Below are 56,603 nucleotides of genomic sequence, written 5' to 3' on the forward strand. Positions count from 1 at the left end.
CTCTAGTATACAGGCTCTAGTATACAGGCTCTAGTATACAGTCTCTAGTATACAGCTCTAGTATACAGGCTCTAGTATACAGGCTCTTGTATAATGCAGGCTCTAGTATAATACAGGCTCTAGTATACAGGCTCTAGTATACAGGCTCTAGTATACAGGCTCTAGTATACAGCTCTAGTATACAGGCTCTAGTATACAGGCTCTAGTATAATACAGGCTCCAGTATACAGGCTCTAGTATACAGGCTCTGGTATACAGGCTCTAGTATACAGGCTCTAGTATACAAGCTCTAGTATAATACAGCCTCCAGTATACAGGCTCTAGTATTATACAGGCTCTAGTATACAGGCTCTAGTATACAAGCTCTAGTATACAGGCTCTAGTATACAGGCTCTAGTATACAGGCTCTAGTATACAGGCTCTAGTATACAGGCTCTAGTATAATACAGGCTCTTGTATACAGGCTCTAATATACAAGCCCTAGTGTACAAGCTCTAGTAAACAGGATTTAGTATACAGGCTCTAATATACAGGCTCCAGTATACAGGCTCTAGTATACAGGCTCTAGTATACAGGCTCTAGTATACAGGCTCTAGTATACAGGCTCTAGTATACAGGCTCTGGTATACAGGCTCTATTATAATACAGGCTCTAGTATACAGGCTCTAGTATACAAGCTCTAGTATAATACAGGCTCTAGTATACAGCCTCTAGTATACAGCCTCTAGTATACATGCTCTAGTATACAGACTCTAGTATACAGGCTCTAGTATACAGGCTCTAGTATACAGGCTCTGGTATACAAGCTTTAGTATACAGGCTCTATTATACAGGCTTTAGTATAATACAGGCTCTAGTATACAGGCTCTAGTATAATACAGGCTCTAGTATAACACAGGCTCTAGTATACAGGTTCTAGTATAATACAGGCTCTAGTATAATACAGGCTCTAGTATACAGCCTCTAGTATACAGGCTCTAGTATACAGCCTCTAATAGACAGGCTCTGGTATACAGGCTCTAGTATACAGGCTCTGGTATACAGGCTCTCGTATACAGGCACTAGTATACAGGCTCTAGTATAATACAGGCTCTAGTATACAGGCTCTAGTATACAGGCTCTAGTATACAGGCTCTAGTATACAGGATATAAGTATACAGGCTCTAGTATACAGGCTCTAGTATAAAGGCTCTTGTATACAGGCTCTTGTATACAGGCTCTAGTATACAGGCTCTTGTATACAGGCTCGAGTAAACAGGCTCTAGTATTCAGGCTCTAGTATACTGGCCCTGGTATACAGGGTCTGACACAGGTATACAGGCTCTATTAAACCGTTAAGTATACAGTTTTTTAAGATTTCTTGTATTTATGTAGGTGCTGATAGACTATACAAACCGATAACCGATCTTTGTTACTATTTGGTTGTATCTGCGTTGTTCGTGTTCAACCACCAACTAAGATATCATTCTCACATACATAGAAAAAGTTCCATTTTTTATATCAATTCACACAAAAAAATTTAGCTTGCACCATCCATAATTATCTTAGAGGGGCTCTATGAAAAGGGGGTTTACTTTATGTGGGTAAAGTGTCGTCCCAGATAAGCCTGTGCAATCAGCACAGGCTAATCTGTGACGACAATTTTTCGCCTAAAATGGATTTTCGATTTGGATAAACGAAGAATAAAATAAAAGCAGAACGTCTCGTTCCTGATTAGTTGTGCGCACGGCACTTTACGCACATGCTTTAAACCACCTTTTCACAGAGCGCGACTCATTTACATTATCCATAATGCGACCGTCCTTTGTAATCAACGAATTGAATCGACCCTCCGTAGTAAATCTAGCACACTTCAAACATGATCTAATTCATCTGTTCAATTTTATTCAACGCATGAATCGACCCTCCGTAGTAAATCCAGTACACCGCAAACATGATGTAGTTTATCTTTTCAATTTTATTTAACGCTTTATTCACTCTGAAGGTCAATTCTTACAACAGTAAAAGACTCACGGTAAAACGTTATGGTAGGATTGCTTTACGTGGACTTATTTGTGTTAACGTTATGCCTCACTGAATATTAAATTCCGTCATTCGACGTAAATGTTCGAAGCACATACCGAATCGAGAAAATCGGCGTAATCTTGAATTGCGGCCTGTATATATAAACCGTAGTCTTTAACTTCAATACAAATATTGTTTGTGCATGTGAGTGTTTTGATTTTAATTATTCTGCGAATCTTAGGACGAAGTGTAATTGTTTATCTGTAAAGGCTTTGGCTATTGCGTACGTATTCCATATACAAACGACAGGACTAGGAAAATGGGAAATAAGAATAAAAAGGAAAACGGAGACACAAAACCGGTAAGAAATTTAGAAAAATTTAATGGTGTTGATACATAATATAAAGTGATCGACCGTTTAAAAAATTCTCATACAATTTAATCGGAAAAAGGGCAAGTTTGGTGAATAATGTTTAAATAGTTCAACTGCTTAACTCAGATTTACGTCAAAGTGTTTCTCCACATTAAATATCAATAACAATTCAAAAACCTAATAATATCGTCAAAATATAAATTTGTTTAAGCTATAGCAAGAAAATGTAAAACAAATTATTGGCTTTACGCCCAGAAGTATGCTGCGTTCCTTACAAAATGTTGCACTTTATATGAAACTGTTCCCCCATCGTGTCCTTCCGTTTTCTTGAAAACAAAGAGTTAAATATTACAAGAATCATAAAACAATATGGTTAAGATAACTAAGTAAAAGTAGGCGTAGTTGTAAGAAAGATATTCTTTCGACGAATTCCAAACGCATAAAACGGCAAGTTTCTGTGTATGTGTGTCCTCTTTGTTTATCGGATAACTCATTTCTTGACCATAGCTATATGTGACGAGTTTAAAAATATCTATTTGGACAATCATACGAATGATTTGGGGTTTACATCTGCGCAGCTTTTATCTAATAATTTATGAAAATATTATACTTTCCGATTGTGTTTGTTATACGTTTGTGTAAGTGCAATAAACCAATTGTAAGTGACATAAATGCAATAAGCATAGCTAAACAACGTTTCTTCATGGCTCGTTGGTTATAAAAATGATTATGAACGTTTATGGATTGTGGTTACGAAGGTAGAATGTATTTTTATTGGTGTTATCAATTTCAAGTTCAAATCATCTTTAAAGCGTAAGGATCAGTCATGATTCGTATTTTTGGATTTAATTTAAAACAAAGCATGTGCACATTCTTTTAAAACCGACATCTAATTGACAACAAGTTATCTTTCAAGAATTGCATTTGGAGTATATGTCAAACATGTAAATCACAAAGGAACATATCAAAACGCGTAAACTCTGCGTGCTCATAATAAGTATAAAAACTGCGTTAACATGCCTTTGTGCTCATCTGATTGCCAAATATTGCCGCGCTGTGAGAAAAGCAGGTGTAATGCATGTGCATAAAGCGCCGTCCCATATTAGCCTGGGCAGTCCACACAGGCTAATCATGGACGTTACCTTCCGCCTAAACTGGATTTTCGTCAAGAAGAGTATTTCTTTAAACGGACAATACAATAAAAGCGCAAAGTGTTGTCGCTGATATGCCTGTGCGGATTGCACAGGCTGATCTGGGATGACATTTTACGTACATGCATTAAACCTCCTTTTCACAGAGCGATGTATATATATATATATATATATATATATATATATATATATATATATATATATATATATATATATATATATATATATATATACATATATACAAAAAACAATTTCAATTATTCGATGATGATAAACAGAAGCATTTCTGCAGTTTTAATGACGTATCGAAGAATGTAAATACATTATTATAACACATCGCTTGACTCTATACCGTGGGCAGACATTAATATTAAATCAAATATTATAGTTTTGTGCAGTCAATTGCGTCGGTTACTTTGCAATCATTCAAATACCCCACATAGTTTGTTTACAGCAAATTGCGACGCTTTCTTTGCATGTATTCAAATATCCCACGACCACAGAACTGTATAGTCGTGGTATCCTGTTGGATAAGTGTTTGGGTAGACGGTCAAATGTGGGCGGACATCAATATTCAATCTTTTTTTTTGCAGCAGCAAATTTCGTCGCTTTCCTTGCACTAATACAAATCACCAAACTATATACGCGTTAGATCCTCTTTGCATAGTGTTTGGGCTAGACGGTCGCATTCTCGTGCTCTAGCTCTTTCATGGATAAATTCAACCACCGCGCAGTGATTCGACTGGAACCGGCATAGCTGTATCAAATTCCTGCCTTCATAACCAACCACGTGATGATAGCCTAGCCACTTGGTACAATTAAGTTCCCGTTGTTATTTTGTACTTTTTTATTAAGGTAAAAAAATAGTATGAACCTAAACTTATACACTTTTTTCAAAATATAAATCATTTGATGCTAATTTTCATAATGTAATACTTGAAAAAACAAGAAATCCTACTACATCTGGTAGGATTTTCTTGTGATGGCAGAGATTGTATGTGAGGGCATTAAACGACAACGTTGCGTGGAGAGTGGGATTTAGTGTGATCGATAGAGGCAACAAGCAATGAATGGTAAATCACATCGGCCTCATTGTATCAAATGAGATTATACATGTAATATTATACACTTTAAAAAATATTTTTAAAATCTACTTTTGTCTTGAACAATGGTTTGTTATTTTTAAGTTCACACTTAAGGAAAAGGACGTCTAAATAGGGCACGTTTATTTCTCACATTTTCTTTTAAATATCTTAAATGCAGACAACAAGGCGTGAGTATTAAATGACGTTAGCTTCAATAGAATAATTGCCCAAACCCGTTAACCAGTACTGCATTAAAATTACACTCACAATAAGAAATTCACCCACAGATTAAACGACCGCCTGTGTCAAAATGCGTCTGTGCCATGGGTTTTTCACGACTAGGGTGTTACAGTACACCTTAATTTGTTATTTTTTAGTGCATTATAGATTTTATGATCGGCGCTTGGTTGATTTAATGTTACAAAAAAACTTCAATAGAAATAAGTCATAGGATACCTCAGGTTTGCTGCATAATGAAGTATTTTAAAAGTATATGAATGTGCCTAGATTTTGGACTCCAGTTCAGGGTCTGTCTTATTGGGCATTCGTTATGAGCTATAATGTGCCGACATTTTGGACTCCAGTTCAGGCTCTGTCTTATTATAGGGGCATTCGTTATTAGCTATAATGTGCCTACATTTTGGACTCCAGTTCAGGCTCTGTCTTATTATAGGGGCATTCGTTATTAGCTATAATGTGCCTACATTTTGGACTCCAGTTCAGGCTCTGTCTTATTATAGGGGCATTCGTTATTAGCTATAATGTGCCTACATTTTGGACTCCAGTTCAGGGTCTGTCTTACCTACATTTAGGACTCCAGTTCAGGGTCTGTCTTACCTATATTTTGGACTCCAGTTCAGGGTCTGTCTTACCTACATTTTGGACTCCAGTTCAGGGTCTGTCTTATTGGGCATTCGTTATTAGCTATAATGTATCTACATTTTGGACTCCAGTTCAGGGTCTGCCTTATTATAGGGGCATTCGTCATTAGCTATAAGCTAAATATGTTCAATCGACATAACCGATTTTGATAAACCATTTTTGTACAATAAGTGTAAAAAGTTCATTTTAAATGATAGTTTGTCGCCAATCATGATTCTAAATATAATTAACAACCGAACGCTAACTTAACGTTAAATTGGTTGCAACTCTATACTATAAATATCACACTCTATACGTACGGTTTTTACTACTTCAGTGTGCAGCTACCAGTGTTGACTTAATGGATACTTAAATGAAGTTTTTGAACATTTTGCTATTCAGACATAAATTGCTTTTACCGACATGTAACGGTTCGCTGATCAGATAATTAATGTTAAAGCTCCCATAAATCTGAACAATTAAAGGTAACTTGAATGCTTGTGATATTCATAGATTTCAGTCCCCACTGTTCATGTGTCTATATGATGTTCGTAAATATAATATAAATAACCAGGGACGACACTTTCCGCCTTAACTGAATTTATGCACAATATATACTTTCTTTAAATAAAAAAGATCATAAAAGCGGAAAGTGTCGTCCCTAATTAGCCTGTGCGAACTGCCGAGGCTTATCTGGGATGACACTTTACGCACATGCATTAAACCCCCTTTTCTCAGAATGAGGCTTAAAAAGATTGAAGTCCTCACTCATATGATTAAATATACGGCAATGATCTGGTATCGCTATCGTGTCGAATTGTATGGAAAAAAGGGAATACACATTAAATACGAAACGCATTTACGCAATGAACAACCGCCTATATCTAACGGCGCCAACACTATATGCTTATGTACGCAATCAAATTCATTTGTTTTCAATTTACTCGTTTAACGATGTTTTTTTTTATTGCAAGAACGATTATTTGATAGGAGAACAAACATAATGACAATAAAACACGTATTGCTTGTTTGCAAGATACGAGTCTATCTATATGGAAAGGGGGTTAAATGCATGTGCGTCTGGTTGGATGTGCGTGAAGTGTCGTCACAGATTTGCCTGTCAGGGACGACACTTTCTCTTATCATTGTATTGCTAGTTAAAATGAAGACCTTTCTTGACGAAAATATAGTTTAGGTGGAAATTGTATTCCCTGATGAGCCTGTGCGGACTGCACATGCTAATCTGGGACGACACTTCACACACATGCCTTAAACCCTCTTTTCACAGAACTGGCTACGTATACTCGAGGATGACATTTGCAGATAAATATTTGACATCCTAATTAAACACTGACATGCAATCGGCTAAATGAAACAAACTTCTTCATAATAGCCGTATCTCCGTTTGGGATGGTATCTAATTTCACCAAAATCGTGTCTAAGTAATTTTTCGATGTTTTAATTTGCGTTATCTTTGCATAAATTTTATATCCGGAATTCGTTTGAATGATTACGCATTGGGTGTGAATTTGAAACTGAATGCACACTGTGATGGGAGTTTTAAAATGTGTCTAGAAGATAAACGTGTGCATCCATTTCGGACTCAAATTCATGACCTCTTAAGTGTTTTATTTGGCTAGGCTTTTTTACATAGACAATGATATTGCATATATCATTTTTGCATCTACTATGATAAATTGACTGTTGTATTGAAGAAAGTAAATATGTCATACATGTTAGGTTTAACCTAAAAGTTAGAGGATCATGAGATATTAATCAAATATAAAATAACATAATATTGTATTGGACTGCATGCCGGCAAATGTGTATAAGAAAGTTATGCTGTGGATACATCATGATGTAACCGTAAATAGAAACACCGATATTATTACAGTTAGTTCAAACAGTTAAAGCCTGTAACAATACCGCTTAATTATACTAAGCGTAAATGTAATATTTATAGCACAAAACACGTAACACATACGAATTAAAGGCAATGCAACGGTTTTATGGATCTCTGAACAGCTCCATTGTTCAATAACTAGTCACAAAACTCTTTTGCTTACAATAAAAAAATTGCCAATAGTGTTATAGCATCTTAAGTAAAAAACTATTTTTTCTCTCTGAGCAAAGTAAATACTACAACAGATCCAAATAACTTGACATTTCACGTTCATTTGGAAGTTATATGTTGTGTTTTGATTTGATTTATGTCTTTGTTGCTGTTTTATGTAATTGACGAGTTGGTGTTATTGTAGATCAACACAGCGTCGTGTATGAATGTGTTTTCGTTGACACGCACACTGTTGAATGAAGAATTATACACCCATATGGAATATAATTTGACTTAAATGATTGTTTACGTGTTATATTTAAAAAACAGTCTGATTTTTTAAATAACGCATCCGGTGTAAAGATATATGTGTGATAAATACCTTTTTACTGTTTGTCTTGTTTAAATTAAACATATTGTAAACTATTTTAAACAAAAAAATACCATTGCATCGGAAAGTGTCGTCCCTGTTAACTGCACAGGCCAAATTAGGAAAAACACTTTAAGCACTTTACGCACATGCTCCCTTTTTACAGAGGGAGGCTCATATAATGATGAAAATCATATACCTATCGGCCTATCCGTTAATTGTGTACCTATCGGCCTATCCGTTAATTGTTTACCTATCGGCCGATCCGATAATTGTTTCCTATCGGCCTAACCGTTAATTGTTTCGCTGTGAAGTGTTAAATTCATTTACCTAGCGGCCTATCCGTTAATTGTTTCGCTGTGAAGTGTTAAATTCATTTACCTATCGGCCTATACGTTAATTGTTTCGCTGTGGAGTGTTACATTCATTTACCTATCGGCCTTTCCTTTGAATGTTTCGCTGTGAAGTGTTAAATTCATTTACCTATCGGCCTATCCGTTAAATGTTACCTATCGGCCTATCCGTTAATTGTTTCGCTGTGAAGTGTTAAATTCATTTACCTATCGGCCTATCCGTTAAATGTTACCTATCGGCCTATCCGTTAATTGTTTCGCTGTAAAGTGTTAAATTCATTTACCTATCGGCCTATCCGTTAAATGTTACCTATCGGCCTATCCGTTAATTGTTTCGCTCTGAAGTGGTAAATTCATTTACCTATCGGCCTATCCGTTCATTGTTTTGCTGTGAAGTGGTAAATTTATTTACCTATCGGCCTATCCGTGAATTGTGTCGCTGTGAAGTGTTAAATGCATTTACCTATTGGCCTAGGCGTTAATTGTTTCGCTGTGAATTGTTAAATTCATTTACCTATCGGCCTAGGCGTTAATTGTTTCGCTGTGAATTGTTAAATTCATTTACCTATCGGCCTATCCGTTAGTTGTTTCGCTGTGAAGTGTTAAATTCACCTTTTAAGCCTTGATTATTGCTCGTTGGTATGAATTTACAATCGCCTAAATAACATGTCATCAACTTGAAGATGATAGTGAATAGCCTTATGAAGTATGTTTAACTTATATATCGACAATGGAAACTCGATATACGAGCGACACCTACTCTAGACGTATCAGGATCGTGTGCGTATCCAGGCGTTAGCACCAAAAGGTTACTTAGGCCAGTATCGTTATATTTGTGATAGTTAAGGGCCTAGTCTTGTTATTTTTTTGATATGAAACCGCTCCATAAATCTAGGGTAGTGTGTTAAAGGCCCTATAAAGGTGACGATCCGTTATTATTTACCGATTTTTTAATATTTTTTCATATTTTATTTATAAGGGTTATCAAAAAACAAAAAATATATATATATATATATATATGCTATTGGACATTACCCCCCAAAAATGAGCAATTCAACTTGTTTTGATGGTGTTTACCAACAAACAGTTTATTTACATCACTGTTTACTCCGGAAAGTGAAAGTGACTCAGGTCACCATAAATATATTGTTGATTTTCAACGTTTTCCGGTATCACTCGCAAAGGAGGTCTCTTCTTAATGGTTAAAACGTTTGTAGTGATCAAATAAGTTACTTGCTGCTGGTAAAAAGTTGTTTAAATAAAATAGAATTATAATTGAATTTCCTTTCGGCTATTGGTAGCATACGTCAACGCTTTGAGGCTACACACCACATTAGTTGCAACGTTGTAAACATTTCTTCCAATTATGAAACGGGTATATCTTCCATAATTCTTGACAACGTTGCAACTAAGCTGTGTTATTAGCATTTTGTATGCAAGAGTAACTGAAATCCGGTAAAAATTAAAATTAGTTTAAATACATAATAATTGGATTTGTCACCTTATAGGGCCTTTAAGGTGTTGTAATGCTAACCTGCACTGGACCCATATCAGCATAGAGGAATACACTGCTTATATTTAAACAGTGCACGTACATGAAATGTCTAGTTAAAGCTTTTTTTGTCTTAATGTGATATCAACGTGATATCACACGTGCGGGGTAGTAGAAAAACCCTTTTCCTATCTGACGAATACAAATATTCAGAAGGAGCACTCCGTTAAACTTTTAGTCCACTTAGAGAAAAATTTCTAAATAGGACCACTACTAATTTATCAGATGTTCGTCACATAATAACTTATTTTTCATCGCAAGCCCGGTCCATTTCCCCCCGCGCCGGATTGTTTTAATGAATAGTTTTATTTTTTATTAATTTGGGTTAAGCCCTTAAATGCTTGGAAATATATTCTAATTGGAAAAATTAAGGTATCTTGTCCTTTCCTGAACGGGAATGTTCTCCTGAGATTTTCTGAAATAGCCAATTCTACCAATTATATTTAAATATAAAATCATTACCAATTCGTCTGATAACGCTATGTCGGCAAACATTTGTTAAATGTATTTAAAGGCAAGAAGAGGAAATGGAAGACTTTAAGCTAAATGGAGTGCACACACGTGGCAAAATTTTAAATAATACTTACATCAAAATGTTGCTATTATGTTTAAATTTAAATGCGTTTTACACAAATGTGAAAATGGTTCGTTTTTACTTGCGATTACAAGCTTTAATATTTTGTTATCAGGGGGAGTGGGTTGACTTCAGTTGAAAAACTGATTAATTTCATGTGGCTTATAGATGATATTTTTTGGCATATGAAAAAAATGGCAGCCTAGGATATGTGCTGCTTTGGAAGAAAAAAACAAGGGATACATATAGTTGCCATGCATTCTTTAGTCTAGGCATTTAAGGAAAATTTGCAAGGTCAGGTTTTTAAAATACGAATAAAGTCTGGAGATGAGAAATGATGAATAATTGGATAAAAAACAACAAGATTATAAAAATCAATGGAGATCCAGTCTTATCTCGCGGCCCTGTGTTATCTCTGATGAACAGCGAGACTTTGACGTCTACGTCCGCTTGATACCATTTAACATGATTTTATGACTTCGCACACACTAATTTTGTACAAGAGAAACATGACAGCTTTAATAAATTAAAGTGATATAACAACTACATAAAATACACATATAGTACACTGTACGTGTTTCTGTCGCAATATTAAGCGATAATACGTACTATTAAAGTCCGAGTTGTCTCTTTTTAAAGTTTACCTTTCTGTAATGCCTTTGCGAACAAATTGACTATTTCATTTTCAAATATAAAGATTAAAGCATAACAGTTATGGTGAAATCCAAATCTATAATCAGAAGTAAACTTTGTGATTTTAACTAAAAGCGTTCCGGAGATATTCATAAGCGCATTTTTGCATGCGTTAAGGTACATGTTTTTATTGAACATACATAGCTTCCGTTTCCATAAACTTCATCATGTATTTTGTCATGTTTTTTTTTTAAGTATAATTATTTAAAGGTTATACTCAAATGTATAGTATAAAATTATTGTTGTGTTAATAATTGAAATAGTTCTTGAGATGTTCATGAGAAAACATTGTAAAATGTTACGATTGCTTTCTTTTTTTCTTTTAAGTGACATTTCATGAACTTATTAAGCGTTTTGACAAACAGCGGTAGGTTTCGATTCGCTTAGTTTTCAGATAAATGTACGGTCCACAGTTTATGAGCTGTTATTTGTGTCCTATATTAATTGTGTTCACACGTTAAATGCAAACTGTAGTTTTGGTTGTTTTATTTAGCGTTCAACCTATTAAGCGATAAACCTGTTCCAATTCATTTTAGTTTTTTTATTTAAGCGGTATAATATATAAGAAATAGCAAACAACACCACGGACCGTTTTTTCCTTTAAGTGACATCCTAAGCAAACCCTCCAAGATATGAAAAAGTGAACATTACGAAGTCCGCTTTATTGGTAACTGCTCGATCACTGGCCAAGATTTTTGTTAAATATTTCTTAAGTGGTTCACTTTTATTGACCATATATACCAGTTTATAATCAACTTTTCACCCAGAGGGTTTGATCGTTTTCGATTCTGTTTTTCAGCGTAGCTGTCTTCGATTGGCGTTGACCTTGATTTCGCGAGATTATTATAAGCAGCAGGAACCGTGGAAGACATACCTTTAAAAAAATACATCATGCTTCAGAACATTCCAAATTATAATTTAAGGACTGCATCTTCTTGTGTCATTACTTTAATCCCACTATATTGTATACACAAATTATATTATTGGTTATTTTTGCGTTCTTTTAGAATTTATCAATTTTTCATCAAAACGCAGTTTGACCGGCACACTCTATCACTCAACCTTATCCATATGGAATCTGATTAATAAAATTAGAATATGAACAGGTAGTCAGATACAATTTAAAAATGTGCTTGATAAGTGTATAAAACAAGTGTCCATTGGCAAACAAAAACAACACGTTCAACTACATGGTGACAATAATAATGTTATTTTAAAGTCCATATAGGTCCAGGTATTTTGTCCCTCACATAACTATCAACAGTTTTATAAGCATAAAACAAAGCTATTATTTGCTGTCGATGCAGCCCGTGTTGTCATCCAACGACAGCTTCATTCGGATGTGAAACATAATTCTGAGCCTGTGCTAACAACACATAAGCGACATTAATGTTGAGTAATTGTTTAAAGTAGGGATGTGAACGAATACTGGAAATGATATTCGAATATTCGTTTGTCATTATTCGAATATATTCGAATATTCGATCTTTAAACCTTCTTTTAAAATGTCCGAACTTAGGACCGTCCGGAGCAAGCAACGATTCCTGACTGCCACAAATACCATTATAAATCGTATCTTATGTGCAGCTTAAAAAACAGGATATAGTATATTTTTGTTAAGACCATTGATAACTATGCTCTTATTTAAAATAAATGTTTAGTTTCATAAGATGTAAGATATTTCAGGAAAACACATTACCGTAATTCTAATTTATTTCAATACTTATAATTGATTTTTTGTTGCGCTATTTTTTCTGGAATAAAAAACGATTCAAGAACGATTCAATCGATTTAGATTTGATAAATTAAATTATGATAAGATAATCATTGATTTGATATATGGATAACGGAATGAAAACATACAGTCCCGCGAGTTGAGTGATTGTTCCGGCGTCCCGATATGAAAACATGTGTTAAGATATTCGTAAAAACGTAAGATATTCGTAAAAACGTTCTATAATTTCACAATCAAATTCGCTATTCAAGCTCTGTGTGGCTTATCGCTAATCCCTTTATTGCCCCCTATTGACAACCCAGTTCTACTGCTCGAGTTTAACTTTACAGGCGCGTAGACAGCTCGTTAGACTTCATTTAAGATTTAAAGGTGAACCATTCGTGAGGAAAAATCAGCATGTTCAAACTTGTTCTGTTTTCTGTTCTCTTCAATATATTAAAGGTACAGTAAGCTAAGTGAACAAAACAATAACTAAACTTATCAACTATGTAAGAATTAATCTTAATTGAAGCATAATGTTAGTGATGTTACGTATATTAATTCGGTAATTTGAAACGAATGAAGTTATCATTTTAAGTCCCCAATATTTAATGCTTAATGGCATAACCATTAAATATATATAAGCTATTTAAATACAAACTTCGGTTAATGTGATATTTTATGCATGTGCTTTCGTTCCAAAGAATTATTTTATGTCTATTTTACTCATTTCATATTTCAAATATCGATTCTCTCTTGCAAAACGCAGTGTTGCAAAACGCACACTTTAATTGCTTCAAACTTTATACAGCCGGGATTCGATCATAAATTTTGTGAAGTTATGTACAAAAGCACAAACTGTATTTACCCGGGATTCGATTACAAATCTTGTGACAACATATTTTAAAAGTATGTGTTCGTTTCGTGTTATTGCTTCATTGCACCCTACTTCGTTCCATGTGAATTACCGTGTCGCTAATGTAGACTAACCACAATATTTATTTATCATCACGATGAATTAATGAGTATTGTGCTTCAATGCGTAAACATCATAACCAGACAGATCCTTTTAAAGCCCCATTAACACTCAAAATCAACGAATATTTCGTTAATTATTTCGTAAAATAAAGTTTACCCATACTTAATCAGTGTTCCGTATATAATGGCCACAATTTCAACGCTAGATGTGATCTGGTAACTATGTATCTTGTTAAACCTATGTAACCATGCCACATCTAGCGTTAACATGTTGGCTATTGCTTTAATGAATACTGATTTTGTATGGGTTAACTTTGTTTTACGAAAATTTTACAAAATAATCGTTTATTTTGAGATTTAATGGGGTTTTGAATAAAGTCTTTAACTAAGTTTCTGGCTTATTACTTAACCAGTGGCCGCTGAGGGTTTGCATTGAGTTTATGAAGATATTCTTTCATTAAGTTCTTAAAAACGTCCACCTCTCGGTCACTAAAAGTTTTAGCCCGTTTTTCGCTTATTTCTATTGTGCCAGAGTGCGGCAATATTGGACAATGTTCGTATGACAAATTGCGCGAAAACGACGTCATTTTCAGGGTTGCATTGTTGGTAATTTCACGGTGGTAAGTCAACGAATTTCAAAGGTTATGTTACAACTAAGTTACCATCGTTTATACAAATACACTTATATTGCGGTAACATAACTATGCAAGTAGCTGCGGTAATCAAGTTACTAAAATTAATATTAACCACTGTTTATACAATTGACCGCTGAGGTTAAAAAGCCTGTCAAAACACAGATTGTTAAATGTTTATAAATATACGTAAATGTTTTACATGAATTTACTTTCATTTTCGACTGATTTTCAGAAAATAGTTTGTACATATTGCATAAATATGTATTGATAGCAAAATGACGATTGGTTCCTTTCCTTATACCTTCCCTTCTGCCAATTATCATCTCGTTCATCGATAGAAGCTGTTATGAAAGCAATGACTTATAATGGAAACAAAAACTGCAACTTAATACATGTACTTATAACTTTTTTGGAAGTATCTTTGCTTTAAAATATAATATTCGAATATGAATGTTGAATTAGAATATTCGGCCGATTTTCGAATATTCGAATATTCGGTCCCATCTCTAGTTTAAAGTAATATACTTAGAATTCGTCTGAAGAACTACGTGATTCTAGTCATTGGTGTTCAGTGGTGTATACTCCTATGAAAACAATAATTTAATAAATATTATGTAAATATGCAGGAAAATTAACGTGCGGAAATTGCAATTTAAAAAGGGTACATGTTTTATACGTTCAATATCAACCCCGACCCTTCTAAAATAAAAACACCGAAGCGCAAACCATCTTATAATAGGTTTTTTACTTTTAAACTCTGCTTATATTCATTATTGATAAGCGACCCTTATGTTTGACGAGCTCCTGTTGAGCAAAAATTTGTTGAGAACTGTTTTATGTTTAATGTTAATGCTATGACTCACCGAATAGAAAATGTTCAGGTAAATATTAAATCTTCGCCATTCACCGTAGTTATCGCATGCGGTCATTTAATGGCGCCCACGAAAGGCGGTTTAATCAGAAAGCCTGGATATATTAAACTTTGCTTTAAACTTCAATACACTTAATTTTCATTGAAATCTGTTAAGTTTCGCGTTTGAGTGTTTATCATGAATGCTTTGATTAAATTCATTTTGAATATCTTTGGACTGTTTGCAGTTGTCTTGATGCAAAGCCTTTTTCCATTTCGTATGAAGTACATCTTAAACGACTGGACACATAACATGACAAAAACATGTTAAAGGGAAATAGAGACTCAATACCGGTTAGATTATTTATACCAATACAATAATGTGTAAAGTAGATTTATCATTTAATATCATCAAATAATTGTCTTATATTTCTGAACGCATCTAAATCTTCCATATATTATAAATGATTGTCCTAATGAACGTGATGTTGTAAATTCAACCAGACTTTTGATAGTAAATTCAACCAGGCGTGTCAGCAGAACCAGCGTTCTAATAACGTTAGACGAGCTCTGACACTTATGATTTACGTCGACGTCGCTCGCGACTCGCACCAGTGACTCCTCCCTGTATGTAGGTCTCCGTTATTACTTTACGCATAGCTATGTCATGGTTGACATTATAAATTACATGGTTGACCAAAACATTAAAAAAACTCGTTCAGCAGATAATTATCTCTGTTGAATCGGATTGAATCACCATCATCATGAACAACAACCACAGAGGTCTCCGTTATCACTTTATGTATAGCTATGTTTTGGTTAACAATATAAAAAACATCGATAACCAAAATATCAAAACAACTGTTACGGTATATAATAAGATCTGCTAAATCGGTTTGAATCACCATTATCATCATCATCCTCATCGTTGTCGTCCTCATCATTGTCGGAATCACCATCATCATCATCAACATCCTCAATATAGTTGCCAGCAACATGATTGTTATAATCGTCATCAGCATAACTACTACCAGTTTCAGCAGTATCTTAATCTTTCAATGTATCCTTTTTCATTTATTGTCATTGTATTAGACAAGACAAATAATGAACGTTTTCTTGATTGATTCCAGTCTAAAGATTATGATCAAACAAGTGTTGACCATGCTATAATGACAGCCTATGAAACAATTTTGAACATTGCCATTTTCAAGACCATAAAACATTATAATAACTGTCATTATACATCCTTGTTATTTGTATGACCATGAAGCCAGAGTAAACATTGTCTGTAAAATTGTCAAGGTCGAACATGGTCACCATAGCGGCTATAAACAATGGCATGAACAATGATTGACTATAAATAAAACATGATTATCCTAAGGTACACCATCTTTGAATTTAACCATGGTCGATCATGTTTGAAAACATGGCGAGCCATCATGTGTCTGTGTACATTCCACAGGGAAACCGATGTATGGTAATTTTCGTTGTCTTCGTTTACAATTTAATTATACATGCTACACATACGATGTTATTTTCCTTGTTTCGCTACTTTAACATCTGTTTTTAACCATGTTGTTAGTGTTAAATTACACACTTAAAACATGGAAGTGCGGTCGCGTGTATTTCCAAAAATCCTGTCAATGTACCTTATGTACAATAAACGGCCACCGGAAAAACTTTGCGAAACCGAAATTTCGCAAACTTAAGTAACCTTTTTCTTGAAGATTTGCTTATTTGTGATAAAGTATAAGAGAAAAGTCTTACTTGTGATTAATAATTGGTTATTTTTGCTTAAATAACGCGTTTTCTTCACTATGTACTTTATTTGCAAAGTTGGGATACCCATGGGATTTTTGAATATTCCCATGGGATTTTTCTTATTCCCATGGGAATTATGGTTTCTCCCATGGGATTTTTCTCCAGCTTTTTTAAACGTTCGTTTAGGCTAAGTTATCGATTTTAAGATTTGTTAAAGCATTTGTGCTAATTTTCGTTCAAAAAAATTCACTATCGTTTTATATATAACAAGGTATCCAACTCGAAATAATCTGAAAACGGGGTACATCGTTTTGAGCAGCCATTACTAAATTAATTTTGCAGCGATTTTCATGACCCAGTCTTATTCAACGCAGAAATGAATTTCCTTTTAGGAAATGTATATATTTTATTATATTTCTACACATACTGGGTCAAATTTTAAGAAATAACGCTATACATAACCTTTTTCTTGAAGATTTGCTTATTTGTGATAAAGTATAAGAGAAAAGTCTTACTTGTGATTAATAATTGGTTATTTTTGCTTAAATAACGCGTTTTCTTCACTATGTACTTTATTTGCAAAGTTGGGATACCCATGGGATTTTTGAATATTCCCATGGGATTTTTCTTATTCCCATGGGAATTATGGTTTCTCCCATGGGATTTTTCTCCAGCTTTTTTAAACGTTCGTTTAGGCTAAGTTATCGATTTTAAGATTTGTTAAAGCATTTGTGCTAATTTTCGTTCAAAAAAATTCACTATCGTTTTATATATAACAAGGTATCCAACTCGAAATAATCTGAAAACGGGGTACATCGTTTTGAGCAGCCATTACTAAATTAATTTTGCAGCGATTTTCATGACCCAGTCTTATTCAACGCAGAAATGAATTTCCTTTTAGGAAATGTATATATTTTATTATATTTCTACACATACTGGGTCAAATTTTAAGAAATAACGCTATACATAATTCGCTTGACCCAGTTGTGATCGATCAGACCGTATTTATGAATGAAATCTCCAGTTGTAAAGACACCCCTCCGCATTAAAATCACTCGTGTGTTTAAATTGTCAGTTAGTTGAAATGTATGTAAACAAAGGTTGCAAAATGCGCTGGACAGTTAGTTTTGATGCATAATGCAACGGCAAGCACGGTAAGAATGTTTTTTCATACGTTTTATTGAATTATGGTATCGAGGTTCGTGAACTTTGCAGGGAAAATGCCCTTTACTCCGTGAAGATTTCAGTCATGAATACTGTCTGATCGATCACAGCTGGGTCACGCGAGTTGTGTATCGTGTTATTTCTTAAAAGTTGACCCAGTATTTGTAAAAAAAAAGCAAGACATATACATTTCCAGAAAGGAAATTTATTTCTGCGTTGAATAGGACCAAGATCGTGAAAATCGCTGCAAAATTGATGAAGTAATGGCTGTTTAAAACGATGCATCCCGTTTTCGGATGATTTCGAGTTGGATACCTTGTTATATATATATTTAACTTATTTTTTGTAAGAAAAGTTGATTTTTGGTTATACTATGATTAATTATCATTCCAAAAGATGTTTTCACTAATAATTATTATAGCCACACGCTAACCACCTGTGGCTGGACATACACCTTTAAAAAACACTATACAAATTCAATTACTTATGCACTTAATTGATTGTAAACAATGACGGTTGAAATCCGTGCGTGGGAATTTTTCTGGTAACCAAGAGCGACGTCAACGTTCATGACGAACCTGTTAATATGACATTTATTTATTGATTTTTTCCAACTTGATTGAAAATTATGTTTTATGATATTTTAATACATGTAGTAGAAGTAGTTGTTTTCTCAACGAGGAGTACAATAGTTGTACAGTACTAGACACGAGTACTTGTAACTTTCAGGTTTCTCTTTATACCACAAACATTATATAGTCATAAAATGATAAATATGTGTTTATAGAAATTGTAATTATAGCATTGTAAACAGACTAGAGAAATCTGAAAGTTTCACGCACAGGTCTGTGGCAATGGGGGTTTTGGGCTACTTTATAAATATGAGATCGATATGCAATTCACATCGGTAGATTACGTCTACTGTAATTATTTGGACTAGGGAAGGGCCACAATTCCAACACATCAGCCCCGTTATGTCCTGAATAAAATACTTGTATAATTTCTTGAGTGCCAATTGCATCTTACAAATATCAAAAACATTCACGGCAGTCAATTCATTGTGTAGGCCTACTGGTCTTCATGGCAATAATGAACGTATTTAGTTTAATGGAGATTATATAACAAAGGGAACTAATTCAGCACCCTGAGTTTTAAAATGTGTCTAGAAGAAAAACGTTTGCATCTATTGCGGACTCAAATTCACAACCTTTTATTTGGCTAGGCTTTATCACAAGGTAATAGCGTGTACCAGTATCGCATCTACTATGATACATTGACGTTTTGAAAAAAGTGAATAAGCCATACATGTTCCATATAACAGAGATATGAGGATTTAGTAAATTCAAATATATTGAGCGCATTCACTTGAAATTTTGTAAAATTTTGTTAAATGTTAAAAGCAATACATATAATGCAGCGGTGTATGGTGAATTAGGTAGACAGACCCACAGTATGTAAATAGAAATGTTCATATTGTAAAATATTGGCTTAAAGTTGTTTTGAGTGAAAACATTATCATAAAAAATGTGTTTAACCAGGAGATAAATGATTGTGGTAAAGGGTTTAAACATTGGGTATCGAATTTGAAAAAGTTGTTAAATGATTATGGATTTTCATATATATTCGAATATGAAAATATGATTAATACAAAGTCGTTTTTATGTGAATTTAAATGTAGAATTGTAATGCTTTTAAAACAAGAATGGTTTACGATTATTAATGAAAGTTCTGTTTTAGATATGTATAGGTTATTCAAAACAGCACTTAAATACGACACGTGCATGGATTTACTGCCAAAAAGTTTGCCTAAATATTTTGTTAAACTAACTCAACTTGTTAAATTGAAATTATAAATGTGTGTAAATATATATGAAGGAAAATCTATCCGTAAGCTATATTCTATCACAAATAATATTGTTAACTAATACTTAAGTATGAACTTACTGCTACTGAATAGATATATATTTTACTACGGTAATATTAAGTCGTTCTTTTTTGTTAAATATACCTTGGCTTAAATTGTTATATTACATTTTGTATTTTGTTATAACCCATACGTTGTAATATATAGACACGTGACAATATTTTTTATTATATTTTATGTATTAAGACGATGTACATTTGCATAAGTCTTAATAAACTCTAAAAGTTGAAGAAGGATAATGAGATATACGTCAAATATAAATTAACATAATACAGTATTCGACTGCACGCCTGTGCATAATCGGCGCGCATTCGTTTTAACGTAAATCATAAGAAAGTAACCCTGTTGATATATTATACTGTAACCGTAAAAACAAACACCGACACTAACACAGCTTGTTCATACAGTTAAAGCCTGTAACAATACCGATTTATTTTCGATTAAGAATGTGGAATGATTGGTTTTAATTAGTTCAACGACACTTTATCAGTGTTAGTTTCAGTCAGCATATGATAACTACCGTATGAAATTGACCAAAACATAGTCATATAAAAGCAAGTTCCATTCTTGTATGTGAGTGTCTCATTTGGCCAGATTGTAATACATTGATGTTTAAAGCGCTCTTTGACATCTACCCATATCGCGTAATTTAAGTCGCGTTTCACTAAAATGTTCGTATCGTGCACCATATATGATTTTGCCTCCGACTGTTTGTTGACATAAACAAAACAAGGTCAACATACTATACATAAATCTGACAGTATTATTTGTTGAATATCACCAGATTTTTGGAATTTACAATACAATAATCGTGTGTGCATGTTTTCAGATGACATCTACTTTATATCACTGACTAAATCGACAACACCATTTTGATTTAGTCTTCGTTCATTTAAATTGTATGGCTTATTATATGAACAAACAGTTAGCAGTCAATCAGTTCCAACAGACATTTTTATTTACAAACAAACAACAGCATGCTAACCAGCAAAATAAGGATCAAAGTATGTTGCTTTGTTTCCAGGTTAAACGTCGAACTCATTAATATATGACCCAAACGGTATAATATGCGAGTGAAACAAATGTAAAATTTCTTAAAGGGAAACCAGTTCAATGAATGCACTTCACAGTATGCATACACAGACAGAGGTATGCAGTCCGTCAATGAAAACTACAGTATGCATACACAGACAGAGGTATGCAGTGCGTCAATGAAAACTACAGTATGCATACACAGACAAAGGTATGCAGTCCGTCAATGAAAACTACAGTATGCATACACAGACAGAGGTATGCAGTCCGTCAATGAAAACTACAGTATGCATACACAGACAGAGGTATGCAGTCCGTCAATGAAAACTACAGTATGCATACACAGACAAAGGTATGCAGTGCGTCAATGAAAACAACAGTATGCATACACAGACAGAGGTATGCAGTCCGTCAATGAAAACTACAGTATGCATACACAGACAGAGGTATGCAGTGCGTCAATGAAAACTACAGTATGCATACACAGACAGAGGTATGCAGTGCGTCAATGAAAACTACAGTATGCATACACAGACAGAGGTATGCAGTCCGTCAATGAAAACTACAGTATGCATACACAGACAGAGGTATGCAGTCCGTCAATGAAAACTACAGTATGCATACACAGACAGAGGTATGCAGTCCGTCAATGAAAACTACAGTATGCATACACAGACAGAGGTATGCAGTGCGTCAATGAAAACAACAGTATGCATACACAGACAGAGGTATGCAGTCAGTCAATGAAAACTACAGTATGCATACACAGACAGAGGTATGCAGTGCGTCAATGAAAACTACAGTATGCATACACAGACAGAGGTATGCAGTGCGTCAATGAAAACTACAGTATGCATACACAGACAGAGGTATGCAGTGCGTCAATGAAAACTACAGTATGCATACACAGACAGAGGTATGCAGTCCGTCAATGAAAACTACAGTATGCATAAACAGACAGAGGTATGCAGTGCGTCAATGAAAACTACAGTATGCATACACAGACAGAGGTATGCAGTGCGTCAATGAAAACTACAGTATGCTAGACAGACAGAGGTATGCAGTCCGTCAATGAAAACTAAAGTATGCATACACAGACAGAGGTATGCAGTCCGTCAATGAAAACTACAGTATGCATACACAGACAGAGGTATGCAGTGCGTCAATGAAAACTACAGTATGCATACACAGACAGAGGTATGCAGCGCGTCAATGAAAACTACAGTATGTATACACTGACAGAGGTATGCAGTCCGTCAATGAAAACTACAGTATGCATACACAGACATAGGTATGCAGTGCGTCAATGAAAACTACAGTATGCATACACAGACAGAGGTATGCAGTGCGTCAATGAAAACTACAGTATGCATACACAGACAGAGGTATGCAGTGCGTCAATGAAAACTACAGTATGCATACACAGACAGAGGTATGCAGTCCGTCAATGAAAACTACAGTATGCATACACAGACAGAGGTATGCAGTCCGTCAATGAAAACTACAGTATGCATTAACAGACAGAGGTATGCAGTCCGTCAATGAAAACTACAGTATGCTTACACAGACAGAGGTATGCAGTCCGTCAATGAAAACTACAGTATGCATACACAGACAGAGGTATGCAGTGCGTCAATGAAAACTACAGTATGCATACACAGACAGAGGTATGCAGTCCGTCAATGAAAACTAAACTTCAAGAATTTAAGCCTAGTCAATACGTCTCATGCTTTTGTAGATATTAATAATGGAATTCCAACAATAGTGTTAGCAGGAGATATTCTTGTAAATATCATGAAGTATTATATTTAAAGTAAGTGATAGATTTCCATTCACAAGGTGATATAGTACATACAACACAGCACGTATCCTTATTTAAGCTTGTATCATTGTACAGCAACATTCAGGGCAATGCACACGGGGGTATACATCAGTTTACAGGCATGCAACACCTAACATCTAAGCCAACATTATGTTTACTTCATTGGCTCGTAATTGAAGTATAAAACATAATGCACACTACGTTTTGTTCAGTCTACAAAAGGACACGGTTGTAGCCCATCAGTGTATAAACAAAATGTGACAAGTATAACACAAACGCCATATTAACACGTTTACTTTCTAGTGAATAGTTTGTTTTTTTAGTTTGAGCAGAAAGTGACATATGTCACTAAGCCTTGCATAAGCAAACACTATCCTTTTCCAGTGCATATTTCTTTTTTAGTTTGAGCAGACAGTGAATTATGTCACTAAGCCTTGCATGCGCAAACACTATCCTTTTTCACTTCCAGATGTATATAGCGTATACGTGTATTATTTGAAAGTGAATCACAAATTCTTAATAACACAAACACGAGACGGAATCTATCACTCCACGTTTACATTGATTTTTCGAAAGGTATCAAATAAATCAATTATTCATACAATGAAGGCTAAATGTCTCATAATTATTAAATTGTACTGCACCGCATAAGTCTATGAATAGACTTGGGCAATGATGCATCTTTATTTATTTAACATTGTTTTGCATGTATGTGCCTGCGCTTTTATTTACGTGTTGTTGTATTAGCGTTGGAGTTGATATCAGTTAACTTGCTACTGTACTGTTTATTTTATCAAGTAGAACTGTTTCTTTGTATAACATTATTGCTACTCTATGCTTAATATCCTATACACCTTAATATGTAAGCGTGTACGGTTTTGTAAAAAATGATTGTTATGCAATGCCATTTCTAGTTCTTTTGTATTATGTTCGCATTAATACATCCAACACAACATTACTTATCACGACAATGTTACCAACCATAGTATCATCCTTTCTTTGCCCTTGTGTCCTTCTATTTTCGAATCTCTCTCATCGCTTAAGTTCTCATCTGATGCAGTTCTGTAGCAACCGGTGTAATAAAATCTTAACATCAGCCGTGACTAAATGTATACGTATGGTCAAATGTAACGCACGTGTCATGTCAGCGTGTATGTCCTTTCTCGTTTTCCTTGGAGCATATCATTATCGTGTTGTACACTAAACATAGACAAGAAAACGCTGTCATAAATGTATATAGATCATCAGCTATTTGTCCAATACTGCTACACTTATTATTTGAATGTCACTTATGGCTAAATGTTATCAGCCTCCTTTCTCTGCAATTTTACATTTACAAATCAATAAATATATCACTTAGTGTCGAACACACATGTAAACGCATTTTGTTAGGAAAAAAGAAACACACTGGTATTTGATTTCTCAAAAAAAAATTCAAGTGCTTCCTCTTTGCTGTTACATGATTTTGGTCCTCTATAGTTTTATTACAACCAGGTGATGTTCATCCAAATCCCGGGCCTACTTTGTCTTATCAATCTTTTAACACAGAATCAAACTCTTCATCATCCTTTCACAAAACTCAATCAACAAACCATTTAAGTTTTGTGCACTACAATTTTCAAAGTCTGCTGCACAAAATAGATATTCTGTACACAGGTCTACGTGACTTTGACATAATTGGCTTTACTGAAACATGGTTAAATGAATCTATTCCATCGTCTGATCTCCTCTTCGACGGCTTCCACCAGCCTATTCGAAAGGATCTCACAGACGCACATGGTGGCGTTGCAATATACGTCAATGAAAATATTTCTTTTAAACTTAGACATGAAATTGAATTACATAACGTGGAATGCATATGGATTGAAGTCTTTCTCCCAAAAAATAGTATATTTTGTTTGGCGTTTTGTATAGACCACCTAGTGCGGATAGTTTGTACATGAAATCCATCGAAGATTCAATAGGTCTTGCAAGAGAAACACGAATAAACGATATTAGTATTTCAGGTGATTTGAATATAAATGCTCTCGTTAAACCATCGGCACGAAACACCAACGAATGATGTCTCAAATATGATCTAACGCAACTTATCTATGAAATAACACATTACACTGAGAAATCTTTTTCCATAATTGACTTAATCTTTGTAAGTAATGAGTATACTGTATTACTCTATGGAATATGTGAACCCTTTTTAGATCATTCTATTCGGTATCACTGCCCATTTTTCGTGACATTGAAATTTACAAAACCGAAATGCAAAACCTTTTTTCGACATATTTGGCGTTACGACATTGGGGATTATTTAAAATTACGACAATTTATGACAGACACTTGTTGGGATCTACTTAAATCCGAAAATATTGATGTATATGCTGAACATATTACCAAAACAATATTAAAAATTGCCAGCAATTGTATTCCTAACAATAATTTATGTATATGCTCTTGTTCTTCATGGATAAACAATATAATACAGAAACAAATTCGGTAACGAAAACGTCTATACCAAAAGGCCAAACAATCTTATACTGTAATTAACTGGTCAAATTTCGTGCCAGAAATGAGACTGTTTTATTTTTACGTTATTCAAAAAACGAATATTTCAGCAATAGTTCTAATAAAATTAAGTCTTCTGAACTTTGCGCAAAAGACTGGTGGAAGACGCTCCGAAAATTTATCCCAGCTAGCCATACAACTCAATCCCTCCTCTTAACGATGATCAAACAGGTACCTTTTTAGCGGAAGACACATGTGAAGCTGATATGTTAAACAAGTATTTTGCAAGCCAGTGCTCTATTTATGACAGAAATCACGATCTCCCATATATGCACAACGCAAACGATAACAGACTTCATTCTATTCATATCACACATGAGAAGTCAACGACTCAATAAAATGTCTTAAGGTTGGAAAAGCTTCCAGCCCTGATGGAATAGACAATCGTATTCTAAAAGAAGCTATGTATCAGTTAAATTACCCATTGTGCGATGTGTTTAACTTTTGTCTACATTCCTGCACAATGCCTTCTTGTTGGAAGATTGTAAATGTGTGCCCGGTTTTCCAAAAGGGTGATCCAGCCCTAATGTCTAATTACCGACCTTTATCTCTTCTTAATACTACTGAGGAGGTCTTTGAGAGAATATTACACAAACACATTATTAATTTTCTAAATGCAACGCCAACTCATTATGTGCGCCCATTCAATCTGGTTTCTTGCCTTGTGATTAGACTGTTAATCAACTAACATACATTTATAATAGATTTTGCTGAGCTCTTGACAATGGCTTATAGGTCAGAGTTGTATTTTTTTTATAAGCAAAGCTTTCGACAGAGTCATAAAAGTGTATTATTCAAACTGCAACAAGCTGGAATCGGAGGATTTTTTTTTGTCGAACTATCTTTGCCGATGTCCCTCAAGGTTCTTTTGTAGGGCCGCTCATGTTCCTAGTGTATATAAATGATATTATCACCGATATACAAGCACACATCCATTTGTTTGCAGATGAAACCAGTCTTTTTATGGTTGTATACTCATCAAATTAATACTGCAACCGTTTTACAATCAGATATTGATAAATTCTCTAGGTGGGCGGATAAATTGTAAGTTAGTTTTAACCCCTAAAAATCCGAATCGATGTTAATATCTAGAAAAATAAATCAACAGCCCCACCCGTCATTGACTATGCAGACTGTTAATATACCGATTGTTGATGTCCATAAACACTTAGGAGTATTTATGTATAATGACTGTACGTGGCATGCACATACATCGTATGTAAAGGAATAAGCATGGAAATGAGTCCATATAATGTGTCGACTTAAAACAATTCTTGATAGAAAAAAGCTCGAGAAAAAAATATACTTTGCTTTTATAAGACCAATTCTTGAATATTCAGACACTGTTTTTGATAATTGTACACAATATGAAAAAGATGAACTCGAAAAAATCCATAATGAAGCCGCGCAAATAACATCTGGATGCACACGTTTAGTCTCTTAAAAAGGCTTTTTTAAATGAGCTAGGGTGGGAAACCATCAGCCAACGTAGACGCAAACACAAATACATATTAAAGGGATCTTTTCACGCTTTGGTAAATTGACAAAATTGAAAAAAGTTGTTTCAGATTCGCAAATTTTCGTTTTAGTTATGATATTTGTGAGGAAACAGTAATACTGAACATTTACCATGGTCTAATAAAGCCATTATATGCATCTTTTGACGATTTTAAAACCTACACATTATAAAGCGTTGCAACGCGAAACGATTGAATAATTTGGAGAGTTCTGTTTTTGTCGCTAAATTTTGTGAAACTACGAAGATTGCTTAAATAAGGTATAAAATACGTCACATGTGTGTACTCGGCGGAATAGCTCAGTAGGCTAAAGCGTTTTTACTTCAGGACTCCGGCAGGACTCCAGGGGTCACTGGTTCGAAACCTGGTCCGGGCAATGTTCTTTTCCTTTTTTTAAATATATTCTTGATTTTTTACTGGAGCTTTTACGATCCAATGTTTACATTTATCGATATAAAGCATTTAATGAATAAGTTAAAAAATGCCAAAATCTGTGAAAAGGCCCCTTAAATGTATAAAATGAATTCCCCCAATGTCCCAAACTACATTCAATCCCTCTTGCCTCCAACAGTTGGTTCACGTAACAATTACTCTCTAAGAAATGCATCACATCTACAAACAATTCAAGCCCGAATATCACTGTATTTAAGTTCGCTCCTACCATCTACTGTTTCTGAATGGAATCATCTTCTTAACGACATCAAACATGCCCAAACGCTCAATTCCTTTAAAAGACTTATTAACATTGATCGACCGACTTCTAATCCTTTATTTTTATATTGCGATAGACGTTCTCAATTGTTATTTTCGCGCTTAAGAACCAAATGTAGCGCCTTAAATGATCATCTCTTTAGCCGCAACATTATTACATCTCCTCATTGTCTCTGTGGACTCCATGAGACTACGTCATACTACTTTCTTGATTGCATTCAGCATATACATATTCGTGGTGAACTTCTTAACACAATATCCATATTTTCTGTCCCATGCGTTGAAACTTTTCTTTATGGAGACGAAACTAGTGACTTCATCCCAAATGCTAAAATAGCTGATGCAGTTCAAAATTTTATTATAAAAAGCAACCAATATGATACATAAATATGCTACAGAACGACTCACTTTCTTTTTTCACTTGAGACCAAACTAACCTCCACAAAAGTTTTCTTTCTTTTCTTTCCTTACTTTCATCTTTATCATCTTCAATTAAAGAAATGACAACTTATTATTATATACATTATGTGTATTGTGCAAATGAAACTCCATAATTGGAGCTTCTATGTCTAACCGTACTATTATTTTTGCCTTATATAACCAATTATGTCCGATAACATGCAACTCTTTATATAGCAAGGGAGAAGAACAAAATAGGACTGTGTCTTCCGTTCCAATCCTTTCAAACTTGAATATATGTTAAATGTTGTATGATATTGTATGTATGAATGATGTTTCTTTGTTTGAATAAATATGTTCAAACTAAAGAAATCAATTCAATAGTGCAAAAATGTGCTATTTTTCCCCACTACACAGAACACCAATAATGAGTCCACTAAATCTTTTATTAGGTAGTTCCTACGTATCAAATGAAGAACATGTACAAAAAGATACAATTTTTAGCCCCCTTACGCCGCCAGCCAAAGCAATCCATCATTGCACACTGACGTAGAAAAAGAGTTCAAGGTCGAGGAGGAAATCGAGCGAGGGGAATGGACCAACAAGGCAGAGTTTCTTCTTTCTTGCATAGGCCTCTCCGTTGGCCTGGGAAACGTTTGGCGATTCTCATACCTGGCGTATGAAAATGGCGGAGGTATACACGATGTCGCATTGTTTGTGTATTGCATATCGATCACTTTAATAATTGAGCAGAATCAGACTATATTCGGCCTTTTTTGCAAAAGTCATCAAATATCAGTACGTGTTGGTCTGCTTTGAAAAGAACTTCATCTTCGACAGTGTATGCTGACTGTTACTGCATTCAGTATAAGTTTTGGCACACATCATTCATAGACATCCCACATCCTACGACTGTTCAGTTAATACGAATGGGAAAACATTTGTAAAAGCTTACTTGGTGTACAAATAATTCTTCACTTAATATTTAAACATCTATCAATGGATAATTGGAGGGACCAACAGACTCTCTTATATCCCTTAAATGCAACAGAGCACCACTCTGTTATGAATAACATAAAGACAAAAAATTTATTTGGACATGCGAAATTATAAATAGCTTTATATTTTTGTAAAGTTATATTATTTTATGTTTGACCAACGATCTAGAACATCACAAATATAGCTTTTCTTGTACCTTGTATACATATATCTATGCATTTTATTATCTGTTATTTTAGCTGCCTTTGTCGTCGCCTACATAATTCTGCAGATCCTGATCGGCAAGCCTATGTATATGATGGAGCTCATAGTGAGCCAATATTGTGGACGAGGCCCAACCGGTATATGGGCCATGAACCCCTGTGCGAAAGGTAATTGTTGCACTAACCATATACCTTTTTTCGCTTATAATGAAGTTTATGTTATGCTTTTCGGAGATTTATAGAGAAATAACAGTGAAATAAAACTGACATTTTACCGTTTCAAACAGTTAAAAATGTTTTACTGGCAAAAAATACAAAAATAAATATTTGGCATACACTACAAAGAAAAATGTGTTTTATTCGGGGGAAAGTCTATTTTAATTCACACGTGATCATAGAAGCAAATATATATTTTTTTATCACTCGTTAGTTAAAATCGATTGTCCACCAGCTCCAACAAATATCCTCTATGTACTATGTAGTATTTTCGTTTACCGATATATCATTATATATTCTCATTCGTCATGATCTTCACATTGTATTACTCCAAGCAAAACACGTAGGCGGATTGTTTGGACTACAATTAACATACACTACCTTTATATGGGTATATTTTCGTTGATATATTTAAATAATGATCATTATTAACATTCAATTCATGTAAACGATATACTATTATCTTGACGTTATTCAAAAAAGTTTAACTTATAGACATATATATATTATATCAACATTTTTAATCAAGAGTAGATTTTTTCCAATACTACATGCGGCGGAACATAAATTACAAAGAGTAAATTAAAACTAATCATGTATTGAGATGACGATTGCATCTGGAAATCCAGGTTTGTGTAATAACATGTTATTTTTTTCTTAATAATGGCGCATTTCATAGTTCAGACTCGTTGCGCATTTTTTCATTTATAATATAAACCGTAATTATGTTCTCGCAGGTATTGGTATCTCCATGGGAGTTATATCTCTGGTCGCCTCAACCTACTACAACGTGATCGTATCATATACACTGTATTACCTCTTTGCCTCAATGCAGAAGGTTTTGCCATGGACAACGTGCAAAGATGTAAGTGTTTAAGACGTATGTACAAAGTATAAATATTATTATGTATGTATGTTTTTAAACATGTCTCTTGCGTCACACAGATGTTGTATAAATATAGCACGTGTTAAAGTTTTTATGGTGTGCTTGTTCCATTTAAGTTACATGCTTTTGTCTGTTATATGTGTCGTAACCAGGATTTGCTGAAATCAAATATGGCATGTCGCTGCCGACACCTTATCAATTCAATAAAGAGGCTTCAACTGATGACATGTGATACACCTAGCGATTTGTTGATTAATTATATGATTTATTATTTATTGCATTTGCATAAGCAATAAACTTTAGTTACATGCTGCATTTTGTTCAGACTGATAAAACAGAGCTTATGAAGTATGTAGTATATGAAAGTAGTATTCATACTAATATTTAAGTTGAATTTTTTATTATCTTACTTTTAATAGTTTAATACTCGTGTTTGTCAAAGAAAGTACCTATAACTTCATTTGCTTTTTCACGATTTTAGAAATCTTCGAAATTTTACTAAAGATTCACAAGACCAGAGAAATTTCAATACCATATCGTCATGTTCGATTTTGCAATGAATCAAACAGTTACGAATGTGCGTTTAAAGATCTATATTTATTGCAACTTGCATTTTATGAAAAATGTTAAAGAACTAAACTTTTTATTTTGGGAACATAAGATGACTTAAACCATGTTTTTTTTTGTTTTTATTATTCTGTGTTGTTGTTGCTATTCAACAATGAACAACAAATAGAGTGAAAACGCATTGGAATACACTCCAATTAACATATTAAGGTATTAATGTGTACAGTTGTTTTAACATAATATCCCGATAGGGATCAATTAACATTTTCCGAGGGGATAAACTGGTCATAAATGTTACTATATTGATCATTCGTGTACAACGCCAATCTATCTCTTGCAGGAATGGCTTGACTATGGTTGCGTTGAAAAGACCACCCGCAAACTTGAAACCTGTACCGGCAATGCAACCCTTGATATGGTTGATAAATGCCTGTGCCATACAACAAACTACACTTTCAATGAGGGTCTTACGGTCAATTGCACCAACACCACCAACACGGCAGTTGCTGAATTATATTTCTAGCAAGTATTCCTGGGTATTATGTTACTGTATGGATGGCTGTATTGATTATGAAATACATATCTGCAATTTTAAAATATTGTCAAAAAGTGATATAGATTCGTATACACGTTTTCGTACGCGTTTGTAAAACAAACTTAAAATATCATAAATATTGCATGTACTATATATCATGGTCGAACACATCCCAATGTTGAAACGCACACTCAAAACGAAGTAGCGATATATTTATAGAAGACTATTTATTGTTATGAATAAAACATTATTTCAGCAAATGTGCTATATGTGTATAGGAATAATGCTATTGTCTAAAATCAATTTGCTGCTACATGAAAGATAAGAATGTGAATCGAGAGTCAAGTTAAATTTTTGTTAGATAAAATTACAATACTGTTTGGAAATAAACCACCCCGAGTGTGCGACCATATCTCAGCAACGAACACTTTAAAAGAGCGTATTTTTCTGATAGTAGTCTTTATTTGTAATAATTAAATTTATATGTTTTAATGTTTACCTTATAATAAAATGTTTGCTTTACATTTTACCATTTACAAACGGCTATACCATGTATTGACTTCTTCCAGCAAAACGGTAATACAGAAGGCCCCTAATATGTATCCCTCGGATATGGGAGCCCCCATCTGGCAACTGGCCCTTTGTCTCCTCCTGGGATGGATTATTGTAGTTGTGTGCCTTATTAAAGGGATCAAGTCCTCTGGAAAGGTAATAATTAAAACCTTTATGTTTATTGGTAAAGTGTTCAGGTTCTCTCGACGAAGGTCGTCTGAAAAACAAGTATAATTGACAACGAAATTGCATGCCACAACATATATTAGACTTAAAAGTCTTTTATCTAGATTTTTGAAGATACACCGCGTCATTTAACGGTCCAAATGTTTTAAGCTGCCAGTTATTTCTACAATGTGCAATAATAAGTGCATGGTTTAATACGGTGTTGTATAAACAATCTTGGACGAATTTGGAGTTTTCCAGTGAATTACGTTGAGGATATCCAGTACTAAAACTGTTCAATGAACAAATGCTGAATTGTAGAATATGTTTATATTTCAATATTTGTGTTTAAAAGAATTTTTACCAATTATCGCATCAATTATTTTTGCCATTTTGGATGTGTATCTTCACAATACTTATACGAATGCCCTCAATGTTTTACCAGAAACATAATAAGGCTAGGTGTATATTAAATGAGTATATTCTTATATACGACGTTAAGGCCACTACAATTAGTACAACCGTCTACACCGCAACACAACTGTCTTTCTTCACAAATGTCATTTATTTCACAAACGGTGGTTACCTACATGTACAAAGTTTAATGTAATTTGCAAGTTTTGCATACACTTCTGTGTTGTTAGTTGAAACAAGTTAGTTAGTTCTGTAAAAAATTGCAATTGAATTTGCGCGTTTTCCCTTGAAAATGCCTTTTATAATTATACGCGAAATTGACGTCGTCATTGAAACTAGAAACAAAATTTCATTGACCAGGGCATACGTGGATAAATGTGTCGTGATTAAAAAAAAAGTTTTATACAATAAACTGTACTGCGTGACACCTATTTGTTTTAGATAAGTCTGAGAAATGGGAACCCCATATATATATATATATATTAGAGTAACGAATATTAGGATTCGGGTAAACCCATGTATTGGTCATTGTTAGCGAGGAGGCAATACCACAAATACATATCACCGGAAATTAAACAAACGCGAATAAAACCCGTTCGACATTATTTCCCACTGGATAGCAACATTTATCTTTGATTGTATACGTTATGGCCCCGTTCTGGTACGCGTGGTTATTACATGATTGAACAAACATACTGAAGCTCGGTCCGTTTGAGGTATATATTTTATGCTACAGTCAGTCAAGAAAACCTTTTAAAAGCTTTAATTAAACAAGAACGGCTTAATTCACTTGCGTTACTTTTATTGCGCAGTGCATGGCATTTAAATGTTCTAACAAACACAGTAAGACAAATATCCATGATTGCTACATCACTTCCAAGTTTCCGTACGCTATCCTGCTAGTATGGCCTTATCTATCTTTGCTGCATTCTCTAGGTTGTGTACTTCACTGCAACGTTCCCGTACGTGATCCTGATCATCCTTCTGGTCCGAGGTTGTCTGCTGGACGGTGCCATCGACGGCGTTAAATACTTCATCGTACCCGAGTGGAGCAAACTGGCCACATTAGACGTTAGTTTGTATGCATACCAATTTGTCTCTTGCGTATGCCATCGGGAATTAAAGTTTCAAAAAGAACTTTACTTAAAGCTTCCCAAATCGCGTCAAGTGTAGATTATCTCAACGATGTGACTATTTGCAGTTCTTTTCCAAATGTTTAAACGTATTATGTTATATGTACAGGTGTGGGCGGCTGCAGCCGGTCAGATGTTTTTCTCGCTATCTGTGGCATTCGGAGGTATCCTCATGTTCGGAAGCTACAACAAATTCAAGAACAACGTCTATGGGTTAATTTCTATACGTATTATTATTCTGATAACCTGCTGTCACTGACTAATATATTTAACCAAATGTTAACTCCACCTAAAGCTGAATCAGCATGAGAAAACCTATATCATAGCTCGTACTCCTTTATTTATTGCAAAGTAATTCATTGCTTAATAGGGCAACACAAAAGCACTAGATAAAATACAAAAACAAGCGCGTAACAAATTACACCAATTAATAACATAAATTACCTCGATATGTTCTGTTAAAACGACTAACGATGATAAGCACATTTATTCTTCATTCTTTCAGGACCAATAGAGAATAGTATGTGAATTTTTGATGAATATCAAGTTTATGCGAGACTTAAAAACATGGAAGTGCGATGCTTGCCGAGCGCTACCATGGCTCGTGCCGAGCATGATAAACTTGATCTTTATAAAACAAACTCACATACAATTTTATTCATCCCTTTTTTCCTCCCTTTTCCATTAATAATTACAAAATATCAATTGTCATCTGGTAGTAGGATAAAAATAACTTACGTGTTGAGCCTTTTCTTTCAGTGATGCGTTGATAATAAGCTCAATGGATCTCATCACTAGTATCATTGCTGGTTTTGTCGTCTTCACCAATCTCGGTGGCATGGCCAAAGCGATCGGAGTGAGTGTGCAGGACGTGGCAAAGGGAGGTTATGGTCTCGCCTTCGTTGCCTACCCCGAGGCTCTCTCCAAGTTGCCACCCAATCAGCTATGGTCCATCCTATTTTTTTTCATGTTGTTTACACTCGGTCTTGATAGTCAGGTTTGTGAAACTGAGTTCACACTATCTACATTGTATCATCTATTAATAATGTTTAAATTTACATAACATATAAACAGCCTTTTTGTAAATGTTTGAACCGTTAAAAATCTTTATCAAAAAATAACTTCCCCCAAAAAAGGTCTGGCTGAAAAGTAACTATGTTTAAATAACTCCATAAACATATGTTCTTTAACGTAAGAAACCTGTGTATTTCCTAATACGTCCCCATATGTTTATTTGTATTGACAAACACGCAAAGTGTATAACTAAAAAGTCAGTGGCTTGTACAACACGTAGTGTAGTTGTATAGTTGTAGTAGTAGTAGATATAGTAGTAGTAGTAGTAGTAGTAGTAGTAGTAGTAGTAGTAGTAGTAGTAGTAGTAGTAGTAGTAGTAGTAGTTGTTGTTGTTGTTGTTGTAATATTAGTTTGTGGGTGTAGTAGTGGTTATGGCAGTAGTATTAGTATAAGTAGTAGTTGTAGTCGTATAAATAGTGATTGTTGCTGCAAGACGTAGGTAATAAAATAGATACTGCATGAACATTTGAGAGCAGTCGACCAAATAGTTTCCCCCCAGCATCGAACATATTATTATGGCATCGGACAACAGTTCACAATATTGCACTATATCGTTCAGTTAAACGATACACATTGCACTCTAATGTTACAAACCTATCTGTACAATATTTCCTATTTCAGTTTGGCTTCTTGGAAACCACTCTTGTCTGTATCCAAGACGAATTTCCGCAACTCCGGAAGTACAAGACCCACATGTGCATTGGTTTCGGTGTCGCGTTGTATTTAATTGCCCTACCATGCATCACGAACGTAAGAATATATGCTACAAACATAGCATGGTCTTATCATTAAACATCTTCCAAAAGGCTATCATACCAATACTTATATGAAGATAAATAAGTCATTACTGGAATTTAAAATGTTCCAAAGATATGATTGAGCAACGATGCAATTCGTATTCACACTGCTTTTTTTATTCAAACAATTATATTTCATTATATTTCACCAGTATACTTGTTTTTTTTTAAACGAGCTATAGACAAAAGCATTATATTGTTAAAGTCACTTAAACATACTTAAGCTGGAGGTTCATGCGGGTTCTTGTTACCTCTTCTTTAGCTTAAGACAACTGTCATGATATAACAATTGGAAGCTCCTGTCTTTGTAAGATGAATGCATCTTCTGTTACGTGCAATTTAAAAAAATCGCAAAATGCACTTAGTTTACTCGCATCATTTAAACAAATGTGTATTTATATTGTCAATATCGAATTATGTCATTCACCAATTTGCCATTTGAGTCGCGCTCTGTGAAAAAGGGGGTTTAATGCATGTGCGTAAAGTGGCGTCCCAGAGTATCCCGTGCAGTCCGTAAAGACTAATCAAGGACGACACTTTTCACCTAAACTGTTTTTCGTCAAGACGGGTCTTCCTTTAAACTCAAAATCAAATTAAAGCGGAAAGTGTAATCCTTGATTAGCATTTGCGGAATGCACATGCTATCTTTGACGATACTTAACGCACATGCATTGTACCCTCTTAACACAGTGCGAGGCTCAAATGTATTAACTGCACACTCGATCGCCAAGATAAACTGATCTTCACTAGGAAACATGTTAATATCATAAATAATTACCTGTTATCTCTAGATAATCCCTTTCCAGGGAGTCAATTATCAGGAAAACTTTAAGCGCTGGGAACCATCCACCTCTAATAAAGAAAACCAAGTCAGGTTAAACCTAGTACAATGAAACCTAACCGGAAAACAAGAACAACAACTCATCTTTCCTTTCCGGCTAACCACGAGTGCACGCCTATTTTGGCTCAGGACGTTTCCGTTCTTTGACTCGTGTTTATTGTCGGAGTTTGAAGGATAAATTGTATTTATCTTTTCTGTATATTATTCGGTTTACTTTTTTATACTTTTTATTGCAGTTTTTGTTATAATTCTGCTTTTGCTGGATATCTTTGTTTATAGTGCTCATGTACATGAGCACGTGCACCACGAGGTTTTCGTTCCATTCCCTTCTATAGGTAATCCACGAGGACTTCGTGCCTTTATCCTCAATAAATAATTGAGGGCAATTGCACAGCGTTTGTTTATTTACATTGTGGTTTAAATTTAACAATTGGTTTTTGATTGTTGTAGGCTCTTTCTGTTTCTTTTGTATTCATAAATGAACTTACAAAAGCGAGGTTCGTGTGGTCACAACAAGGCAAGGTGGGATTCTCACGACACTTGCCTGGCATGTACCGGTTGTACTCTACCTAAAAATTGTGCGGTGTGCGAATTATGATATTACGACATATGGACACAAGCTGGTCGCCGTCGGACGTCGATCAGCCGCACACGCTACAAACCTCTAACGGACGTTGATGATCCGGTGACTTCATTGGTCACGGATGACCAGCTGACATTTCAATCACCGGATACCGGGCACGATGGTGGTGTTGTCTGTCGGTCATCATCTGACCATATGACTCACACCATACATACCGGCGACATTGATCGTGGACCTACGGATCGATCAATGTCTGACCAAATGGCAGCCGCCATTCTACGGTCTATGGCCGGTGACGTAACCGGTCATGATATGACCGGCCGGTCATCGGTCCGGTCCGGTCATGATATGACCGGCCGATCACCGGTCCGATCCGGTCCGGTCATGATATGACCGGCCGGTCACCGGTCCGGTCCGGTCATGATATGACCGGTTACGTCACCGGCCAAAGACCGTAGAATGGCGGCTGTCATTTGGTTCGGTCACCGGTCCGGTCCTGTCACTGGTCCGGTCCGGTCATCTGTGACCGGTCCGGTCCGGTCACCTTCACTGGTCCGGTCCGGTCCAGTCCGGTCCGGTCCGGTCACCGGTCAACAGTCAGAAGAAGGCATCGATCTTCATCATCGGATTACTCTTCTTCCAACTCGTCATCGACGAATGAATCTTCGTCATCAAGGAGTAGACATCGGCACGCTCAACTTCGTCGAGTGATTCTCATCGCCGCTACGCGCGTAAGCGATCACGTCGTCGTTCACGGAGACGCTATTCCAGAAGATCCCGGTCTCATCGCAGCCGATCTATATCTCGACATCGCAGCCGATCCAGATCGCCACATAGCCGAGCACGTCGACAAACCTCACGTAGACATCGTACCTACCATTCGGATGGTCGATCACCGTCTTATTCCTTTATGGAATCACATGTTTCCTCACCACATGTGTCGGCTCCCATGTTAACAGCCACACATGCTGGAGCTTCAGGAGCGCAGCTAACAACCACTGATACATTATCAGCACCACGGTTGTCTTCGACCGTATCTAGTCGTATACCCCCTAATGCTACCCATTCGAAACCTGATGTTCTATGGGTACAGAATGCGTCTGGTCATTTTGTACCGGTCAATGCTGATAAGCATTATCAAATTACTGACGTCGTGGATGATCATTCATCTTTACCAGACAATCTGGCACATGATAGTTTCATTCCTGTTCCTGCTGTTTCTCTACACACCTCTGTTCCTGTAGAGATTGAAGCTGAATCGGATGCGGACACTGATACGGATAATTTTTTGGCTTCCAGTAATCAAATTTACGAGCTGATATTCCAGACTCTGGATAAGGAGTTGTGTCCACGACCTGTGAAGACTTCTTCTAATTCGACGATCTCGTTCACTGAACATCTCGTTCGTACGTTTGATCCCACCATGGTTACTACGGCGCGTTCCCGCTTGGATACACGCCTTCCGATTGGTACTACTGTCTTATCTGTTTTTCAATCGTTTGAATCAGTGAATAAAACGATTCCTAAACGAGGAGATATGTGGAAAGTACCGAGGGATTTTGAGTCTAAACTTCAGGAACTTAACTACAAACCACCAGTACCCGATCTGACTTCCGGTTTAGATTGTTATAAATTACCATCGCATGATCCAGACATCAATAACCTGATGCTTTCGATGCCTAGTTCATCTACTTCAGTGTCTGTCCCTTTTTACATGATAGAACATTGGAAAAGTAGAGAGCGAAGATCGTAATGTCTATCCAACCAGGTAGACTTAATGCTAGCAACCTTGTTACATTTGGTTTGTGATTGCTCTGATTCAGTTCCGGAAGAACTTCTGGATTTATTGATCCACTTATCACGAACAGCATTATCCCTTTCACATAATGCTGCTGCTTCAATGTCTGAGATGTTAAGGATTCGTAGAGTTCTTATCCCTTCATCTTTACTTGAAGATTTTCACTTAGAACCAGGTATGAACTCGCTCAAAACGGCTCCTCTCACATCAGGTTTACTTTTTGGTGGAAGGATAAAAGAAGCAATCACAGCTGACAAGGATGGCCAACTTCATGCTTCTTTAGCTAGAAACAATTCTGGACAACGCCAAGGAACCGTTAAGCAGCCTTCTTTTAGGCCACCAGCAGTTCTAGCACCCAAGAAGGCTAAGATAAACAATCTTTTCTCTACAAGACCTGCTGTTAATCCACGGTCGGGCCCTAACAGGCCTTCTTCCTATAACAGACCTTCTTTTTCTAAGAAGTTGTCTGGTAGAGATTCTGGAAAAAAGAACAAATCCAAGCCGCATCAGAGGAATTTCAAACCTTCCTCTGGCAAGGGCGTACCGCCTTCTTATCAGCCCTAGGCCCATACCCTTTCTATCTCCACAACCTCCGATGCCGGAAATACCAGTCGGGGCCAGACTTTTCCATTTTTCAAACCGATGGCTTCAAATTACTTTGGACGCATGGGTTCATTCTCTGGTGACAAAAGGCCTGACTTTTAAATTCGAAAAAATGCCTTCACTTTCTCGCGTTCCGATAGAACTGGTATCTCAGCATCCACATATTCCACAGTCCATTCTCGTGCTCTTGGAAAAACAGGCGGTAGAAAGGGTTCAAGATCCTTATTTTCCAGGATTCTACAGTCGTCTTTTTCTTGTTGAAAAGAAAAATGGTTCCTGGAGACCAGTAATAGATTTAAAAGTGTTAAACATGTACCTTCTCAAACCAACTTTCAAAATTGAGACTCCTTCCTTCATACGGAACTCCATCAAACAACGGCACTGGGGGTGTCTTTGGGTCTGGAAGATTCGTACTTCCATGTTCCTATTCATCCCTACTTCCGGAAGTACCTTCGATTCGCCTTTCATAGCCAAGTCCTCCAGTTCTGGGCCATGTCATTTGGGTTGGCGACCGCCCCACGAGTTTTTACCAAACTAATAGCTGCAATCGGACCTCACCTCCGAGTTCACGGGATTGTTCTTCTTCAGTATTTCGACGACTGGCTCTTACACCAGCTCGATCGTAATTTACTTCTGACCAACCTAGAATTCTCTTGGAAGGAACTCCTCTCTTTCGGACTCCTTCTCAATGCAGACAAATCAGACCTCATTCCTTCTCAGGACTTCACTTTCGTGGGAATGAATTTCTTGACACACATCAATCGGGTCAGAGTGTCATGTCAACGTATATCAGACCTTCTGGTAAAGGTCAACTGGGTTTTGTCCCAATCTCATATAACACCTCAAGAATTCGTCTCTCTCAACGGTATCCTGAGCTCAGTAGTAAACTTTGTGCAGTTGGGACGTCTATTCCTACGTCCTCTTCAGCATTATCTCTCAGCTTGTTGGAAATGGTCTCCGGGCAGCAATCTGTTACAACAAATTCCAATTCATTCTCCCTTGTGTCTCATTTTCAGTGGTGGCTAGACGAGGAGACTCTCTTAGCAGGAGTACCACTTCTTCCTCAGCAACCGTCATAACATCTAATCACGGATGCGAGCAAGGAAGGATGGGGTGCTCACCTGGAACCTCTCAGTCTAATAGTACCTTCATATCAACAATCTAGAAATGCGAGCAGTATTTCTAGCTGTATCTCATATCCAGTCACATCTTCGAGACTCGTGTGTGATGGTGTAAACAGACAACACATCGGTGGTGGCTTACATCCAGGCACAGGGGGGAACACATTCTCAATCCCTGTATCTGGAAACAAAGATATTACTTGTTTTTTGCAAAACACTCAAAATTTTATTCTGGCCAAATACATACCAGGTCGCCTCTACGCCCTGGCGGATTGGTTGTCTCGCAAACACCAGATACTTCCATCGGAATGGACACTTCATCAAGAAGTGACCAACCAGATCTTTTTCAAGTTCGGTTATCCCCTGGTCGATCTATTTGCGACCAGACACAACTACAGACTACCTCTGTATGTGAGTCCAGTTTACGATCCAGCAGCGTGGGCAAAAGACGCGCTTTCGTTCGCTTGGGACCAACTGGAAGCTTACGCCTATCCCCCACCCATTCTAATTCCCCAAATATTGGCGAAAATCAGGGTGAGCTCATGCCGGATATTCCTGATTGCCCCTTGGTGGCCCAGGAGATCTTGGTTCAACGATCTTCTCAGTCTCCTGAACGATTATCCCAGGAAACATCCTCACAGGTCAGATCTTCTATCTCAAAGCGGCAGACTGCATGCGGATCCAGTAATGTTCCACTTACACGTCTGGCCGTTATCAGGCAATCTCTGCAGAAGAAACATTTTTCTGTCAGGGCTTTAACCCTCGTTGCTTCTGCAAGGAGAAAATCCATCTGAGCACTCTATGATGCTCGCTGGAAACTCTTCTCTAATTGGTGTATTCGAGGGACAATTGATCCCCTCAATCCCTCTGCTAGACGCATAGCGGATTTTCTCATCTATCTGTTTGTTGATAAGAAACTTTCTCTTAGCTCTATCAAAGGATACAGATCTATGATTTCGCATTCATTGGCTTTTACTAAGTCATCACAAATCTGTGCTGATCCAGGGATTTCGGAACTGATTAGAGCTATGGAACTTAAACGTCCTGTATCTCGAACCCTGGCTCCTAAATGGGATTTAGCTTGTGTACTTGGTTCGCTTACTAAGGCTCCCTATAAATCTCTTGATCAGGCTTCTTAACAGTTCCTTACCTGGAGGACCGTTTTTCTTCTTACTATGGCTTCATCCAAACGGAGAAGTGAAATTCATGCTCTTTCTATAGAAGATAACCATCTTCATTTTGATGCTGTCGATGGATCTGTTACATTATTATGTCAGCAAGGATTTCTTGCTTAAAATCAACTTCCCTCTATGGCTTCCAAACACTTCAAAGTTCCAAGTCTTTCTAGAACTTGTGGACATGAAGATGATGATAGACTCCTTTGCCCGGTAAAGGCTTTGAAGTTCTACCTTAAGAGAGTAAAGTTTATTCGAGGTTCTCGTAAAAGACTTTTCATTCCATTAAAAGCGGTGGGGGCGATGTGTCTGCGGCTTCTATTTCCCGGTGGATAGCCTCGACACTTAAGAAAGCTTATTCTTCTCTTTCATTCAGTGATTTATCCCTGTTTAAGATAAGACCGCATGAATTAAGAGCTCTTGCGGCTTCGTGGGCTTATATTAATTATACCCCACTGTCTGAAGTGCTTCAAGCTGCTTTCTGGAGGAATCCTACCATCACATTCTCCTCTTTTTATCTTCGTTCTCTTGAGTGCCAACAAGACAATTTGTATATGTTGGGTCCTCCTGTGGCTCAAACTGTAATTTCTTCAATGGCGTAAGTACTATAGGCCACCCGAGAATTAAGTACGTGCAATATGGTTCTAACGAAGATAATCTGAGGACATGATTTACGATCTCTGGCTGAAAGACCTAAATATGGGTTCTGCTGTGATGGGAAAAAATATGCGAACCTTCCCGCCGCAGCTGCAAAATCAGCTAGATATAACAAGTAATTATTTATGATATTAAAACAATTTTTTAAAGTAACATTCATTTGAATTATTAAATACTTACCTGTTATCGGTAAGTCCCACCTCCCACCCCGCTCATCGACATGTTATGTTTTTGTAAAGAAAAGATGAGTTGTTGTTCTTGTTTTCCGGTTAGGTTACATTGTACTATGTTTAACCTGACTTGGTTTTCTTTATTAGAGGTGGATGATTCCCAGCGCTTAAAGTTTTCCGGATAATTAACTCCCTGGAAAGGGATTAGCTAGAGATAACAGGTAAGTATTTAATAATTAAAATGAATTTTACTTTTAAAATGTGTTTTAGTCGATCAACTGACCGCCGTTATATGTCTGAAAGACTGTTTAAGCGAACAACACCCAGTCAATTTTACTATCATTATTTTGTTTTAACAGGGCGGGGACTATGTGGTGACGTTGCTAGATTTCTTTGGTGCAGATTTCTCCGTACTCTTCATAGCTGTGTGTGAGAGCATTGCTATCATGTGGGTGTACGGTAAGTCTATCGAGCTGTGAGAGCAGTGTTATCGTGTGCGTGTACGATACGTATATCGAGCTGTGCATACACTACTAAGTCAGTTGTTTGGATACTCTTCATAGCTATGAGTGAGAGCATTCCTATCATGTGGTTGTACGTTTAGTACTCTTCATAGCTGAGTGTGAGACCATTGGTATCATGTGGCTGTACGGTAAGTACTCATCATAGCTGTCTGTGAGAGCATTTTTATCATGTGGTTGTACTATACGTATATTGAGCTGTGAATACACTACCCAGTCTGTTGTTTGAATACTCTTCATAGCTATGTGTGAGAGCATTGCTATCATGTGCGTGAACGGAACGTATATCGAGCTGTAAATGCACTGCCCAGTCAGTTGTTTAAATACTCTTCATAGCTGTGTGTCAGAGTATTAATATCATGTGCGTGTACGGTACGTATATCGAGCTATGAATACATTGCCCAGTCTGTTGTTTGAATATTCTTTATAGTTGTGTGTGCGCGCATTGCTATCAAGTGGATGTAGGTAAATACAACGAGCTGTGAGAATATCGCTATCATGTGGGTGTACGGTACATATATCGAGCTGTGCATACACTAACCAGTCAGTTGTTTGAATACTCTTCATAGTTGTGTGTGAGAGCATTGCAATCATGTGCGTGTACGGTACGTATATCGAGCTGTGCATACACTACCCAGTCAGTTGTTTGAATACTCTGCATAGCTGCGTGTAAGGGCATTGCTGTCATATGCGTGCACGGAAGGTAAATTGAGCTGTGAATACACTGCCCAGTCTGTTGTGTGAATTCTCTTCATAGCTGTGTGTCAGAGCATTGCCATGTGCGTGAACGGTATGTATATTGAGCTGTGAATACACTGCCCAATCGTTGTTTGAATACTGTTCATAGCTGTGTGTCAGAGCATTGCTATCACGTAGGTGTACGGCACGTATATCGAGCTGTGCATACAATACCCAGTCAGTTGTTTGAATACTCTTCATAGCTGTGTGTGAGAGCAGTGCTATCATGTGGGTGTACGGTACATATATTGAGCTGTGAATACACTACCCAGTCAGTTGTTTGAATACTCTTCATAGCTGTGTGTGAGAGCAGTGCTATCATGTGGGTGTACGGTACATATATTGAGCTGTGAATACACTACCCAGTCAGTTGTTTGAATACTCTTCATAGCTGTGTGTGAGAGCAGTGCTATCATGTGGGTGTACGGTACATATATTGAGCTGTGAATACACTACCCAGTCAGTTGTTTGAATACTATTCATAGCTGTTTGTGAGAGAATTGCTATCATGTGCGTGAACAGTTCGTATATCGAGCTGTGAATACACTTCCCAGTCAGTTGTAAAAAAACGCTTTATAGTTGTGTGTCAGAGCATTTCTATCAGTTGAGTGTATGGTACGTATACCGAGCTGTGTATACACTACCCAGTCAGTTGTTTGAATACTCTTCATAGCTGTGTGTGAGAGAATTGCTATCATGTGGGTGTACGGTACGTATATCGAACTGTGCATACACTACACAGTCTGTTGTTTGCATATTCTTTATAGTTGTGTGTGAGAGCTTTGCTATTATGAGGATGTACGGTAAATACAACGAGCTTAGATAATATCGCTATCATGTGGGTGTATGGTACGAATATCGAGCTCTGCATACACTACCCAGTCAGTTGTTTGAATACTCTTAAAAACAGAAGTGCGTGAGAGTATTGCTATCATATGGATGTACGGTACAAATATCGAGCTGTGTGTATACTACCCAGTCATTTGTTTTAATATTCTGCATAGCTTTGTGTAAGAGCATTGCTTTCATGTGGGTTTACGGAACGTATAGCTAGCTGTGCATATTCTACCCAGTCAGTCGTGTGAATACTCTTCATAGCTGTGTGTAAGAGCATTGCTATTTTGTGGGTGTACGGTACATATATAGAGCTATGCATATACTACCCAGTCAGTTGTTTGACTACTCTCCATGGCTGAGTGTGAGAGTATGGCTATTATATGGGTGTACGGTACGTATATCTAGTTGTGCGTACACTACCCAGTCAGTTGTATGAATACTGTGCATAGCTGTGTGTGAGGGCATTGCTATCATGTGGGTGAACGGTACGTATATCGATTTATGCATACACTACCCTAGTCAGTTGTTTGAATACTATGCATAGCTGTGTGTGAGAGCATTGCTAGCATGTGGGTGTACGGTACGTATATCGAGTTGTGCGTTCACTTCCCATTCAGTTGTATTAATACTCTGCATAGCTGTGTGTGAGAGCATTGCTATAGTGTGGGTGTACGGTACGTATATCGAGTTGTGCGTACACTACCCAGTCAGTTTGAACATACTTCATTGCTGTGTGGGAGAGAATTGCTATTATGTGGGTGTACGGTATATATATCGAGCTCTGTGTATAGTAACCAGTCAGTTGTTTGAATACTCTTCATAGCTGTGTGTAACAGCATTGTTATCATGTGAGTGTACCGTACGTATATCGGGTTGTGCATACACTACCCAGTCAGTTTGAATACTCTTCATAGCTGTGTGTGAGAGCATTGCTATCATGTGGGTGTACGGTACGTATAGCTAGCTATGCGTACACTACCCAGTTTGAATATACTTCATAGCTGTATGTGCGCGCATTGCTATCATTTGGTCGTACGGTACGTATATCGAGCTGTGCGTACACTACCCAGTCTGAATATACTTCATAGGTGTGTGTGAGAGCATTGCTATTATGTGGGTGTACAGTACGTATATCGTGATGTGCATAGACTATCCAGTCAGTTTGAATATACTTCAAAGCTGTGTGTGAGAGCATTGCTATTATGTGGGTGTACGGTACGTATATTGAGTTTTGCGTACACTACCCATTAGGTTGTTTGAATACTCTTCATAGCTGTGTGTGAGAGCATTGCTATCATGTGGGTGTACGGTACGTATAGCTAGCTGTGCGTACACTACCCAGTTTGAATATATTTCATAGCTTTGTGTGAGAGAGCATTGCTATCATGTGGTCGTACACGGTACGTATATCGAGATGTGCATACACTACCCTGTCAGTTGTTTGAATACTCTTCATAGCTGTGTGTAAGAGCATTGCTATTATTTGGATGTACGGAACGTACATCAATCTGTGCGTACACCACCCAGACAGTTGTTTGAATACTCTGCATAGCTGTGTGTAAGAACTTTGCTATCATGTGGATGTACGGTACGAATATCGATTTGTGCATACACTACTCAGTCAGTTGTTTGAATACTCCTCATAGCTGTGTGTGAGAGCATTGCTATCATGTGGGTGTACGGTACGTATATTTAGCCGTGCGTTCACAACACTCTACCCAGTTAATTGTGTGAAAACACTTCATATCTGTGTGTAAGTGAATTGCTATCATGTGGGTGTACGGTACATATATCGAGCCTGCGTATACTACCCAGTCAGTTGTTTGAATACTCTTCATAGCTGATTGTAAGAGCATTTCTATCCTGTGGGTGAACGGTTCGTATATCGAGCTGTGCATACACTTCACTCTACCCAGTCAGTTGTTTGAATACACTTCATAGCTGTGTGTGAGAGTATTGCTATCATGTGGTTGTACGGAACGTTTATCGAGCCGTGCATTCACTACACTCTACCCAGTCAGTTGTTTGAATATACTTTATAGCTGTGAGCTAGAGCATTGCTATCATGTGGGTTTACGGTACGTATATGGAGCCGTGCGTTCTTTACCCAATCAGTATTTTGAATACTCTTCATAGCTGTGTGTTAGAGTATTGCTATCATGTGGGTGTACGGTACGTATATCGAGCCGTGCGTTCACTACACTCTACCCAGTGAGTTGTATGAATACACTTCGTAGCGGTGTGTGAGATCATTGCTATAAAGTGGGTGAACGGTCGAGATATGCTTATATATTCTTGTATATTGCTGTGTTTATGATATCGACTAAGTTTGTGGTCTCCCTTTCTTCGCTCGTTAGGTATGATCTTAAGCGCCCGTAGAAGTTATTTAATACTCAGAAAGACAATGAAACGATAAGAAGTAAGAATTCCTCACCGGTAAACGACACAAACGCATTGTATATTAGCTCAATAAAACAAAGTATGTTTAAGTGATAAATTTTGCTGTAACGTAATATATGTTTGTAAAGTATATTTCAATTATTATCCTATATAGTCGTTGTTTTATTTCAGGAGTCAAGCGGTTTATGAAGGATTGCGAATACATGCTTGGACATGCGCCACGTCCGATGTACTTTTGGGCTTTTTGTTGGTCCGTTTGTGCTCCTTTTCTTACTGGGGTAACGGCACTTTATTGTACGAGATATTTGTTGGTAAATCAGTGCTTATTGACCTTTCAGCGTCAGAACCTTGGTATAGAAACACGAAAACGTAACATGCTCATCTTTCACAAGCCAATGCCTTTAATGTTTCAACGATGTGTGTTTATTTTATGGCCACAAACAAAACACAACTTTTAAATCATCAGAGTGTTTTCAAAATATTTGCGTATTTTTCAGGCACTGTTCCTCTACCGAATGATTAAATTTAAGTCCCCGGAAATAACCAAAGGTGTTCCTTACCCACTGTTTGCCCGGGGAATTGGATTCGCCCTCACCGCTTTGGTACTCATTCCGATACCCCTCACGTTCCTCTACACATTCTTTACCGCCAAAGGTACCGTGTTCGAACGCTTACGGACGATTACCACCCCTGATGACACCTGGGGACCAAACGACGGTAGTATGAAACACCGTCTGGTCAACACTGTTGAGATGGTCGCGAAACATGGCATTGACAACCCTGAAGTCGTTGCTAAAGGAGACGTTTATACGCATTTGTAATTGGATTGGTTGAAAAGCCTTGCCTTTCATATACAATATCCGACTCGTCTGATATCACGTGCTAGTATTTCCAGGATGTCGGTCACGATACTGTATTCCTTTCATATACAATATCCGACTCGTCTGATATCACATGCTAGTCTTTCCTTGGAGCTGGATAAAAACGACTTACAGATTATTGTATCCTAATTTGAAACGGCCGATTGGTTAACTCGAGTAGAGCTCTTTTTTAGATGAAGATAACCTCCTTTCAACTTCAACCATATTTAGTACTATTTTATATTAAAAAGTACATATTAAGCCATACTTTGTGTAACGTAATGTACATTATAATTGTACATTATAATATATAAAGGAACATATAAATGAACGTAATAATATATATAATAACAGAATTTATCTCATTGTACATTAATGTGTTGTTGTTGTCGTGTTATTGTTGTATAAACAAACTAATTTAGGAAATAGAATCTTCGGGTAGGATGTAATGAAATTTGAAAAATTGATTATGGAGATATGGTTTCATTTCTCCAATGTAATTCAATTATCGGGAACATAGGTTGATTTGTCTATAGCCCTTCATTAACAATTCGGCTAGTACATAACAAACCCCAATTCAGATATGGTATATAATGAAATTTAAATAATGGAAATATCCAATTTCCCAATGTACATAACAAATGCAAGTTCGGATTGAATGTATATCTTAAGGGTATCGGGGTTTACGTAATTGATTATAGGAGCGTTAGGTTTCACACTACTAATGTGGTTTGTCCATAAGAGAACACCTGGTTATATGATCAATTATGTTAATGAAATAAGGTCTCCTATTCACAATGGTTATTATCCACACATGTTCAACACGAATGTATTGGTCAAACGTGATAATTGTATATTGCACTTTTCTACTGTAACATGTGGTACAGGCATGAGCCGTCCATCCAATCAACAAGGGTTATTTGAAGGGGTGGGTTTAGAAAATCGTCCGAAGAGAAGAGTCAACTAACCAAAAATGGAATAAGAGATATCTTAATTTTATGATTATTTTGATGAGAATAAAATGCTGTGTGTTTGTTGTAAGAATTATTCTGCACCTCAGATCTATAGAACACTTTGTTAGTAATTTAGTTACGAATCACTTGGTATTGTATTCTACTTAAGAAAAAGAATAAATAGCACTTAGAAATTATTTAGAGACTTGTCTTCTTTAATAAAATAGTGTAATAACAGTGACTACGGGACATTGGTAACGAGTATCCTCTCATGGATTGAGAATTGACAGTGGCAGATGGTCTAAGCCCAGCCCTACACCTAATGAGCAAAGGACATGTACTGTTTGTAATCGTCTAGAAGACGAATATCATTTTGGGATTGAATGTAATATATATACACATTTTAGATGTAAACATATATCTTCATATTACAATCGATTTTATTCACAACAATTAGTACAATTGGAAACATGCATCGTTGTTTTTCAGAGGTATAACATGTTTTAAATGGGTCTTATAATTTATATGATGAAATATTGTTCTTTCAATTAAGTTATTGTTAATGTGTATATGTTATCCTTTCAATATTATTGATTCTTGTTAAGAATTGTTTCCTTTTTAAAGTGTTTTTGTATAAGAATCATGTTGACCATTTATCGTCTATTGTATCAGTTCATCGATGTTTGCTTAATGCCAATCTCTAAAACTGTTTAATCATTCCTCTAAAATTCAATGTGCTTAATTGAAATGGCTTCCGAAATTAACGTTGGAATATTAGCACTTAATGAAATATTTTAGTCGATAAGCAATTTTTTTTTAATTTATATAGTTGTATATATTTAAATATGGCGTAGTAATTTATTTGAATTTTTTATTTGTGATTGTGTACGTTAGTTATTTTTGACTGATGATCCCAAGTTTAATAATAAAATAATAAATTGAATCCGATAGGTAATATTCTAAGTTCTTTAAAACGGGCCCTCAAAAGAACCATGATCGTTCACTCTTTTGAATGGAATGTCTCTTTTTCTGGCCGTTTCCAAACACGAACATATGCGATATGTTTAGACCGAAATAAATCTTGCGTCTTTCGTGTTAATCATTTTCTAACATACGTCATACAACATGAATTTGTATTGGTTCTTTATGTCGTTACCTTGAGTAAGTTCTCTCGTTCCACCGAGCTTCTAAGTCGTTCAGTACCGGTAACTGTGTCGTTCCCCCTAATCCTCGTTCTCACGATTTACTTTTTCGATTCCACGAATCACTTAGTGGTGGGAAGTAGATACCTAGTCATGGGAATGTGTCATTTTAAAGTACATAAAAACGCAAATATAAGATATGTGCCACGTCCGCCACTGTTGATCTGGCGCCCCGGCGTAGACAAATTTTCGTGATTTACGGCTAGCAATTGAAATCTTATTAAAACCATCGTTACTATGCATTGAGGGCAGTTTAACGCATCGTTACTAGGCATTGAGGGCAAACGTATTGATTGAATTGTAATAAGATTGTCACCCATTGAAAATAAATGTTTTGTTTAAACAGTCAAGTACTCTCGCAATTGATGACCATGCGTAGAGAACTAAGATGATATTTATAAACACTGCTTTTTCAACAGCGGCTATATAAGACAAGACTTAGAAGACTATAATACAGTCTTATGCTTCTGTCGTTCAATTCAGTGGTTAGATGGACCTATTTAGCTTGTTGGTATACTCTGACATTAGCGAGTAGCTCTTCTATTGCTGTATCGGACTGAACGATAGTTAAATGCTCACATGAAGGCAACTTTATCAATCGTATACTAAAAACCTGACTATTTAAAATTCCCTTAAATGCCTTGAATAAAGAATATATTGCTACGATATGTATCCCTTGTATTTTTCGTACAAAACAGCTCTTATCATGAGCTGTCGTTTGTACTTTCATATGCCAAATTAATCATCTTTGGGCCATTTGAAATTATTCAGTTTTTAATCTTAAGTCCCCCCTCTAATAAAAAAATATTACAGCAAGTTATCTCCAGTAAAATGCATGTCTTTCGATATGCTTAGAAGCGGGCAAAAAGGTCAGAATAATACATACCTTACTATATATAGTAACACATTTGTACAGTTTTTCATGCCATTATCACTATTGCGGGGGCATTATAAATTATCGGCCCTAGCGAGGGCCGATTATTTATAATCGGCCGTCAGAATCGGATCGCGCGACGTCAACGTCAACAGCCACGTCATCGCTTGACTACTATGGCCGCGGCGGAGAAGACTTTAGAAGCGCATAGAATAATGGATTTAGATTGTATCATAGAGAAGAATCGTGACAAGCATGTATCAGTAACCGCTGAAGACACATACTCCTTCATTGTAAAAAGAATACAAATACCAAAAAGAAGACGGACAGTGACGTGAAACGTTTTAAGGATTGGCTAGGCCGTGAAGACCAAACGCAAGACTTTGAAGAGATGCCACCAAAGAGCCTTGATATGAATATAGCTCGATTCTTCATGAGTGTTAAGCATAACAAGACCAATGAGGATCTTGAACCAGGGACTCTGAAAGGAATGCAGGGCAGTTTTAAAAGATATCTCGGTGATAAGAACTACCCCCATGATATCATGACAGATAAACTGTTCAAGCATTCAAGGTAGATGCTTAGAGCTAAAGGTGTCGACCTGAAAGAGAAGGGCCTCGGTAATCGGGCGAAGAGGGCTGATCCTTTCACTAGGGATGAGATACAGATGCTCTACCAGAAAAAATCATCTTGGATCAGGTAAATCTTATTACTAAGGGAATAAAAGCGCGTGGACCAGTTTATGGATATGAAAAACACATAACAGGGCGTGAACGGCAAGTGAATCGCCTTGTTAATACACGATTTCTCCTGTTCAAGCCCTCCTTTTGCCAAGTTTCTGCACCCCGCCAGAGGGCATTATAGATAGAGTTTATGCAATAATAAACAAGGAAATTTACTTACCCAAGCAGCATGTATTTGGCTATTGTTTTGATAATATTCATGAATTTCATTCATAATTGACAAAAAGTATAACACTGTCACTGATCGCACAATATCCATATTACATGTAGATATTGAGCAAATAACGTGCACTAACTAAAGTAAAACACTGCCTGATTTCTACGGGACAAAGGGTTACCTCTGTTAACTTTTAAGCTCGTAAGCCATCAAATGATTGCACATATATCATCTTTTTTAGCTCCTTTCGCAAAACACGTAACTTTCTGTGTCGTCGTAAGATTATTATGTCTGTGCGAACCACAATTTTAGGGTTACACAGGAGTCAATACAGTAGAATCTCAAAACCTGTGCCCATCTATAATTTAGTATTTAAGTAAGATATATATTATAGACGTTAATACACGGCTGAGCCGGGCCGGGCAGTGATAATCGGCCTCAGGTCGCAAACGGCCCTCGGGCTAAAAAAACACGACCTACAGAAACTATTTACATATTATTGTACCGGACTATTTATTTTAAATTTAAACTTTTTATGAATTAAACACTAAGACACGCATTGAACACAAATACTGTTTCATACGGATTTACAATTATTTATCCAACAATGTGCCAGTCAACTAATACACGTTCATATACGACAGTGTGTTGCTTTAAAACAACACCAACTCGTCAATTACGTACAGCACCAACAGCGCTATAAATCGAAACAAAGCAAACAGCACAATACTTCCAAGTGAACGTAAAATGTAAAACGATGTTTATCTGTTTTAGTATATACTTTGCTCAGAAAAAAACTGGTTTTGTCTAAACATTCTACACAACAATATTTGCAATAATTTTAAACACAGTAGTTTTGTGAATAGCTATAGTTCACTCTTGCTGTTTATAGATCAATATAATCACCAATACCACAGTTGCATTGCTTTTATTTGTATGTGTTACGTGTTTTGTGCCATGAATAGTAGATTTTAGCTGAGTAAGACTATTTTAAATGTTTTTGTCTTTCAATACACGAAGACATCGACCTACAGTAAGACTTTTGTTTTACTACTTTCTAACTGCTAAAATAGTATTTGAATGCTGACCGGATTTAATCGAGTATCGATACGTTTAAATACTTTGTTATAAACGGCCACCGGAAAAACTTTGCGAAACCGAAATTTCGCAAACTTAAGTACCCTTGTTCTTGAAGATTTGCTTCCTCAAGATAAAGTATGCGATAGAAGGCTTATTTTTTTTATTAATAATTGGTTATTTTTGGCTTAAAAATTCGTTTGTTTTCACTATGAAATATATAAGCAAAGTTGGTCCTCCCATGGTAATTTTCGAAAATCCCATTGGATTTGTCTTTTTCCAATGAGGTTTTTCGAAAATCCCATTGGATTTTTCTCCCACTTTTTTATGGGGAAAAAATCCCATGGGATTTTAGAAAAATAATAATATGTTTGTTTATGCTAAGTTATCGATTTTAAGCATTGTAAAAGTATTTGTGCTGATTTTCGTTCAATCTTATTTGATAGAACAATAATTCCATTTTTGAAATGGGAGAAAATAATCCCATTGGATTATCTGTCTACTGTCTACTGAATCTGTCTACTTTCTGTTTGTATGAAGCACGGGTATCCCTCTCAAATATGTGATTATACCTTCACAGGCAACCTCTCGGATGGAGTTGGTCAACTGTGCTTAAATACGATTCAGAAACTATTGAAAACCGCGACTGATAGTTTGTTTTAAATATCAATAATTGAATGATTACTGTTCAATTTTGCTTTTAATACTTACAATAACTCGAGCATTAACATAATTTAGCAAGTCATTGTAACATGCTATTTAATGTTTTAGGTGAAACAAATCAAAATTAAAATTTGCAGTGTCTTATCAGTAACACACCGTTCAAGCTAATACGTGTCAATATATATTTGGCTTAACATTTTGAATATAAATATGATACACTATGCATTTGTAGGGACTATACGTTTGATTTGCCAGAAAGACGACGCATAAAGCAGAGGAAGTCGGAAAGATCAGACGTATTAAAGCCTAAAACACACAGAAGATGACAAATTATATCAATGTCATGTTTGTGGAAACACTTTCAATCACCGAAGCCCACTGTATCGCCACAGAAGAAAATGGAGACTATTGCATAAAGTGAAAGTTACAACTTAAGTATTGCGCCTCTTTTATTGCTGATTTAAAGTGTTCAGTGCACTGCAGTCTGCATTATAGTTTAAGATGTTAATATTGTTTAGTTGATGATCAGCGTTACTCTCATTAGTGTAGACCACCAATTTGCAGCTGAAAGATAATGGTACATATCCTTGATAATGTAAACGACTTTTGTAATATAAGCATTAACATAAAATTATCTATGCTTTATTGCATCTCTTGTTAATTTGTAATTTCCTGCAGCGGAAACAAAGACGCTGATTAGACAGTGTGAATAAAAACGCTTATCCGTGGGTTTGTTTGCTTTTGTGAGCTTAAACAAACTAATTACCGATGACCAGCACTGGATGACAATTCTATACTTTATTAAGCCGTAAAGCTAGACAATCCCCATAGGAAAGGCTATACGTACAGAGCCGTACGACTGGCCAATAGAGGCTAGCCGTACGGGGCGTATGACTAGCCAATATAGGCTAGTCGTACGGGGCCGTACGGCTAGCCACTGCCAACAATGCCTATCAGTTATACAACATAACTTTAATGATGAATCGTTGGCATAATCAAAGGATAACTTGACAGTACTCCATTCCAATTCTGTACATGTTGACAGTAGTGTTGTAGATTTGGAAAATCATGCGAGTATTTCATTTGAAGATGATGGTAATCATTTTTATGATGATACGATTGAACGCTTACTGTATGATGACTACATTCATTGTGTAAATCTGACCAAAAAGACAAATACTTATTGATCACGAACAGAGTGACATTATAAAAGAAGATAAAAAAGAAGCAGAAATGATTTCAAATTTCACACGTGAAACATGCCAGTGTAGTGTCGTTTATGGTAGTACACCATGTGCAACAATAGTTGGTAATCTGCTCGAAAATAGGACCCACTGCCAGGAATTGTCTACAAGATAAAAAGAACTGGTTGTTAAATCTTATTTTGTTCCCAAAAGAAAAAATAGTACTTTTACACATGAAAACAAAAAATCGTACTAAACCATCTCAGAGATATTTTTTTTCCATTGTCAGCAAATTTGTAAGAAAATTTCTGTTTTGCATATGCCATTTTGCAGTCAACATTAAAAATAATAAATATTGGCCAGCGAATATTTCTTGGACAAAGTGTAGGGTTTTTATTTAACAACTTTCTTAATAATAAAAAATATTTTTCTTGAAAAATATACTGATACATCCTGGGTTCGTCATTTACAAGCCAATGTTAACAAAATATTTTTTAATGCGCATGCGTATGTGCGAGAATCATATATGGGGTCATTTTAGGGAGGAAATTTTCCACTGTACAGAAGTATTTACCAGACATTTTAGGGAGGAAATTTTCCACTGTACAGAAGTATTTACCAGACATTTATATAAATTGATTAATTGGAATTAAATTAGAGTTAAAACAAAAAAATTCTTCACATTAACGTTAAAATACATTAATATGATGGTGAAATATGTCGCTTTCAGCGTGTGTAAATATATTTAGTTTTAAACCTATTTATTTTAGCCTGATTGCATCGAAAGTCGTAGGCTTATATAAACAATCTCGAGTACGTTTCCTGGACTAGAACCAGTATTGGTGTCTTTGGGGGAGATCAAAGGAACGCTCCCAGTGAGATTTGAACCCATGACCTCCCGATCGTTAGGCGGACACCATATCCACTACGCCACAGCAATCTTATAAATATATTTATATTATAATATGTTTCCAATATCAGATCATAACAAGTATCTACATATTAACATGTTTATTTAAATACCTTTGTGGAAAGAAATATATTGTTTTTCAAGGGAGAAAATCCAAAACAGTGAATTTATAATTTTAAATGAGATTTGTTTCTGTTATATTTTATTGATATATGTATACAGCAAATTGTGTCGATTTACTTTAATTTTTAATGTAAAAATCTATCATTTAAATCATATGTGCATGTTAGGCACATTAGATTCTGGTTAAATAAGAGATTGTTATACAAATAATTGAGACCTATTCTATTGCAGTAGACAAACAAAAATCTCAAGCACACAGTTCGGGTTTCAGTAAGGGATTTCTTTTGAGTCTGCGCATGCTTTTAATAGCCCCCGCGAGGAGATGGCACTACATTGCGTCGAAATGTGTAAATACCGCACTGGTTTAACTATTATACTAGCATTTAACGAAGAAAACAAGCATCTGTAAGTATCTAAAGAAGCAAATTGTGTTACAGCGTTACAATACACAAAATTATTAGAAGGTCCGCAAAAAAGTGTTGTCCGACAAATACTCGCTTACCAGTAAGTCTTATGACAAGTAAAGCCTGAGTGTCAATGAACATTGTAATTGCAAAACAACACCTGCCCATGCACTTTCCATGGACGATACTACAAGAATAAAAAATTAATTGAAAAATATGCCAATAAAAATGCATTACCTTTGCCTGGAAGACTGTCTTATTTTCTTAAGCAGACAGGTTTGCTTCTTCCATGTGACAAAAATATAACTGACATTTATGACTTATATATGAAGA

General features: G+C 36.2%; 1 protein-coding gene across 1 annotated transcript; it reads left to right on the top strand.

Annotated features, from left to right (window-relative positions):
- Positions 1–1,989: 1,989 nt before the first annotated feature.
- Positions 1,990–49,130, top strand: LOC127865514 (sodium- and chloride-dependent neutral and basic amino acid transporter B(0+)-like). The gene is made up of 13 exons (XM_052405364.1): positions 1,990–2,365; positions 28,640–28,829; positions 29,374–29,505; positions 30,291–30,418; positions 31,347–31,528; positions 32,036–32,249; positions 33,609–33,743; positions 33,915–34,018; positions 34,565–34,802; positions 35,501–35,629; positions 42,984–43,083; positions 47,292–47,398; positions 47,618–49,130. The coding sequence occupies exons 1-13, from the start codon at positions 2,324–2,326 to the stop codon at positions 47,939–47,941; spliced, it is 2,025 nt and encodes a 674-aa protein (XP_052261324.1). The 5' UTR covers positions 1,990–2,323; the 3' UTR covers positions 47,942–49,130.
- The last annotated feature ends 7,473 nt before the right edge of the window (positions 49,131–56,603 follow it).

Source organism: Dreissena polymorpha, chromosome 1 (genome assembly GCF_020536995.1).
Source record: "Dreissena polymorpha isolate Duluth1 chromosome 1, UMN_Dpol_1.0, whole genome shotgun sequence".
Classification (NCBI taxonomy): domain Eukaryota; kingdom Metazoa; phylum Mollusca; class Bivalvia; order Myida; family Dreissenidae; genus Dreissena; species Dreissena polymorpha.

Excerpts from the sequence above, each read along its gene's own strand:
- LOC127865514 (XM_052405364.1), top strand. The coding sequence starts at position 2,324 with ATGGGAAATAAGAATAAAAAGGAAAACGGAGACACAAAACCG. Across the intron at positions 32,250-33,608 it reads GGATCAAGTCCTCTGGAAAG|GTTGTGTACTTCACTGCAAC; the intron begins GTAATAATTAAA and ends TGCATTCTCTAG. Across the intron at positions 43,084-47,291 it reads TGCTATCATGTGGGTGTACG|GAGTCAAGCGGTTTATGAAG; the intron begins GTAAGTCTATCG and ends GTTTTATTTCAG.